A 62,084-nucleotide genomic window follows, 5' to 3' on the forward strand; every position below is an offset into this window, starting at 1 on the left:
TATTAATCCATTTAGTTTTAAAGTTATAAAACTTGAAATAAAAAAAACCCAACCGTCCACTACATTTAACGTCGATGTAGCTGGGCGTGATATGAGACAGCACACTCAGTGTCACACTGCAGGCATGTGGCCCTGGGTTCCAAGGCTCGCGTGTGAGACGCCTACAAGGGGCTCTCCTCCTTCCAGGCTGCAGGGATTCCCTCATCTTTTTGCACAGAGAGGAGGTTGCCGTGCAGCGCCGTGGATAACCGCAGGCGCTGAAGTACACAGATATCTGGGAGCGGTTGGCAGACTCCAGCGTGAGAGGGAAGTCCTCTGTGCTTGGTCTGGAGACGCTGTAGCCCTCAGGCACGGCTCCTTTCTCCGTGGCAGGAGGGATAACTGAGTAATGGATCAGCCTCAGCCCGTGTCCTGGGTCTTGTCGGTACCAGTACATATCGCTGAAGCTCAGATCCTGAGTACATGTCAGTGTTGCGTTCAGTCCTCTCCTCACAACCTGGAATCTGGGGTCCTGAGAGACACCAGCATGGACCGCCCCTGTGGAGAAGGAGGACCCATGCTGCAGTCACAGCGGACAGGCTTAGTGCTGGGACCCCGAAGGGGACCCTGCACCCAGGACTCACATGCCTGCAGGAGACAGAAGACCACACAGCCCAGGAGGCAGTGGCTCATGGCGGGGGCGGGGCAGGCGGAGGGCCTTCTGGTCTGAGTGTGGATGAGAGGGAGAGGGGCCTCCAGGGAGTCCTTCTGAGATGTCACTGTCCCTGTCAGGCCCAGGAGCCAATCTGTCACTCAGGGGCAATGCCCCTTCCGCCAGAGGCTCAAATCAGAAATGAACCCGAGAGATAAGTTCACAATGGACATAAGTCGTACAAGTTGATGTAACTCTTCTGTAAAACTGATTAAATTTTGTGTGTGTTCTAGTCCAGAGATAATTCACATTGATACATGTATTACTTCTATTCATCTGCATATATCTGTAGTTTAAATCTTGTGGAAATCCTTCTGGCTTCCTGTTGCCCTGTTTAACTCATGTGTCCCATTAGGACTTCAAGGTTTCATTTTTGCAAAACTGACCACAGTCCTGAGATTGTCCCTCCACCTACCATGTTTCTCCAGATCTCTGCTCCCAAACTCACTGCAGGCTCATCAACATTTGAGAAATCTGTTTGGTCTATTTCTAATCGAGTCACTGACAGACGGTCCGCCAGCCAAATGTGGGTACAGCTTCTTCATGTTCTCAGGAGGCCCTGACTCCCATGTCGGTGCAGGGGAGGGAGCAAGCAGAGCCCCCTCAAGACTGTGACCCACCTCTCTTGGTGGAGAGAAGCTGAGTGCCCAGCACAGGGTGATGTATTGTCACAAAGGAACTCAGATGTAGGAGGGACGTGGAGGGAGGTGCAGATGTCAGATCAAATGAAAAATGCTCTGTTTTTATTTGAGACATTCCTCCCATGGGAATATCTCAGACGCTCCCACACTGTGTCCAGGACTCACCTGCTCCCAGGAGGCAGAGAGTCACACAGCAGAGGAGCCTGGAGCCCATGGCAGCATCAGGAACACAAGACTACTGCTAGCTCAGGCAGGGCTCCTGGGGTGAGTGGCGAAGAGTACTAACCCTCTTGCTTCCCTGGTTGGAGCATTTGCCTATTTCGTCACTGCTCTGTGTCTCTGCAGTGCCTTTCCTGATCCACTGAACCCCTTGGCAGGACCCAGGGCTGGCTCCTCTATGCCCTTCCCTGTCCTGCACAGCCCCTCAGCAAAGGGTGGGTGTGAGGTGAGCACTGTCCCCATGTCCCCATATGCCCAGAACATGGCTTTTTCTTCTCTTCCTGTCCCTGCCTGACACTCATCACACAGCCCTCACCAGCCACACTTATCCCTCAGCCTCTGCTTCCCATGCTGCTCCAGGTGACGGCCCCTGAACACATCCTGAGGCTCGAGGAACGTCCCCACTCCCCTGGGCAGTGAGGAGTCTGTGCTGGGTCCATGTGTCTGGACCACTCAGGGAGCTCAAACCTGCTCCCTGATGCAGGCATGTAGCCAAGGTTCCTCTAAGCTGCCCTCTCCAGGGTGACTCTCAACCCCTCCAGCACACCCTGCTTACCATGGGCCCACAGTGCCTCCTAGTGGCCCATGGTCTCATGGATCTGTGCCTTCCATCTACAACAAGAACACAAATTCCCCACACTCCACACTTTCAAGCCCTATACACACACACACACACACACACACACACACACACACACACACACACACCCTTCATATGCTGCCTTCCCAGCATGGCTGAATTAGGGTTGATCTTCAAGTCTAGTCTTAGCCTGTGGAGGTAAAACACTGTATGATTAGACATTTCTACTAAGAAGGAAATAATTCCTGTACCACTCCAATGACAATAGATAGCTAAAATGGAGTGATACGGGCAATAAAAATAAGAGCTCCATGATCTCAAATGAAGCCAGCCTGGACACCTGTATTCCAGACCTCCTTTTGATTAAGCAGATCTATATATTTCCAGATTTCATATTTAAATTAAGCATTACCAAATTCTAGCAGGTGCATTTTATAAAGAGGCTTTATGTATGTTAAACTATTCATTTCCTATGAACTTGTAAAATCTTAATATAATAAAAAACCATGAAAGAACTATTTTGACTTTGAGAAGATTTCTCTGGGAAAAGTAGAAACCTGGTCCAGAATAATTGAGATGCTAGGAAAGATGGGCAGGGAAGGAGAACACACACACCCAGCCTGTCTCTCCTCCTGGGAATGAACTCCCAAGGGATTTTGGATGGTTTCTAATTAACTGAGTTTGTTTTCTCTTTGATGATCCCAAGAGCTTGCTCAAACACGACCAATTAGGCATGGTTACCAAGTTCCCTGTGTCATGGGAAGGGACGTGGCCCAGATGAGGGGAGAGCCATGTGTCTGCAGCAGAGAGGGCAGGGGAGCTGAGGCCAAGACAGTAAAGGAGGAAAGACCCTCACCTCCGGTGGGCTAGAGCAGGGAGCACTTGAGAGCTAGGCTGTGGGAGAAACTTCCAGAGAGACAGCAATCAGGTGCTGGGAGAGACAAGAGGGTCTAGATATATCTGATTTACTAATATTCTTCCCTTCGGGAGGTCTTAACCTGATGAGGAAGAGTCAGAACTAGTCAGAATTGGATGCAGTCTGAACTGCATCCAGGGAGGATGCAGAGGAAAGACAGAGACTGATGGTGGACATGTGTCTGCGAGTCCCTGGGGTCAGATCCAGGCCTGTCCAGGTCACACATCCAGGGTCACAGTGCTGGCACGTGGTCCCCAGGGCTCTGAGGCTCCGGGTGCTAGGAGCCTGCACGTTGGACCCCGTCTTTTTGCACAGAGAGTAGGTGGCCGTGCAGCGCCGTGGAGTAACTGCTGGTACAGAAGTAAACGGATGTCTGGGACTGGTTGGCGGACTCCAGCGTGAGAGCAAAGTTCTCTTTGCTTGATCTGGAGACGCTGTACCCGTCAGGCACATCTCCTGGCTCTCTAGAACGCACACCAGCTGAGTAATGGATCAGCCTCAGCCCGTGTCCCAGGTCTTGTCGGTACCAGTACATATAATCGTGATTCAGATCCTGAGTACATTTCAGTGTCGCGTTCTGTCCTCTCCTCACGACCTGGAATCTGGGGTCCTGAGTGACACCAGCATGGACCGCCCCTGTGGAGAAGCAGGACCCATGCTGCAGTCACAGCAGACAGGCTTAGTGCTGGCACCCCCAAGGGGACCCTGCCCCCTAGGACTCACCTGCCTGCAGGAGACAGAAGACCACACAGCCCAGGAGGCAGGGGCTCATGGCGGGGGCGGGGCAGGCAGAGGGCCCTCTGGTCTGAGTGTGGATGAGAGGGGAGAGGGGCTCTCCAGGGAGTCCTTCTGAGATGTCACTGTCCCTGCAAGCCCCCTGAGATGTCACTGTCCCTGCCCGGCCCCAGAACCAACCTGTCTCTCAGGGGGCCACACCCCTTCCCGTAAAGGCTCAAATGAGAAATGAACCTGAGCGATAAGTTCACAGCACGGAGCCCTATCCAGATCATGGCACGTACGCTCACACGGCTGCAACCTTTCTGTAAGTGTTAAAGATTTTTTCTGTAGATATTAAACTGATTAAATGTGTTGTATGTTCTAGTCCAGAGATAGGTCTTCATTAACATGTATATTACTTGTATTTACCTACATATTTCTGGAGTTTTGAATCCTGGGGAAATCCTTCTGGCTTCCTGCTGCCCTTTATGATAAGTGTCCCAAGAGCACTTCAAAAGGAGAAGGCAATGGCAACCCACTCCAGTGATCTTGCCTGGAAAATCCCAGATACTGGGGAGCCTGGTGGGCTGCCGTCTATGGGGTCCCACAGAGTCAGACTCAACAGAAGCGACTTAGCAGCAGCAGCAGTTCTTCAAGGCACCATTTCCGCAACATTGACCGCAGTCCTGAGACTGTCCATCCACCTACCATGTTTCTCCAGGTTTCTGCTCCCAACCTCATCTCAGGCTCATCAACATTTGAGGAATTCTTTGGTCTATTTCTAACCAATTCACTGACAGACGGTCCACCGGTCAAACGCAGGTACAGCTCCTTCAAGTTCAGGGCAGCCCGTGATTCCGTGTTGGGGAGAGGGAGCAAGCAGAGCCCCCTCAGGCCGGTGACCCACCTTTCTGGGTGGAGAGAATTGGGTGCCCAGCACAGGATGACGTTTTGGCACAAAGGAATACTGATGCAGGAGGGACGTGGAGGGAGGTGCAGACGCCAGGGTGATGAAAAATGCTCAGTTTTTATTTGAGACATTCCTCTCATGGGAATACCTTCTTGTGATTGGTGGCTGCCATTCACTGAGTACAGTTCATATTACAGAGCCCCAAACTGTATCTTGTGACACATAACACAACAGATGTATGTAATTTGCTTGTACAGAGATAGTTCCATGAGCGAGGGGACCACGGGTGTGGAGAACACACTTGCGCCGGGATGCTCGCTGTAACACTTACGAAGTATGAGATCTGGGCAACTCACGCCCCTCAGATGTACAAACAGTTAAAATAATACTTATTTTGATGACTTCAGTGAGCATTAAAACACACGAAGATATAAATGTCTGGGAAAGTCTATCGCTCCACCAGAGACTGGGCTTGGCAGGCTGGCAGCTGACACACGGGCACCACTTCCTAAGCTGGGGCAGGACTGTTTTTGTCCCAGAGGCACCTGATCATGCAGGGCTGTGTCTTGGCTGCTGGCACAGAGATACACGGCTGAGTCTGTCAGCTCCAAGGGGGTCAGGCTCAGCTCAAAGCCAGCATCACTGAACTGGTTTCCTGAGAATCGATCTGATATGTTTCCTTTTTGATACACTTTCCCATCATAACACTGAACAAGAAACTGGGGGCTCTAGCCCAGGGCCTGTTGGTACCAGTATACAGAGAGGTGTCCAGATTCAGGGGAACATCTCAGAGTCACTTGCTGTTTTCTTTATTTGATCAGGTACTTGGGGGTCTGGGTGACTCCAGAATCCACCAGGCCTGTTGGGGAGAAGACAAGAAAGCTGAGGGAAGAGCACAGGGAAGCCTCCTGCTGCAGCCCTCTTCACCAGGCTTCTATCTCAGGAAGGCAAAGACATCTCAGAAGCTCCCACACTGTGTCCGGGACTCACCTGCTCCCAGGAGGCAGAGAGTCACACAGCAGAGGAGCCTGGAGCCCATGGCAGCATCAGGAACCCAGGACTGCTGCTGGCTGGGGGCGGGGTTCCTGGGGTGAGGGGGCAAATATTGACCCTCCTGCTTCCCTGATTGGAGCATTTGCCTATGATGTCACTGCTCTGTGTCTCTGAAGGTTGCCCTTGTCCACTGGACCTCTTGCCAGGACCCAGGGCTGGCTCCTCTATGCCCTTCCCTGTCCCGCACAGCCCCTCAGCAAAGGGTGGGTGTGAGGTGAGCACTGTCCCCATCTCCCCATATGCCCATAACATGCCTTTTTCTTCTTGTCCTGTCCCTGCCTGACACTCATCACCCAGCCCTCACCAGACACACTGATCCCTCACCCTCCACTCCCCATGCTGCTCCAGGAGAGGATCCCCTGGGCATATCCAGAGGCTCCAGGTATGTCTCCATTCCCCTGGGCAGTGAGGAGTCTGTGCTGGGTCCATGTGTCTGGACCACTCAGGGAGCTCAAACCTGCTTTCTGATGCAGGCATGTAGCCAAGGTTCCCCTAAGCTGCCCTCTCCAGGGTGACTCTCAACCCCTCCAGCACACTCTGCTTACCATGGGCCCACAGTGCCTCCTAGAGGCCAGTGGTTTCATGGATCTGAGCCTTTCATCTAAAACAAGAATACAAATTCCCCACACTCCACACTTTCAATCCCTACTCACACATACACACACACCCATACACACACCCCTCATCTGTTGCCTTCCCAGCCTGGATGAATTAGGGCTGATCTTCAAGTCTAGTCTTAGCCTGTGGAGGTAAAAAAATGTATGATCAGATATTTCTACTAAGAAGGAAACAATTGCTGCACCACTACAGTGCAAGTAGTTAGCTAAAATGGAGTACTTCGGGCAATAGAAATAAGTGCTCTTATGATCTCAAATGGTGGAAACCTGGTCCAGGTTAATTGAGATGCTAAGAAAGAGGGGCAAGAAGGGAGAACACACACACCCAGCCTGTCTCTGCTCCTGCTAATGCACCCCAAGGGATTTTGTATGGTTTCTAGTTAACTGAGGTTGTTTTCTCTTTGATGACCCCAAGACCTTGCTCAAACATGACCACTTACATGTGGTTACAAAGTTCCCTGTGTCATGTGAAGGGACATGACCCAGATGAGGGCAGAGCAGTGTGTCTGGAGCAGAGAGGGAAGGGGAGCTGAGGACAAGGAAATAAAAGAGGAAAGATCTGTCCCTCTGATGGGCAAGAGCAGGGAGAACTTGAGAGCTAGGCTTCAGGAGAAACTTCCAGAGAAACAGCAATGACGTGCTGGGAGAGACAAGAGGGTCTAGATATATCTGATTTACTAATATTCTTCCCTTCTGGAGGTCTTAAGCTGATGAGGAAGAGTCAGAACTAGTCATAAATGGATGCAGACCGAACTGCATCCAGGGAGAATGCAAAGGAAAGACAGAGACTGATGGTGGACACATGTCTCCGAGACCCTGGGGTCAGATCCAGGCCTGTCCAGGTCACACATCCAGGGTCACAGTGCTGGCACGGGGTCCCCAGGGCTGAGGCTCCTGGTGCTAGGAGCCTGCACGTGGGCCTCCTGTCTTTTTGCACAGAAGCAGGTAGCCATGCAGTGCCGTGGAGTAACTGCTGGCACAGAAGTATGCAGATGTGTGGGAGCAGTTGGCAGAATCCAGCGTGAGAGGGAAGTTCTCTGTGTTTGATCAGGAGACGCTGTAGCCCTCGGGCACATCTCCTGGCTCGCTACTGGACACACCAGCTGAGTACTGGATCGGTCTGTGTCCCAGGTCTTGTTGGTATCAGTACATACAGTTATGACCCAGATCCTGAGTACATTTCAGTGTCGCGCTCTGTCCTGTCCTCACGACCTGGAATCAAGGGTCCTGAGAGACATCAGCATGGACCACCCCTGTGGAGAAGGAGCACACCAGACAGGCTTAGTGCTGGCATCCCCAAAGGGGACCCTACCCCCAGGACTCACCTGCCTGCAGGAGACAGAAGACCACACAGCCCAGGAGGCAGGGGCTCATGGCGTGGGCGGGGCAGGTGGAGGGCACTCTGATGTGTGTGTGGATGAGAGGGGAGAGAGGGTCTCCAGGGAGTCCTTCTGAGATGTCACTGCCCCTGCCAGGCCCCAGAGAAAACCTTTCACTCAGGCGGGCACCCCCCTTCCCCTGGAGGCTCAAATCAGGAATGATCCTGAGTGAACTGTTCATATGTGACCGACCTGACAGCATATTAAAAAGCAGAGACATTACTTTGCCAACACAGGTCCGTCTAGTGAACGCTATGGTTTTTCCAGTGGTCACGTATGGATTGTTGGGCCATAAAGAAAGCTGAGGGCCAAAGAATTGATGCTTTTGAACTGTGGTTTTGGAGAAGACTCTTGAGAGTCCCTTGGACTGCAAGGAGATTCAAGCAGTCCGTCCTAAAGAAATCAGTCCTGAATACTCTTTGGAAAGACTGATGCTGGACCTGAAGCTCCAATACTTCAGCCACCTGATGGGAAAAACTCATTTAAAAAGGCTCAGATGCTGGGCAAGATTGTAGGCGGGAAGAGAAGGGGACAATAGAGGATGAGATGGTTGGATGGCATCACCAACTCGATGGAAACATGTTTGAGTAAAATCTGGGAGTTGGTGATGGACAGGAAAGCCTGACCCGCTGCAGTGCATGGGGTCCCAAAATGTCAGACATGACTGTGGGACTGAACTGAACTAAACAGCTCACAACAGGGAGATCCATCCTGCTCAATGAAAATAAGCCTTACAATTTGTTGTAAACTTTCCATAAAACTGTTCACAACTTTATGTATACTTTATTCCAGAAATAGCCGTTCATTATCACATATATTCAGTTTATTGATCTGTAGTTTATTATTTCTGTAGTTTTGAATCTCAGGGAAAATCCTCAGGCCTTCCTGCTGCCCTTTATGACTCACGTGTCCCAAATAATCCCTCATGTTTCTATTTTGTTTAATTGACAACAGTCCAGTTCATGTCCTTCCACCCACAGTGATTATGGTTCTGGTTCCCTAACCTTAGGGCAGGCTCATCAACACTTCAGGAATCCTTGGGCTCCCTTTCTTATTAATTCACCGACTGACAGGGTGCCTGTCACACGCAGGCTCAGCGCCTTCATGTCCACCTGAGCACGTGCTTCTCGTCGTGTCTGAGGGTTGGGGGAGCAGCAAGCCGAACCACCTCAGGCCTGTGACCCAGCTTTCTTTGAGGAGAGAAGCTGGTTGCCCACCACCACGAATGACGTGTTGGCACAAAGGAGTGCAGACGTGGGAGGGATGTCGGGACAGATGGCTGACCCCGGGGTAAAGGAAAAATGCTCCGATTTTACGTGAGACATCCATTGCATGGGGGTACTTCCTTGTGAAGCAGACAGCCATTCAGTAACTGATATCCTAGAGGCCCAGACTGTATCACATGCACAAACCTCACATTTAGAAGGATCCTGTTCTGGCTGCCATGCTCTGCTGCTGTGATTTTCAAATTCTCAATAATTTCTGATCCTGAATATCATGCACCTGGTCCTGAGTGGGTGACTGTGGTGACCTCCTGATGAGCTGGTTTCCATGGAACCCGATTGCAGGTCTGGGGTCTGGGTGACTAACCATTCCCTGGGCCTCAGAGACAAAAACACAGAAGCTAAGGTCAGAAGCAACAAATGAGCTCGATGTTGTAGCCACAAAAACAAGCCTTCAATTGGAGCCTGGCAAGTCCATGGGATCCATACCTGTGCTCAGAATGTCTCTGGTCCAAGAGACAGTGGGACCCACAGCGCAGGAGACTAGTGCCCAGGCCAGGCCACTATAGAAAGGGGGACTTTTCAGTTCAACTCCTGTGACTTGGACACTGGGCTCAAATCAAAGGCAAGCCTTCTCCCTGACATGAAATGATCTCTCACCAAAATCACTGCTGCTGGTAGGAGGCCGTGCTGTGTGCATATCACATGGGACCTCAAAGGAATTTCCTAGGAGATGAGGACATCCTGTCAAAATAGCATCATAGAATCATTTCAGACAATATGTGCACGAGAAAAGAAATTTATGAACGTGAATAAATAATTTTTAAAAAAAGCCTGTACAGCAGGGAAGACCTTTGGATGGTCATTTTCCAAACCATCCATCTCCAGATAGGATAGTCCCTGACATGGATATAGTGCTCACATGCTTTCAAGAACTTCTTCAACCAAAATACTTTCCAGGAGCAATTTCGTAAATATCTAGCTCTGGGCTAAAGAGGACTTTAAAACAAAATGACAACAACAGAAATACTATGGTTGTCAGGGAAGGAGACAGGCCTGGCAATGGGGCCTCAGAGGATTTTTGGTGATGAAATGTTCTCAGCCTTTATAGGTGAATGTTCCGTGGGCACACACACATGGATTGATCAGAACCATTCATCTGTTCACTGGACAGTGTATAATGTTACTGTATATACAGCGGACCCCTTGGACTACACTATTTTGAACTTCAGGGGTCCACTTTTGTGTGGAATTATTAATAGATGCTAACTACAGACCTTGGTGTTCATGTGGTAAAGAATCTGCCTGCAATGGGAGAGACCTGGGTTGGATCCCTGGGTTGGGAAGATCCCCTGGAGAAGGGAAAGGCTACCCACTCCAGTATTCTGGCCTGGAGAGTTTCATGGACTGTATAGGGGTGGCAAAGAGTCAGACAGGACTGAGTGAGTTTCACTTTCACTTTTCACAGTACCACACAATTGTGGCTGGTTGAATCTGCGGATGTGACATCGTAAACAGGGTTGACTGAATTTTAAACAAATTTTACAGCAGGGTTAAGGCTGGTTCAGGGGCCCCAAACTTCACATTATTCAAATGTTAACTATAATTCATATGCCAATACAGTTGATGTAAAAATGCCTGAGGGTAAGTTACATGCTCTTTTTCTCTCATGTATTGAGCCAGCAAGCATAATTACTTTCTTTCCTGTGACATCTGAAGACCTCAAATATAGGCTTTGAAGTCACAACATGTCCATATCTACTTTCGCACCTAGGAAGCACTAGAGGAGGCTGTCAGAGGTTAGCAAAGGGAGTCAAGAAATCCATGGTCCTGTTACCTGCCAGGGACTTCATGCTTACTAAATTCTTGTGCAGCCCTGGAAGGTGGTGTCCTGACTAACGCAATAAGTCAACTTGACTCTGCCTTGGATATTTAGCTTTATTTTTTGGGTGCTCCAATGAGGGATATTTTTTGGTTCAGACGGTAAAGTGTCTGCCTGCAATGTGGGAGACCGGGGTTTGATCCCTGGGTCGGGAAGATCCGCTGGACAAGGAAATGGCAACCCACTCCAGTACTCTTGCCTAGAAAATTCCACGGATGGAGGAGCCTGGTGGGCTACAGTCCATTGGGTCACAAAGAGTGACAAGACTGAGCGACTTCACTTTCAACATGTGAATAGGTATGTTTTAATAATAGATTAGATAACCTTTTAGTTCATAAAGCAGATGACCCTCCATAATGTCGGTGGCCTTCATGAAACCAGGTGAAGAGATGAATAGACGAAAACACTGATCCTCCCTCAAGTAAGAGATAATTGTCAGCGGATGGCCTTCACACTGGACCGTTAAATCTTTGCTTTTGAACTTAAACATCAGCTCCCCTCAGTCTCTAGTAGCACCAGACCCGCTTGCAGCTTTTGGACTTACCAGTCTTAACAACTATGTGAGCCGATTGCCTTAAAACTTGTATGTGAGTATGTGTGTGTATGTGTGTGTGTGTGTTTATGTGTATTATTTATTCTATGTGAGGGACAGTTTTATGGGGGCAAAGACCACAAGTAATGAGGACAGGTGCCAGAGTCCAACTCCAGCAACCAGGGATTCACCCTGAAGAGATGGACAGTGTCGGCGAATGAGACAGCTTCTCATTTTTCTTGGGCTGCCTGTTTATTCCAAGTTTAAGATTCTCTTTTATACTTTTACAAAAACATTAGGCCAGAGGTTTGACATTTTCAGTTCCCCCTCTCCCAGATTTATTATCTCCATAAATCATTGTTGCTCTTCAAACAGAGTTCCTGCTTCAGTGATTCTCTGGGGATCAGCCTTGTCATCTATTATCTACCTCTTCTAATGTGTCCTATAGTTAACTTGTGATTACATTGTAAATCATGCTACATTCCTCAGTTTACTACTTATCTTCCTAAATCCTGTTTGCCCCTAACATCCTGAGCTCACTATCTCTTAACAAGGCTTCTAGCTATAGTGTCTCTAAAAATTCCTAACTTCCATAAGCTATAGTAAAATATGCTAACTTTACAACATTCCTTAAATCTTTAACTTCTAACTATTTTAATTATTACTAAGCCCTAAATTCAGTAAACTCCTTTGCCATAAACATTCTCCTCACAAATAGGCTTCAGATATCAATCCCTCCCATGGCCTCAAGCTACGGCCTATGTGCTCATCCTGGAACACACTTTTGTAAAAGTCCTTGAACAAATGTCAATGATTAACTTTATGAATTATTTTCTGAGCACAGCTGCAGAAGGCTTTGTGCCTTTGCATGTTCCTCTCAAGAACAATAAGCACGTTAATATTCCTTTTCAGTCAACTCAGCCGAGGAGAGGAAAAGACAAGTCAGAATTACAAGGCCTAACTCCTTCATCCTGGGATCCCTGCCTGCGGAATGAGGAGAGGGGGCTGGGGACCGTGCCTCCATTTTGTCAGTAATGCCTAACGTGGCTCCCAACAGACAGGCTTGAATCAAATTCCTTGCTCTGAAAGTAATGACATATAAGATGTGGACAAGTCAGTTCCCATCAAATGTATAAATAGGTAAAATAATACTTACCTAGAATGATGTTTGGGAGCATTAAAACACAGCAGAGGAAGAACGTCTGGGAGAGTCTCTCGGATCTATCTAGCCCTGACAGGCAGGCAGTCACCCTCACAGCCACTTCCTGAGCTGGGGCAGAAGTGTTTTTGTCCCAGAGGCACCTGATCATGCAGGGCTGTGTCTTGGCTGCTGGCACAGAGATACACGGCTGAGTCTGTCAGCTCCAACGAGCTCAAGTTCAGCTCAGAGTGAAAGTCACTAAACTGTTTTCCTGAGAATCGATCCGGGAGCTGTGCTTCTCCCCTCACTTCCTGCCTGTAATACTCAACGAGGAACTCGGGGCCCTGGCCCAGGGCCTGTTGGTACCAGTATACGGAGAGGTGTCCGGAGACAGGGGAGCATCCCAGGGTCCCTCGCTGTCCTCTTGCTTTAATCAGGTATCTCGGGGTTTGGGTGACTCCAGAATCCACAAGGCCTGTGGGGGAAGAAGACTGGGGCTGAGAAAGAACGCGGGAGAGAACCCGATGGTGCCTTGGATTCAGGCAGAGTCAGGCCAGGAACACGGATTCCCCCCTGTGCCAAACACCCACCTGCTGCCAGGAGACACAGAGCCACACAGGAGACGGGGCTGCAGCCCATGGCAGGAGGGCCAGAGCTGGTAGGCGTATCCGTGCTCAGAGCTCTGGTTCTCTGAGAGCTGGGGTTCTGGGCCTCCTTTCTCTGACTAGAGGTGAGGCAGTGACGTCACTGTTCTGATGTCACTGCCTCTGCTGGTTGCCAGAAATCTGACCTCTCATTCCAGGTCGCTGATCCAGGAACCCTGCTCTGTCCTACAAAGTCTTTTAGATGATGTGTGAACTGGACTGCTGGTCTGGGTGAGGCTGGGTTTATGCCCGACGCCCTTCCCCATGTCTCCTTCGCTTTTCTCCTCAGGTAGGTGTTTCTCTTTCCTACCACCTCCGAGCTCCATACCCTTCACTTTTGCTGCAACCTCAGAGGCTCCCTCAGCACTGCATAGTTGAAGTTCATAGCTCCCAGCTGGGACAGCAAGCCTGCAAATTAGTGCCTATGCTAGTAAGGCTTCTAGAGATAAAAACACCAAATAAAGCTTTCTCTTAAGCCTCCTGGTCCCAGGCACTAGCTCTGTCTGCTTGCTCTGCCCCTGAAACTTGTGGAGTTTCTCAGCTGCACAGTGTCCCGCTGTGGTCTATCGTGGAAACCAAAATTGTCTGCCCAGATTTAATAGCCATGGGATGTGTTCATATTTGAAAATATTTCACTGATTGCCGATTGAACTGTGTGTTTGCTTGTTTTGTTTTTCTAAAGTACACACACACAATTAGAAACACAAACACACCAACCAGCCTGGCATAGCTGATTCATGATTTTGTATTTCAAGAGAAAAGAAATGTGCTTATGCAGGAAATATTTAATACTTGACTTTCAGAAGATTGTGATGAGGGAGATGCTACAAACTTGGGTTAGGTTTTGTCGGTGGTGGTGGTGGTGTTGTTCAGTGGCTAACTCGAGTCCAACTCATTAAAACCCCCTGCATTGCAGTGTCCCAGTCTCCCCTGTATTCACTATCTCCCACATTTGCACAAATTCATGTCTGTTAGTCGGTGGGGCTATCTAACCACCTCGTTCTCTGCCACCCCATTCTCCTCTTGCTCTCAGTCTTTCCAGCATCAGGGTCTAGGCTATTTAGATGCTAAAGACAGGCAATGGTGGAGAATACATACACACACAGCTTGTCTCTCCTCCTCAGAACGACCAAGGAATTTTGGATGATTAATAATTAACTGAGGTTGCATTCTCTTTGAGGACCCCAGATAACCTTCTCAAACACGCCCAGTTAGGGATCATTAGAAGGTTCCCTGAGTGATGGGCAAGGACATGACCCAGATGAGGGAGGAGCAGCAAGACTGAAGTAGAGAAGAGTGGGAACGAGGGCCAGGAAGGTGGGAGAGAAAGGCCCACATCTGGGGAAGTTGGACAAGAGCAGAGACCACTCAAGAGCCACCCTGGGGGACAGCCTTCCACAGAGACAGGCATGCGGTGCCCGGGGGGGAGACAAGCAGGTCTAGATGTATCTGATTTCCCGACATCATTCCCTCCTGGAGGCCTCATGTTCAGACTGATGACTAGCAGTCAGAGCTGGGTAGCAATTTTAAGCTCACGTGGCAGCTAGAGTGAAAAGACAGAGAGTGAGGGTGGACACATGTCCATGAGGCCCTGTTCTCAGGTCCGTGTCAAGAAGATCAAACATCGCTGCCTATGCTGCCAGTATGTGTCTGTGGGCTCCGAGTCTCCAGGTGCTAGGAGCCTGCAAGGGGCTCCCTGAGTTCCAGGCTGCAGGGCCCTCATCTGCTTTTTTGCACAGAAAGGAGGTGGCCGTGCAGCACCGTGGAGTAACTGCTGGCACAGAAGTACACAGATGTCTGGGAGCGGTTGGCAGACTCCAGCATAAGAGGGAAGTCCTTTGTGCTTGGTCTGGAGACTCTGTAACCCTCAGGTATGTCTCCTTTAACCGTGTCAGGAGCAGCAACTGAGTAATGGATCAGCCTCAGCCCTTGTCCCAAGTCTTGTCGGTACCAGTACATGCAGTCATGACCCAGATCCTGGGTACATGTCAGTGTAGCCTTCTGTCCTGTCCTCATGACCTGGAATCTGGGGTCCTGAGTGACACCAGCATGGACCGCCCCTGTGGAGAAGGAGGATCGATGCTGTAGTCACAGCAGACAGGCTTAGTGCTGGCAGCCCCAAGGGGACCCTGCCCCCAGGACTTACCTGCCTGCAGGAGCCAGAAGACCACACAGCCCAGGAGGCAGGGGCTCATGGCAGGGGCGGGGCAGGCGGAAAGCCCTCTGGTCTGAGTGTGGATGAGAGGAAGTGGGGCGCTCCAGGGAGGCCTTGGGAGATTTCACTGTCCCTGCCAGGCCCCACAGCCAACCTGTCACTCAGGGGCCACGCCTCTTCCCCCAGAGGCTCAAATCAGAAATGAACCTGAGTGAACAGTTCAAAACAGAAACAACCCATCCAGATCAATGGACTTGAGCCTTATGACTTGTTGTATCCTTTCTATAAACAGTTTACAACTTTAAGTGTGTTGTATTCCAGAGATAATTCTTCATTCCTAAGTATGTGAAGTTATATGCAGATTTCTAACTGCAGGGTTGGGGGTTACTCAGTGCTCCTAAACAGCACATTGTTCAAGAGTTAGCTACAATCCATGCATCAGTAAAGTTGATTTTAACATGCCTGAGGAGGGTTGTATGTTACATGCTCTGGCTAATTTCCTGCACTAAATCAACAGGCAGAACTATTTTCACCCCTGTGATTTCTAAAGGCCTCAGCTAGAGGCAAAATATGTCCATCTCTATCTTTGCACCTAAGATATGGTGGAAGAGGCTGTCAGAGATTAGCAAAGGGAATCAGGAAATCCAGAGTCCTGTTATGTGCCAGGGACTTCATGCTTACTAAATTCCTAGGCAAGCCTGGAAGTTGTTGGGATGACTAATTTAATGTGTCACCTTGACTAGGCCACAGATATTTAGTTCCACATTGTTCTGAATGTCCCTGTGAGGATGTCTTGGTGAGAGATAAATATGTGAAAGTTATCAATAGATTTTAAAATCAGATTAGATGAACATCTTTATTGGTAAGGCAGATGAACTTCCATAATGGAGTAGGTCTCATCCAATGAGATGAAGAAATGAACAGAACAAAAACCCTAAACCTCTCCTAGGTAGGAGAGAATTATCCAGCTGATGGCCTTAACTAGACTATCACTTCTTCCTGCCTAACAGCCTTTGAACTTAAACATCAGCTCTTCTTAGGTCTCTAATAACATGAGCCCAGCTTCTAGATCTTAAGCTTATCACTATTAACAACTATGTGAGTCAAATCCTTTAAAAGATATATATATATATGTTTGATTGTTTTATGTGAGAATGATGCAATGGGGGCGAAGACCACAGTAACAAGGACAGACGTAAGTCTGATTCCTTGTTCTGATATTTATGAAGTATGAGATCTGAGCAACCCACTCCCCCTCAGATGTGTAAAGAGTTAAAATAATACTTATGTTGCATGGTCTTTGGGAGCATTAAAACATATCAAGACATGAATATCTGGGAAAGGCTGTCTGCTCTACCAGGACTTAGGCCTGGCTGGCTGGCAGTTGACACTCTCACACCACTTTATGAGCTGGGGAAGGATGATTTTGTTCCAGAGGCACCTGATCATGCAGGGCTGTGTCTTCGCTGCTGGCACAGAGATGCACGGCTGAGTCTTTCAGCTCCAAGGAAGTCAAGCTCAGTTCAGAGCTAGAGTCACTGAACTGTTGACCTGAGCATCGTCCTGATTTGTTTCTCCTCTCACATTCTGTTGAAATACTGAACAAGGAACTGGGGGCCCTGGCCCAAGGCCTGTTGGTACCAGTACAGAGAGAGGTGTCCAGAGTCAGGGGAACATCTCAGCGTCACTTGCTGCTTTCTTGATTTGATCAGTTATTCGGGGTCTGGGTGATTTCAGAATCCACCAGGCCTGTTGGGGAAGAGACAAGGAAGCTGAGGGCAGAGCACAGGGAAGCCTCCTGTGCAGCCCTCATCACCAGGCTTCTGTCTCAGGGACGCAAAGAAGTCTCAGAAGCTCCCACACTGTGTCCAGGTCTCACCTACTCCCAGAAACAAGAGGTCACACAGCAGAGGAGCCTGGAGCCCATGGCAGCATCAGGAACCCAAGACAGCTGCTGGCTGGGGCGGGTCTCCTGGGGTGATTGGTATAAAGTGCTGACCCTCCTGCTCCCTGATTGGAGCATTTGCCTATGACATCACTGCTCTGTGCCTCTGCAGGCTGCCCTGTCCACTGTACCCCTTGCCAGGACAAACGTGAGCCCTCTAAGCCCTTCCAGCCCTTCACAGCACCTGAGCAAGGGGTGAGTGTGAAGAGTGCACCATCCCCATGTCCCCAGTGCCCACAGCATACCTTGTTGTCCCCTGCCAGCCCCTGCCTGACACGCAGCCATGCACTCACCTGGCGGGCAATCACCAGGCAATCAGCTGACAATCACCCAACCCTCACCAGCCACCCCAACCCCTCACCTCCACTTCCCTTGCAGCTCCTGGAGACCGTCTCCTGGGCACATCCTGAGGATCCAGGCACATCCCCACTTTCCTGGGCAGCGAGGAGTCTGTCCTGGTTCCATGTGTCCTGGAACCTCAGGACCTCAGGGAACTGAAACCTGCTTTCTCATTCAGGCATGTAGCCAAGGTTCCTTAAAGCTGCCCTCCCCAGGGTGACTCTCCACCCCTTCCAGGACCCCCTGCTTACTGTGGGCCCACAGCGCCTCCTAGTGGCCAATGGTCCACAGTCTCATGGATCTGTGCCTTCTGTCAAAGCAAGAATGTAAATACCCCACACCCTGAACACACACACACACACACACACACACACATACACTTGTTCTACTGTCTTCCCAAGCTGGCTGACTTAAGATTGATCTGCAAATTCCCTCTTAGCCTCTGGAGGTAAAAGCCTGTAGAAACCAACATTTCCATTAAGAAGAAAATAATTGCACTGACTGTAGAATGCTAAGGTGGAATCACACAGACCTTCAATACAGACACTCTACTGAGCTCAGGGGAATACAGCCTGGGACACTGCAATCCTTACACCCCTCTGATTAATCAGATCCAGATATTTCTAGACTTTCTTTATAAATTATTACTAATTCTAGGTAATGGATTTATATACAGAGATTATATATATTAACCCATTTAGTTTTAAAGTTATAAAACTTTGAAATAAAAAAACAGCTGTCCACTACATTGGACGTCGATGTAGCTGGGCGTGATATGAGACTGCACACTCAGTGTCACACTGCAGGCATGTGGCCCTGGGTTCCAAGGCTCTGCGTGTGAGAATCCTGCAAGGGGCTCTCTGAATTTCAGCATGCAGGGCTTCCCTTATCTTTTTGCACAGAGAGGAGGTGGCCGTGCACCGCCGTGGATAACCACAGGTGCAGAAGTACACAGATGTCTGGGAGCGGTTGGCGGACTCCAGAGTGAGAGGGAAGTTCTCTGTGCTTGGTCTGGAGAATCTGTAGCCCTTGGGCACAGGTCCTTTCTCCATGGAGGGAGGGATAACTGAGTAATGGATCAGCCTCAGCCCGTTTCCTGGGTCTTGTTGGTACCAGTACATATAGCTAAAGCTCAGATCCTGAGTAGATGTCAGTGTCGAGCTCTGTCCTCTCCTCACGACATGGAATATGGGGTCCTTAGAGACACCAGCATGGACCGCCCCTGTGGAGAAGGATGACCAATGCTGCAGTCACAGCGGACCTGCTTAGTGCTGGCACCCCCGAAGGGGACCCTGCCCCCCAGGACTCACCTGCCTGCAGGAGACAGAAGACCATACAGCCCAGGAGGCAGGGGCTCATGGCGGGGGTGGGGCAGGCGGAGAGCCCTCTGGTGTGTGTGTGGATGAGAGGGGAGAGGGGCTCTCCAAGGAGTCCTTCTGAAATGTCACCCTCCCTGCCAGGCCCCAGAGCCAACCTATCACTCAGGGGCCACGCCCCTTCCCCAGAGGCTCAAATCATAAGTGAACCTGAGAGAGAAGTTCACAGCCCAGAGTCCCATCCAGATCAATGGACATAAGCTGTACAAGTTGATGAAACTCTTCTGTAAAACTGATTAAATTTTGTGTGTGTTCTAGTCCAGAGATAATTCACACTGATACATGTATTACTTCTATTTATCTGCATATATCTGTAGTTTAAATCTTGTGGAAATCCTTCTGACTTTTTGTCGCCCTGTTTAACTCATGTGTCCCAGTAGGACTTCAAGGTTCCATTTCTGCATAACTGACCACAGTCCTGAGATTGTCCCTCCACCGACCATGTTTGTCCAGGTCTCTGCTCCCAAACTCACTGCAGGCTCATCAACATTTGAGAAATCTGTTTGGTCTATTTCTAATCGAGTCACTGACAGATGGTCCGCCAGCCAAATGTGGGTGCAGCTTCTTCATGTTCCCAGGAGGCCCTCCTTCCCATGTCGGTGCAGGGCAGGGAGCAAGCAGAGCCCCTCAAGACTGGGACCCACCTCTCTTGGTGGAGAGAAGCTGGGCGCCCAAAACAAGGTGACATATTGTCACAGAGGAATTCAGATGTAGGAGGGACGTGGAGGGAGGTGCAGACATCAGGGCAAATGAAAAATGTTCTGTTTTTATTTGAGACATTCCTCCCATTGGAATATCTCAGAAGCTCCCATGGAGTCCAGGCCTCACCTGCTCCCAGGAGGCAGAGAACCTGGAGCCCATGTCAGCATCAGGAACCCAGGGCTACTGCTAGCTGGGGGCGAGGCTCCTGGGTTGAGAGGGTAAGTGCTGACCCTCCTGCTTCCCTGATTGGAGCATTTCCCTATGACGTCACTGCTCTCTGTCTCTGCAGGCTGCCCTTGTCCACTGGACCCCTTGGCAGGACCCAGGGCTGGCTCCTCTATGCCCTTCCCTGTCCCGCACAGCCCCTCAGCAAAGGGTGGGTGTGAGGTGAGCACTGTCCCCATGTCCCCATATGCCCATAGCATGGCTTTTTCTTCTCTTCCTGTCACTGACTGACACTCATCACCCAGCCCTCACCAGCCACACTGATCCCTCACCCTCCCTTCCCATGCTGCTCCAGGTGACGGCCCCTGAACACATCCTGAGGCTCGAGGAACGTCCCCACTCCCCTGGGCAGTGAGGAGTCTGTGCTGGGTCCATGTGTCTGGACCACTCAGGGAGCTCAAACCTGCTCCCTGATGCAGGCATGTAGCCAAGGTTCCCCTAAGCTGCCCTCTCCAGGGTGACTCTCAACCCCTCCCAGCACACCCTGCTCACCATGGGCCCACAGTGCCTCCTAGTGGCCCATGGTCTCATGGATCTGTGCCTTCCATCTAAAACAAGAATACAAATTCCCCACACTCCACACTTTCAACCCCTACACACACACACACACACACCCTTCATATGCTGCCTTCCCAGCATGGCTGAATTAGGGCTGATCTTCAAGTCTAGTCTTAGCCTGTGGAGGTAAAACACTGTATGATCAGACATTTCTACTAAGAAGGCAGGAATTCCTGCACCACTCCAGTGACAATAGTCAGCTAAAATGGAGTAATGCTGCTGCTGAGTCGCTTCAGTCGTGTCCAACTCTGTGCGACCCCATAGACGGCACCCATCAGGTTCCTCCGTCCCTGGGATTCTCCAGGCAAGAGTACTGAAGTGGGTTGCCAGTGCCTTCTCGGAAAATGGAGTGATTTGGGCAATACAAATAAGCGCTCCATGATCTCAAATGAAGCCAGCCTGGACACCTGTATTCCAGACCTCCTTTTGATTAAGCAGATCCATACATTTCCAGATTTCATATTTAAATTTAGCATGACCCAATTCTAGCAGGTGCATTTTATGAAGAGGTTTTAGGTGTATTAACATATTTATTTCCTATGAACTTGTAAAATCTTGATATAATAAGATACCATGAAGGAAATATTTTGACTTTGAGAAGATTTCTCTGAGGGAAATGGTAGAAACCTGGTCCAGGATAATTGAGATGCTAAGAAAGAGAGGCAGGAAGGGAGAACACACACACCCAGCCTGTCTCTCCTCCTGGGAATGGACTCCCAAGGGACTTTGGCTGGTTTCCAATTAACTGAGGTTGTTTTCTCTCTGATGACCCCAAGAGCTTGCTCAAACACGCCCACTTACACGTGGTTACAAAGCTCCCTGTGTCAGGAAGGGACATGACCCAGATGAGGGCAGAGCAGTGTGTCTGGAGCAGAGAGGGCAGGGGAGCTGAGGCCAATGCAGTAAGGGAGGAAAGACCCGCCTCTCTGGTGGGCAAGAGCAGGGAGCACTTGAGAGCTAGGCTGTGGGAGAAACTTCCAGACAGACAGCAATGAGGTGCTGGGAGAGATAAGAGGGTCTAGATATATCTGATTTACTAATATTCTTCCCTTCTGGAGGTCTTAAGCTGATGAGGAAGAGTCAGAACTAGTCAGAACTGGATGCAGTCCGAACTGCATCCAGGGAGAATGCAAAGGAAAGACAGAGACTGATGGTGGACATGTGTCCCCGAGTCCCTGGGGTCAGATCCAGGCCTGTTCATATCACACATCCGGGGTCACAGTGCTGGCACGTGCTCCCAGGGCTCTGACGCCCCTGGTGCTAGGAGCCTGCACGTGGGACTCTGTCTTTTTGCACAGAGAGCAGGTGGCCGTGCAGCGCCATGGAGTAACTGCTGGCACAGAAGTACACAGATGTTTGGGAGGGGTTGGCAGACTCCAGTGTGAGAGGAAAATTCTCTTTGCTTGATCTGGACACCCTGTACCCGTCGGGCATGTCTCCTTTCTCCGTGCTGGGAGGCCCAGCTGAGTAATGGATTAGCCTCAGCCCGTGTCCTGGGTCTTGTCGGTACCAGTACATAGAGTTATGATCCAGATCCTGAGTACATGTTAGTGTCGTGCTCTGTCCTCTCCTCACGACCTGGTATCTGGGGTCCTAAGAGACACCAGCATAGACCGCCCCTGTGGAGAAGGAGGACCGATGCTGCAGTCACAGTGGACAAGCTTAGTGCCGGCACCCTGAAGAGGGACCCTGCCCCCCAGGACTCACCTGCCTGCAGGAGACAGAAGACCACACAGCCCAGGAGGCAGGGGCTCATGGCGGGGGCGGGGCAGGCGGAGGCCCTCTGCTCTGAGTGTGGATGAGAGGGAGAGGCGCGCTCCAGAGGGGTTCTCTCTGAGAGGTCACTGCCCCTGCCATACCCCAGAGCTAACCTGTCACTCAGGGGGCCACACCTCTTCCCCCAGAGGCTCAAATCAGAAATGAACCTAAGTGAACAGTTCACATATGATCAACCTAGGCAGCATATGAAAAAGCAGAGACATTACTTTACCAACAAAGTTCCGTCTAGTCAAAGCTATGGTTTCTCCAGTAGTCATGTATGGATGTGAGAGTTGGACTATACAAAGAATTGGTGCTTTTGAATTGTGATGTTTGAGAAGACTCCTGAGAGTCACTTGGACTGTAAGGAGATCCAAGCAGTCCATCCTAAAGGAAATCACTCCTGAATATTCATTGGAAGGGCTGATGCTGAAGCTCAAACTCCAACATTTTGGCCACCTGATGGGAAGAACTGACGCATTTGAAAAGACCCTGATGCTGGGCCAGATTGAAGGCAGGAGGAGAAGGGGATGACGGAGGATGAAATGTTTGGATGGCATCACCATCTCAATGGATATGCGTTTGGATAAACTCTGGGAGTTGGTGACATACAGGGAGGCTGGAGTGCTCAGGTCCAGGGGTCGCACAGAGTCAGACCAGACTGACTGGAAACTTGACTCTGCCATGGGTATTTAGCTTTATTTTTCTGGATGCTCCTAAGGGGGTGTTTTTGGAAAAGTTAACGTGTGAATAGGTATATTTTAATAATAGATTAGATTAATATTTTATTTCATAAACAGATGACCTTCCATAATGTTGGTGGGCTTCATGAAACTAGGTGAAGAGATGAATAGATGAAAACACCGATCCTCCCCCAAGTAAGAGATTATTGTCAGCCGATGGCCTTCACACTTGACCGTTAGTTCTTCTGCTTTTGAACTTAAACATCAGCTCCCCCTCAGTCTCCAGTAGCACCAGACCCACTTGCAGCTTTTGGACTTACCAGTCTTAACAACTATGTGAGCCGATTGCTTTAAAATACGTATGTGAGTATGTGTGTGTATGTGTGCATGTGTGTGTGTGTTATTTATTCTTTGTGGTGGACAGTTTTATGGGGGCAAAGACCACAAGTGATGAGGACAGACTTGAGACAAATTCCTTGCTCTATAAGGAATGACATACAAGATCTGGGCAAGTCAGTTCCCCTCATGTATAAACAGGTAAAATAATTCTTACCTAGCATGATCTTTGGAAGCATTAAAACACCGCAGAGGAAGAACGTCTGGGAGATTCTATCGGATCTATCTAGGCCTGACAGGCAGGCAGTCACCCTCACAGCCACTTCCTGAGCTGGGGCAGAAGTGTTTTTGTCCCAGAGGCAACTGATCATGCAGGGCTGTGTCTTGGCTGCTGGCACAGAGATACATGGCTGAGTCCATCAGCTCCAAGGAGCTCAAGTTCAGCTCAGAGTGAAAGTCACTAAACTGTCTTCCTGAGAATCGATCCAGGAGCTGTGCTTCTCCCCTAACTTCCTGCCTGTAATACTGAACGAGGATCTCGGGGCCCTTGCCCAGGGCCTGTTGGTACCAGGACACGGAGAGGTGTCCGGAGACAGGGGAGCATCCCAGGGTCCCTCTCTGTCCTCTTGCGTTAATCAGGTATCTCGGGGTTTGGGTGACTCCAGAATCCACAAGGCCTGTGGGGGAAGAAGACTGGGGCTGAGAAAGAACGTGGGAAAGAACCCGATGGTGCCTTGGATTCAGGCAAAGTCAGACCAGGAACACAGATTCCCCACTGTGCCAAGGACCAACCTGCTGCCAGGAGACACAGAGCCACACAGCAGACGGGGCTGCAGCCCATGGCAGGAGGGCCAGAGCTGGGAGGCGTCTCCTTACTCAGAGCTCTGCTTCTCTGAGAGCTGGGGTTCTGGGCCTCCTTCCTCTGATTGGAGGTGAGGAAGTGACGTCACTGCTCTGATGTCACTGCCTCTGCTGGTTCCCAGGAATCTGACCTCTCATTCCAGGTCGCTAATCCAGGAACCCTGCTCTGTCCTACAAAATCTCTTAGATGACATGTGGGCTGGACTGCTGGTCTGGGTGAGGCTGGGTTTATGCCCGACGCCCTTCCCAATGTCTCCTTTGCTTTTCTCTTTAGGCAGTTTTTTCTCTTTCCTACCACCTCCCAGCTCCATACCCTTCACTTTTACTGCAACCTCAGGGCTCCCTCAGCACTTCATGGCTGAGGGAACTCATGGCTCCCAGCTGGGACTGCAAGCCTGCAAATTAGTGCCTATCCTAGTAAGGCTTCTAGAGATAAGAACACCAAATAAAGCTTTCTCTTAAGCCTCCTGGTCCCAGGCACTAGCTCTGTCTGCTTGCTCTGCCCCAGAAACTTCTGGAGTACGGCAGTTCCATAGCATCCCCATGTGGCCTATGCATGGAAACCAAGATTGTCTGCCCAGATTTAATAGTCATGGGATGTGTTCATATCAGAAAATATTTCACTGTTTGCCGAAAGAACTGTGTCTTTGTTTGCTTTGTTTTTCTAAAAAACACACTCAAGATTAGAAGCACAAACACATAAACCAGCCTGCCATGGCTGATTTATACTTTTGTATTTCAAGAGAAAAGAAATGTGCTCATGCAGGAAATATTTAATACTTGACTTTTCAAAGATTTTGATGAGAGAGATGCTACAAACTTGGGTTAGTTTTTGTCCGTGGTGTTGTGGTTCAGTTGCTAACTCAAGTCCAACTCATTGAAACCCCATGCATTGCAACGTACCAAGTTCCCTTGTTCTTCACTCTCTCCCACAGTTTGCTCAAATTCATGTCTGTTGAGTTGGTGATGGTATATAACCACCTCTTTCTCTGCCACCCCCTTCTCATCTTGATTTCAGTCTCTCCCAGCATCAGGGTCTAGGCTATTTAGATGCTAAAGACAGGCAATGGTGGAGAATACATACACACACAGCTTGTCTCTCCTCCTCAGGGACGACCAAGGAATTTTGGATGATTAATAATTAACTGAGGTTGCATTCTCTTTGAGGACCCCAAAGGACCTACTCAAACACGCCCACTTAGAGATCATTACAAGGTGATGGGCAAGGACATGACCAGATGAGGGAGGAGCAGGGTGGGAACGAGGGCCAGGAAGGTGGGAGAGAAAGGCCCACATCTGGGGAAGTTGGACAAGAGCAGAGACCACTCAAGGGCCAGCCTTGGGGAGAACCTTCCATAGTGACAGGCATGCGGTGCCCGGAGAGAGACAAGAGGGTCTAGATGTATCTGATTTCCCGACATCATTCCCTCCTGGAGGCCTCATGTTCAGACTGATGACTAGCAGTCAGAGCTGAGAAGCATCTTTAGGCTCACGTGGCAGCTAGAGTGAAAAGACAGAGAGTGAGGGTGGACACATGTCCATGAGGCCCTGTTGTCAGGTCCGTGCCAGGAAGATCAAACATCGCTGGCTATGCTGCCAGTATCTGTCTGTGGGCTCCGAGTGTCCAGGTGCTAGGAGCCTGCAAGGGGCTCCCCAGGATCCAGGCTGCAGGGCCCTCATCTGCTTTTTTGCATAGAAAGCAGGTGGCCGTGCAGCACCGTGGAGTAACTGCTGGCACAGAAGTACACAGATGTCTGGGAGCGGTTGGCAGACTTCAGTGTGAGAGGAAAGTTCTCTGTGTTTGATCTGGAGACACTGTACCCGTCGGGCACGTCTCCTGGCTCGCTAGAGCGCACACCAGCTGAGTAATGGATCAGCCTCAGCCCGTGTCCCAGGTCTTGTCGGTACCAGTACATGTAGTTATGACCCAGATCCTGAGCACATGTCAGTGTCGTGCTCTGTCCTCTCCTCACGACCTGGAATCTGGGGTCCTGAGTGACTCCAGCATGGACTGCCCCTGTGGAGAAGGAGGACCGATGCTGCAGTCACAGCAGACAGGCTTAGTGCTGGCACCCCGAAGGGGACCCTGCACCCCAGGACTCACCTGCCTACAGGAGACAGAAGACCACACAGCCCAGGAGGCAGGGGCTCATGGTGGGGGCGGGGCGGGCAGAGGGCCCTCTGGTGTGTGTGTGGATGAGAGGGGAGAGGGGCGCTCCAGGGAGGCCTTCTGAGATGTGACTGTCCCTGCCAGGCCCCGGAGCCAATCTGTCACTCAGTGCGCCACACCCCTTCCCCCAGAGAATCAAATCAGAAATGAACCTGAGAGATAAGTTCATAACCCGGACACCCATCCAGATAACGGACAAAAGCCTCACACGTTGCTGTAACCTTTCTGTATGTGTTAAAGTTTTTTTCCATAAATGTTAAAGTGATTAAACGATTTGTATGTTCTAGTCCAGAGATAAATCTTCATTAACGTGTATATTACTTGTATTTATCTACATATTTCTGGAGTTTTGAATCCTGGGGAATCCTTCTGGTGTCCTGCTGCCCTTTATGATATGTGTCCCAAGAGCACTTCAAGAGGGAGAAGGCAGTGGCACCACAATCCAGTGTTCTTGCCTGGCAAATCCCAGAGATGGGGGAGCCTGGTGGGCTGCCGTCTATGGGGTCACACAGAGTTGGACACGACAGAAGCGACTTAGCAGCAGCAGCAGCAGTACTTCAAGGCTCCATTTCTGCAACATTGACCGCAGTCCTGAGACTGTCCCTCCACCTACCATGCTTCTCCAAGTTTCTGCTCCCAACCTCATCACAGGCTCATCAACATTTGAGGAATTTGTTTGGTCTGCTTCTAATCAATTCAGTGACAGACAGTCCACCAGTCAAACGCAGGTACAGCTCCCTCATGTTCAAGGCAGCCCGTGATTCCCGTGTTGGGGAGAGGGAGCAAGCAGAGCCCATTCAGGCCGGTGACCCACCTTTCTGGGTGGAGAGAATTGGGTGCCCAGCACAGGATGACATTTTGGCGCAAAGGAATACTGATGCAGGAGGGACGTGGAGGGAGGTGCAAACGCCAGGGTGATGAAAAATGCTCAGTTTTTATTTGAGACATTCCTCTCATGGGAATACCTCCTTGTGAAATGTGGCTGCCATTCATTGAGTAACAGTTCATATCACAGAGCCCCAAACTGTATCTTGTTCCACACAACACAACAGGTATATCTAATTTGCTTGTACAGAGATAGTTCCATGAGCGAGGGACCACTGGTGTTGAGAACACACTTGAGCCGGGATGCTAGCTGTAACACTTATGAAGTATGAGATCTGGGCAACTCACGACCCTCAGATGTACAAACAGTTAAAATAATACTTATCTTGATGACTTCAGTGAGCATTAAAACACACCAAGAAGTGAATGTCTGGGAAAGTCTATCGCTCCACCAGGACTGGGCTTGGCAGGCTGGCAGCTGACACACGGGCACCACTTCCTGAGCTGGGGCAGGACTGTTTTTGTCCCAGAGGCACCTGATCATGCAGGGCTGTGTCTTGGCTGCTGGCACAGAGATACACGGCTGAGTCTGTCAGCTCCAAGGGGGTCAGGCTCAGCTCAGAGGCAGCATCACTGAACTGTTTTCCTGAGACCCGATCTGATATGTTTCCTTTTTGATACATTTCCCCATCATAATACTGAACAAGGAACTGGGGGCTCTGGCCCAGGGCCTGTTAGTAGCAGGACACAGAGAGGTGTCCAGACTCAGGGGAACATCTCAGAGTCACTTGCTGTTTTCTTGATTTGATCAGGTACTCGGGAGTCTGGGTGACTCCAGAATCCACCAGGCCTGTTGGGGAGGAGACAAGGAAGCTGAGGGCAGAGAACAGGGGAAGCCTCCTGCTGCAGCCCTCATTGACAGGCTTCTATCTCAGGGAGGCAAAGACATCTCAGAAGCTCCCACACTGTGTGCAGGACTCACCTGCTCCCAGCAGGCAAAGAGTCACACAGCAGAGGAGCCTGGAGCCCATGGCAGCATCAGGAACCCAGGACCACTGCTGGCTGGGGGCGGGGCTCCTGGGGTGAGGGGGTAAATACTGACCCTCCTGCTTCCCTGATTGGAGCATTTGCCTATGACGTCACAGCTCTGTGTCTCTGCAGGCTGCCCTTGTCCACTGAACCCCGTGCCAGGACCCAGGGCTGGCTCCTCTATGCCCTTCCCTGTCCCGCACAGCCCCTCAGCAAAGGGTGGGTGTAAGGTGAGCACTGTCCCCATGTCCCCATATGCCCATCACATGGCTTTTTCTTCTCTTCCTGTCCCTGCCTGACACTCATCACCCAGGCATCACTAATCCCTCACCCTCCACTTCCCATGCTGCTCCAGGAGACGGCCCCCTGGACACATCCTGAGGCTCGAGGAACGTCCCCATTCCACTGGGCAGTGAGGAGTCTGTGTCTAGACCACTCAGGGAACTCAAACCTGCTTCCTGATGCAGGCATGTAGCCAAGGTTCCCCTAAGCTGCCCTCTCCAGGGTGACTCTCAACCCCTCCCAGCACACCCTGCTTACCATGGGCCCACAGTGCCTCCTAGTGGCCCATGGTCTCATGGCTCTGTGCCTTCCATCTAAAACAAGAATACAAATTCCCCACACTCTACACTTTCAACCCCTACACACACACACACACACACACACACCCTTATCTGCTGCCTTCCCACCAGGATGAATTAGGGCTGATTTCAAGTCTAGGCTTAGCCTGTAGAGGTAAAACTCTGTACGATCAGACATTTCTACTAAGAAGGAGATAACTGCTTCACCACTACAGTGACAGTAGGTAGCTAAAATGGAGTAATACAGGCAATAGAAATAAGCGCTCTCATGATCTCAAATGAAGCCAGCCTGGACACTGTATTCCAGCCCTCTTTCTCATTAATCAGATCCATACATTTCCAGATTTCATATTTAAATTAAGCATTACCAAATTCTAGCAGGTACAATTAATTAAGAGGCTTTATGAGGCATTTATTTCCTATGAATTTGTAAAATCTTGATATAATAAGATACCATCGAGGAAATACTTTGACTTTGAGAAGATTTATCTGAGGGAAATGATAGAAACCTGGTCCAGGATAATTGAGATGCTAAGAAAGAGGGGCAGGAAGGGAGAACACACACACCCAGCCTGTCTTCCTCCTGGGAATGGACTCCCAAGGATTTTGGATGGTTTCCAATTAACTGAGGTTGTTTCCTCTTTGATGACCCCAAGAGCTTGCTCAAACACGCCCGCTTACACGTGGTTACAAAGCTCCCTGTGTCAGGAAGGGACATGACCCAGATGAGGGCAGAGCAGTGTGTCTGGAGCAGAGAGGGCAGGGAGCTGAGGCCAAGGCAGTAAAGGAGGAAAGACCCGCCCCTCTGGTGGGCAAGAGCAGGGAGCACTTGAGAGCTAGGCTGTGGGAGAAACTTCCAGACAGACAGCAATGAGGTGCTGGGAGAGACAAGAGGGTCTAGATATATCTGATTTACTAATATTCTTTCCTTCTGGAGATCTTAGGCTGATGCATAAGAGTCAGAACTAGTCAGAACTGATCCAGTCCAAACTGCATCCAGGGAGGATGCAAAGGAAAGACCTAGACGGATCATGGACACGTGTCTCTGAGTCCCTGGGGTCAGATCCAGGCCTGTCCAGGAAACCCATCCAGGGTCACAGAGCTGGCACATGGTCCCCAAGACTGTGAGGTTCCCGGTGCTAGGAGCTTGCACGTGGACCCCCTGTCTTTTTGCACAGAGATCAGGTGGCCATGCAGCTCCGTGGAGTAACTGCTGGCACAGAAGTACACAGATGTCTGGGAGCGGTTGGCGGACTCCAACGTGAGAGCGAAGTTCTCTGTGCTTGGTCTGGAGACACTGTAGCCCTCGGGCATGTCTTTCTCTGTGGTGGGAGCAGCAGCTGAGTAATGGATCAGCCTCAGCCCGCGTTCCGGGTCTTGTCGGTACCAGTACATGTGGTCATGACCCAGATCCTGAGTACATTTCAGTGTAGCCTTCTGTCCTGTCTTCACGACCTGGCATCTGGGGTCCTGAGTGACACCAGCATGGACCGCCCCTGTGGAGAAGGAGGACCCATGCAGCAGTCACAGTGGACAGGCTTAGTGCTGGCACTCCTAAGGGGACCCTGCCCCCCAGGACTCACCTGCCTGCAGGAGACAGAAGACCACACAGCCCAGGAGGCAGGGGCTCATGGCAGGGGTGGGGCAGGCGGAGGGCCCTCTGCTCTTAGTGTGCATGAGAGGGGAGAGGGGCTCTCCAGGGAGTCCTTCTGAGATGTCACTGTCCCTGCCAGACCCCAGAGCCAATCTGTCACTCAGGGGGGCCACGCCCCTTCCCCCGGAGGCTCAAATCAGAAATGAACCTGAGTGAACCATTCACATGGGACTGACCTAGACAGCAAAGTAACAAGCAGAGACATTACTTTGCCAACAAAGGTCCGTCTTGTCAAAGCTATGGTTTTTCCAGTAGTCATGTTTAACTTGAGAGTTGGAATATAAAGAAAGCTGAGCACCAAAGAATTGATGCTTTTGAACTGTGGTGTTGGAGATGACTCTGGAAAGTCCCTTGAACTGCAAGGAGATCCAAGCAGTCCATCCTAAAGAAATCAGTCCTGAATATTCATTGGAAGGACTGATGCTGAAGCTAAAACTCCAATATTTTGGCCACCTGATGCGAAGAACTGACCCATTGAAAAGACCCAGATGATGGGCAAGATTGTAGACGGGAAGAGAAGGGGACAACAGAGAATAAGATGGTGGATGGCATCTCCTACTCAATGGACATGTGTTTGAATAAACTCCAGGAGTTGGTGATAGACAGGAAAGCCTGACGCGCTGCAGTCCATGGCGTCACAAAGCATTGGGCACGACTGTGAGACTGAACTGAACTGAACAGCTCACAACAGGGAGACCCATCAGCTCAATGAACATAAGCCTTATATTTGTTGTAAATTTTCCATAAAACTCTTCACAACCTTATATATACTTTATTCCAGAACTAGCTGTTCATTATTACATACATTCAGTTTAGTGATCTGTAGTTTATTATTTCTGTAGTTTTGAATCTCAGGGAAAATCCTCAGGGCTTCCTGCTGCCCTTTATGACTCACGTGTCCCAAATAATCCCTCATGTTTCTATTGTGTTTAATTGACAACAGTCCAGTTCATGTCCTTCCACCCACAATGACTCTGGATCTGGTTCCCTAACCTTAGGGCAGGCTCATCAACACTTGAAATATCCTTGGGCTCTCTTTCTTATTAATTCACTGACTGATAGCTGCTGCTGCTACTGCTAAGTCACTTCAATTGTGTTCGAGTCTGTGCAACCCCAGAGACGGCAGCCCACCAGGTTCCCCCGTCCCTGGGATTCCCAGGCAAGAACACTGGAGAGGGTTGCCACTTCCTTCTCCAATGCATGAAAGTAAAAAGTGAAAGTGAAGTCGATCAGTACTGTCTGACTCTTCTCGACCCCCTGGACTGCAGCTCACCAGGCTCGGTGCCTGTCACATGCAGGCTCAGTTCCTTCATGTCCACCTGAGCATGTGCTTCTTGAGTTGAGGAGTTGGGGAGCAGCAAGCCCAACCACCTCCGGCCTGTGACCCAGCTTTCTTTGAGGAGAGAAGCTGGTTGCCCAGCATCACGGATGACATGTGGGCACAAAGGAGTACAGACGTGGGAGGGATGTCGGGAGAGATGGCTGACGCCGGGGTAAAGGAAAAATGCTCGGATTTTACGTGAGACATCCATTGCATGGGGTACTTCCTTGTGAAGCAGGGCAGCCATTCAGTAACCGATATTCTAGAGCCCCAGACTGTATCTCATGCACAAACCTCACACTTGGAAGGACCCTGCACTAGCTGCCATGCTCTGCTGCTGTGATTTTCAAATTCTCAATAATTTCTGAACCTGAATATCATGCACCTGGTCCTGAGTGGGTGACCCCGGTGACCTCCTGATGAGCTGGTTTCCATGAAACCCGATCGCACGTCTGGGGTCTGGGGGACTAACCATTCCTGGGGCCTCAGAGATAAAATCACAGAAGCTAAGGTCAGAAGCAACAAATGAGCTCGATGTTGTAGCCACAAAAACAAGCCTACAATTGGAGCCTGGCAAGTCCATGGGATCCACACCTGTGCTCAGAATGTCTCTGGTCCAAGAGACAGTGGGACCCACAGCCCAGGAGACTAGTGCCCAGGCCAGGCCACTACAGAAAGGGGGACTTTTTAGTTCAACTCCTGTGACTCAGACACTGGGGTCAAATCCAAGGCAAGCCTTCTCCTGACATGAAATGATCTCTCACCAAATTGCTGCTGCTGGTTGTCTGCTCAGTCCCACCACCAGTGTGAGAACAGGAGACCTTGCTATCTGTGTCACATGGTACCTCAAAGGAATTTCCTAGGAGATGAGGACTTCCTGTCAAAATAGCATCATAGAATCATTTCAGAGAATGTGTGCACGAGAAAAGAAATTTATGAACGTGAATAAATAATTAAAAAAAAAAAAAAGCCTGTAGCAGCAGGGAAGACCTTTGGATGGTCATTTTCCAAACCACCCATCTCCAGATAGCATAGTCCCTGACATGGATATGGTGCTCACATGCTTTCAAGAACTTCTTTACCCATAATACTTTCCGCTGGACAAGGAAATGGCAACCCACTCCAGTACTCTTGCCTAGAAAATTCCATGGATGGAGGAGCCTCGTGGGCTACAGTCCATTGGGTCACAAAGAGTGAGCGACTGAGCGACTTCACTTTCAAAGTATGAATAGGTATATTTTAATAAACATTTTAGTTCATAAAGCAGATGACCTTCCATAATGTCGGTGGCCTTCATGAAACCAGGTGAAGAGATGAAGAGACGAAAACACTGATCCTCCCCCAAGTAAGAGATAATTGTCAGCCGATGGCCTTCACACTGGACCGTTAGTCCTTCTGCTTTTGAACTTAAACATCAGCTCCCCTCAGTCTCTAGTAGCACCAGACCCGCTTGCAGCTTTTGGACTTACCAGCCTTCACAACTATGTCAGCCGATTGCTTTAAACTACATGTGTATATGAATGTGTGTGTGTGTGTTTCTGTGTATTATTTATTCTATGTGGGGGACAGTTTTATGGGGGCAAAGACCACAGGTAATAAGGACAGGCTTGAATCAAATTCCTTGATCTGAAAGTAATGACATATAAGATGTGGACAACTCAGTTCCCCTCAGATGTATAAACAGGTAAAATAATTCTTACCTAGCATGATCTTTGGAAGCATTAAAACACAGCAGAGGAAGAACGTCTGGGAGAGTCTATCGGATCTATCTAGGCCTGACAGGCAGGCAGTCACCCTCACAGCCACTTCCTGAGCTGGGGCAGGAGTGTTTTTGTCCCAGAGGCACCTGATCATGCAGGGCTGTGTCTTGGCTGCTGGCACAGAGATACACGGCTGAGTCTGTCAGCTCCAAGGAGCTCAAGTTCAGCTCGGAGCGAAAGTCACTAAACTGTTTTCCTGAGAATCGATCCGGGAGCTGTGCTTCTCCCCTCACTTCCTGCCTGTAATACTCAACGAGGAACTTGGGGCCCTGGCCCAGGGCCTGTTGGTACCAGTACACGGAGAGGTGTCCAGAGACAGGGGAGCATCTCAGGGTCCCTCGCTGTCCTCTTGCTTTAATCAGGTATCTCGGGGTTTGGGTGACTCCAGAATCCACAAGGCCTGTGGGGGAAGAAGACTGGGGCTGAGAAAGAACACAGGAGAGAACCTGATGGCGCCTTGGATTCAGGCAGGGTCAGGCCAGGAACACGGAATCCCCCCTGTGCCAAGGACCCACCTGCTGCCAGGAGACACAGAGCCACACAGCAGACGGGGCTGCAGCCCATGGCAGGAGGGCCAGAGCTGGTAGGCGACTCCTTGCTCAGAGCTCTGCTTCTCTGAGAGCTGGGGTTTTGGGCCTCCTTCCTCTGACTGGAGGTGAGGCAGTGACGTCACTGTTCTAATGTCACTGCCTCTGCTGGTTCTCAGGAATCGGACCTCTCATTCCAGGTCGCTGATACAGGAACCCTGCTCTGTCCTACAAAGTCTCTTAGATGACCTGTGAGGTGGACTGCTGGTCTAGGCGAGGCTGGGTTTATGATCGACGCCCTTCCCCGTGGCTCCTTCGCTTTTCTCTTCAGGCAGGTTTTGCTCTTTTCTGTTTCTCTTTCCTACTACCTCCCAGCTCCATACCCTTCACTTTTGCTGCAACCTCAGGGCTCCCTCAGCACTGCATAGTTGAACTTCATGGCTCCCAGCTGGGACAGCAAGCCTGCAAAATAGTGCCTATCCTAGTAAGGCTTCTAGAGATAAAAATACCAAATAAAGCTTTTTCTTAAGCCTCCTGGTCCTAGGCACTAGCTCTGCCTGCTTGCTCTGCCCCAGAAACTTGTGGAGTTTCTCAGCTGCACAGCGTCCCCATGTGCTCTATGCGTGGAAACCAAGATTGTCTGCCCATTTTAATAGTCGTGGGATGTGTTCATATTAGAAAATATTTCACTGTTTGCCGAAAGAACTGTGTCTTTGCTTGCTTTGTTTTTCTAAAGAACACACACACAATTAGAAACACAAACACACAAACCAGCCTGCCATAGCTGATTCATGATTTTGTATTTCAAGAGAAAAGAAATGTGCTCGTGCAGGAAATATTTAGTACTTTGACTTTTAGAAGATTGTGATGAGGGAGATGCTACAAACTTGGGTTAGCTTTTGTCGGTGGTGGTGTTCTTCAGTTGATAACTTGAGTCCAACTCATTGAAACCCCATGCCATGCAGCATCCCAGGCTCCCCTGTTCTTCACTATCTCACACAGTTTGCTCAAATTCATGTCTGTTGAGTCGGTGATGCTATCTAACCACCTTTTGCTCTGCCACTCCCTTCTCCTCTTGCTTTCAGTCTTTTCAGCATCAGGGTCCAGGCTATTTAGATGCTACAGACAGGCAATGGTGGAGAATACATACACACACAGCTTGTCTCTCCTCCTCAGGGACGACCAAGGAATTTTGGATGATTAATGTTTAACTGAGGTTGCATTCTCTTTGAGGACCCCAGAGGACCTTCTCAAACAAGCCCAGTTAGGGATCATTACAAGGTTCCCTGGGTGATGGGCAAGGACATGACCCAGATGAGGGAGGAGCATCAAGGCTGAAGTAGAGAAGGGTGAGAACGAGGGCCAGGAAGGTGGGAGAGAAAGGCCCATATCTGGGGAAGCTGGACAAGAGCAGAGACCACTCAAGGGCCAGCCTGGGGGAGAGCCTTCCACAGAGACAGGCATGCGGTGCCCGGGGGGAGACAAGCAGGTCTAGATGTATCTGATTTCCCAACATCATTCCCTCCTGGAGGCCTCATGTTCAGACTGATGACTAGCAGTCAGAGCTGGGTAGCATCTTTAGGCTCTCATGGCAGCTAGAGTGAAAAGACAGAGAGTGAGGGTGGACACATGTCCACGAGGCCCTGTTGTCAGGTCCGTGCCAGGAAGATCAAACATCGCTGGCTATGCTGCCAGTATGTGTCTGTGGGCTCCGAGTCTCCAGGTGCTAGGAGCCTGCAAGGGGCTCCCCAGGATCCAGGCTGCAGGGCCCTCATCTGCTTTTTTGCACAGAAAGGAGGTGGCCGTGCAGCACCGTGGAGTAACTGCTGGCACAGAAGTACACAGATGTCTGGGAGCGGTTGGCAGACTCCAGCGTGAGAGGGAAGTCCTTTGTGCTTGGTCTGGAGACGCTGTAACCCTCGGGTATGTCTCCTTTAACCGTGTGGGAGCACCAACTGAGTAATGGATCAGCCTCAGCCCATGTCCCAGGTCTTGTCGGTACCAGTACATGCGGTCATGACCCAGATCCTGAGTACATGTCAGTGTCGCCTTCTGTCCTGTCCTCACGACCTGGAATCTGGGGTCCTGAGTGACACCAGCATGGACCGCCCCTGTGGAGAAGGAGGACCGATGCTGCAGTCACAGCGGACAGGCTTAGTGCTGGCACCCCGAAGGGGACCCTGCCCCCCAGGACTCACCTGCCTGCAGGAGACAGAAGACCACACAGCCCAGGAGGCAGGGGCTCATGCGGGGGGTGGGGCAGGCATAGGGCCCTCTGGTCTGAGTGTGGATGAGAGGGGAAAGGGGCTCTCCAGGGAGTCCTTCTGAGATGTCACTCTCCCTGCCAGGCCCCAGAGCCAACCTGTCACTCAGGGGCCACGCCCCTTCCCCAGAGGCTCAAATCATAAGTGAATCTGAGGGATAAGTTCACAACCCGGAGCCCCATCCAGATCAATGGACATAAGCTGTACAAGTTGATGAAACTCTTCTGTAAAACTGATTAAATTTTGTGTGTGTTCTAATCCAGAGATAATTCACATTGATACATGTATTACTTCTATTTATCTGCATATATCTGTAGTTTAAATCTTGTGGAAATCCTTCTGGCTTCCTGTCGCCCTGTTTAACTCATGTGTCCCAGTAGGACTTCCAGGTTCCATTTCTGCATAACTGACCACAGTCCTGAGATTGTCCCTCCACCTACCATGTTTCTCCAGGTCTCTGCTCCCAAACTCACTGCAGGCTCATCAACATTTGAGAAATCTGTTTGGTCTATTTCTAATCGAGTCACTGACAGACGGTCCGCCAGCCAAATGTGGGTGCAGCTTCTTCATGTTCCAGGAGGCCCTGCTTCCCATGTCGGTGCAGGGCAGGGAGCAAGCAGAGCCCCCTCAAGACTGGGACCCACCTCTCTTGGTGGAGAGAAGCTGGGCACCCAGCACAGGGTGACGTATTGTCACAAAGGAATTCAGATGTAGGAGGGACATGGAGGGAGGTGCAGACTTCAGGGCAAATGAAACATGTTCTGTTTTTATTTGAGACATTCCTCCCATGGGAATATCTCAGAGGCTCCCACACTGTGTTCAGGACTCACCTGCTCCCAAAAAGCAGAGTCGCACAGCAGAGGAGCCTGGAGCCCATGGCAGCATCAGGAACCCAGGACCACTGCTGGCTGGGGCTGGGGCTCCTGGGTGAGGGGGTAACTGCTGATCCTCCTGCTTCCCTGATTGGAGCATTTGCCTATGATGTCACTGCTCTGTGTCCCTGCAGGCTGCCCTTGTCCCCTGGACCCCTTGCTTGGACCCAGGGCTGGCTCCTCTATGCCCTTCCCAGTCCCGCACAGCCCCTCAGCAAAGGGTGGGTGTGAGGTGAGCACTGTCCCCATGTTCCCATATGCCCATAACATGGCATTTTTCTTCTCTTCCCGTCGCTGCCTGACACTCATCACCCAGCCCTCACCAGCCACACTGATCTCTCAGCCTCTGCTTCCCATGCTGCTCCACTTACAGCCCCCTGGACACATCCTGAGGCTCGAGGAATGTGCCCACTCCGCTGGGCAGTGAGGAGTCTGTGCTGGGTCCATGTGTGTGGACCACTCAGGGAGCTCAAACCTGCTCCCTGATGCAGGCATGTAGCCAAGGTTCCCCTAAGCTGCCCTCTCCAGGGTGACTCTCAACCCCTCCCAGCACACCCTGCTCACCATGGGCCCACAGTGCCTCCTAGTGGCCCATGGTCTCATGGCTCTGTGCCTTCCATCTAAAACAAGAATACAAATTCCCCACACTCCACACTTTCAACCCCTACACACACACACACACACACACACACACACACACACACACCCTTCATATGCTGCCTTCCCAGCATGGCTGAATTAGGGTTGATCTTCAAGTCTAGTCTTAGCCTGTGGAGGTAAAACTCTGTATGATCAGACTTTTCTACTAAGAAGGCAGGAATTCCTGCACCACTCCACTGACAATAGTCAGCTAAAATGGAGTAATGCTGCTGCTGCTGCTGAGTCGCTTCAGTCGCGTCCGACTCTGTGCGACCCCAGAGACGGCAGCCCACCAGGCTCCCCCGTCCCTGGGATTCTCCAGGCAAGAGTACGGGAGTGGGTTGCCAGTGCCTTCTCCGAAAATGGAGTCATACGGGCAATAAAAATAGGTGCTCCATGATCTCAAATGAAGCCAGCCTGGACACCTGTATTCCAGACCTCCTTTTGATTATGCAGATCCATACATTTCCAGATTTCATATTTAAATTTAGCATGACCCAATTCTAGCAGGTGCATTTTATGAAGAGGTTTTATGTGTATTAACCTATTTATTTCCTATGAACTTGTAAAATATTGATATAATAAGACACCATGAAGGAAATATTTTGACTTTGAGAAGATTTCTCTGAGGGAAATGGTAGAAACCTGGTCTAGGATAATTGAGATGCTAAGAAAGAGGGGCGGGAAGGGAGAACACACACACCCAGCCTGTCTCTCCTCCTGGAAATGGACTCCCAATGGACTTCGGCTGGTTTCCAATTAACTGAGGTTGTTTTCTGTTTGGTCACCCCAAGAGCTTGCTCAAACACGCCTGCTTACACGTGGTTACAAAGCTCCCTGTGTCAGGAAATGACATGACCCAGATGAGGGCAGAGCAGTGTGTCTGGACAGATAGGGCAGGGGAGCTGAGGCCAAGGCAGTAAAGGAGGAAAGACCCGCCCCTCTGGTGGGCAAGAGCAGGGAGCACTTGAGAGCTAGGCTGTGGGAGAAACTTCCAGACAGACAGCAATCAGGTGCGGCAGAGACACAAGAGGGTCTAGATATATCTGATTTACTAATATTCTTCCCTTCTGGAGGTCTTAAGCTGATGAGGAAGAGTCAGAACTAGTCAGAATTGATTGCAGTCCGAACTGCATCCAGGGAGGATGCAAAGCAAAGACAGAGACTGATGGTGGACATGTGTCTCCGAGTCCCTGGGGTCAGATCCAGGCCTGTCCAGGTCACACATCCAGGGTCACAGAGCTGGCACGTGGTCCCCAGGGCTCTGAGGCTCCCTGTGCTAGGAGCCTGCGTGTGGGACCCTGTCTTTTTGCACAGAGAGCAGGTGGCCATGCAGCGCCGTGGAGTAACTGCTGGCACAGAAGTACACGGATGTTTGGGAGTGGTTGGCGGACTCCAGAGTGAGAGGAAAGTGGTTTTTGCTTGATCTGGAGACACTGTACCCGTCGGACACATCTCCTTTCACCGTGGTGGGAGGTCCAGCTGAGTAATAGATCAGCCTCAGCCCGTGTCCCAGGTCTTGTCGGTACCAGTACATAGAGTCATGACCCAGATCCTGAGTACATGTCAGTGTCATGCTCTGTCCTCTCCTCACAACCTGGAATCTGGGGTCCTGAGTGACTCCAGCATGGACTGCCCCTGTGGAGAAGGAGGACCGATGCTGCAGTCACAGCAGACAGGCTTAGTGCTGGCACCCCCAAGGGGACCCTGCCCCCCAGGACTCATCTGCCTGCAGGAGACAGAAGACCACACAGCCCAGGAGGCAGGGGCTCATGGTGGGGTGGGGCAGGCAGAGGGCCCTCTGGGCTGAGTGTGGACGAGATGGAGAGGGGCTCTCCAGGGAGTCCTTCTGAGATGTCACTGTCCCTGCCAGGCCCCGGAGCCAACCTGTCACTCAGGGGGCCACGCCTCTTCCCCCAGAGGCTCAAATCAGAAATGAACCTAAGTGAACAGTTCACATATGACCGACCTAGGCAGTGTATGAAAACACAGAGACATTACTTTACCAACAAAGGTCCGTCTAGTCAAAGCTATGGTTTCTCCAGTAGTCATGTATGGATGTGAGAGTTGGACTATACAAAGAATTGATGCTTTTGAATTGTGGTGTTTGAGAAGACTCCTGAGAGTCACTTGGACTGTAAAGAGATCCATGCAGTCCATCCTAAAGGAAATCACTCCTGAATATTCATTGGAAAGGCTGATGCTGAAGCTCAAACTCCAACATTTGGCCACCTGATGCGAAGAACTGACGCATTTGAAAAGACCCTGCTGCTGGGCCAGATTGAAGGCAGGAGGAGAAGGGGATGACAGAGGATGAGATGTTTGGATGGCATCACCATCTCAATGGATATGAGTTTGGGTAAACCGGAGGAGTTGGTGATGGACAGGGAGGCTGGAGTGCTGGGTCCAAGGGGTCGCACAGAGTCAGACCCGACTGACTGTCAACTTGACTCTGCCATGGGTATTTAGCTTTATTTTTCTGGATGCTCCTAAGGGGGTGTTTTTGGAAAAGTTAACATCTGAATAGGTATATTTTAATAATAGATTAGATTAACATTTTATTTCTTAAGCAGATGACCTTCCATAATGTCGGTGGGCTTCATAAAACCAGCTATGCTGCCAGTATGTGTCTGTGGGCTCGGAGTCTCCAGGTGCTAGGAATCTGCAAGGGGCTCCCCGAGTTCCAGGCTGCAGGGCCCTCATCTGCTTTTTTGCACAGAAAGGAGGTGGCCATGCAGCACTGTGGAGTAACTGCTGGCACAGAAGTACACAGATGTCTGGGAGTGGTTGGCAGACTTCAGCGTGAGAGGGAAGTCCTTTTTGCTTGGTCTGGAGACGCTGTAGCCCTCGGGCACATCTCCTTTCACCGTGGTGGGAGGGCCATCTGAGTAATGGATCAGCCTCAGCCCGTGTCCCAGGTCTTGTCGGTACCAGTACATAGAGTTATGACCCAGATCCTGAGTACATGTCAGTGTCACATTCTGTCCCGTCCTCACGACCTGGAATCTGGGGTCCTGAGTGACTCCAGCATGGACCGCCCCTGTGGAGAAGGAGGACCAATGCTGCAGTCAGAGCGGACAGGCTTAGTGCTGGCACCCCGAAGGGGACCCTGCCCCCCAGGACTCACCTGCCTGCAGGAGACAGAAGACCACACAGCCCAGGAGGCAGGGGCTCATGGCGGGGGCGGGGCAGGCGGAGGGCCCTCTGGTGTGTGTGTGGATGAGAGGGAGAGGGGCTCTCCAGGGAGGCCTTCTGAGATGTCACTCTCCCTGCCAGGCCCCGGAGCCAACCTGTCACTCAGGGGCCACGCCCCTTCCCCAGAGGCTCAAATCAGAAATGACCCTGAGAGATAAGTTCACAACACAGAGACCCATCCAGATCAATGGACTTGAGCCTTATGAGTTGTTGTATCCTTTCTATAAACAGTTTACAACTTTAAGTGTGTTGTATTCCAGAGATAATTCTTCATTCCTAAGATGTGAAGTTATATGCAGATTTCGAACTGCAGGGTTGTGGGGTTCTCGGTGCTCCTAAACAGCACATTGTTGAAGAGTCAACTACAATCCATACATCAGTAAAGTTGATTTTAAGATGCCTGATGAGGATTGTATGTTACATGCTCTGGCTAATTTCCTGCACTAAATCAACAGGCAGAAATATTTTCACCCCTGTGATTTCTAAAGGCCTCAGCTGGAGGCAAAATGTGTCCATCTCTATCTTTGCACCTAAGAAATGGTGGAAGAGGCTGTCAGAGATTAGCAAAGGGACTCAGGAAATCCAGAGTCCTGTTATGTGCCAGGGACTTCATGCTTACTAAATTCCTAGGCAAGCCTGGAAGTTGTTGGGATGACTAATTTAATGCGTCATCCTTGTAAACGTTGACTATGCCACAGATATTTAGTTCTACATTGTTCTGAATGTCCCTGTGAGGATGTCTTGGTGAGAGATAAATATGTGAAAAATTATCAATAGATTTTAAAATCAGATTAGATGAACATCTTTATTGGTAAGGCAGATGAACTTCCATAATGTAGTAGGTCTCATGCAAAGAGATGAAGAAATGAACAGAACAAAAACCCTAAACCTCTCCTGGGTAGGAGAGAATTATCCAGCTGATGGCCTTCACTAGACTATCACTTCTTCCTGCCTAACAGCCTTTGAATTTAAACATCAGCTCTTCTTAGGTCTCTAATAACATGAGCCCAGCTTCTTAGACTTATCATTGTTGAAATTAAGAACTATGTGAGTCAACTCCTTTAAATGATATGTATCCCATAAAATAAATATCTATCTATCTATCTATATATAGATATATATATATGTAAAACACGACATATATATTTGTTATATGGGAGAATTATTCAATGGGGGTGAGGACCACAGTGATAAGGACAGATATGAGTCTGATTCCTTGTTCTGATATTTATCTGATTCCTTGTTCTGATATTTATGAAGTATGAGATCTGGGCAAGCCACTCCCCCTCAGATGTGTAAAGAGTTAAAATAATACTTATCTTGTATAATCTTTGGGAGCATTAAAACATATCAAGACATGAATGTCTGGGAAAGGCTGTCTGCTCTCCCAGGACTTGGGCCTGGCTGGCTGGCAGTCTATACCCTCACACAAACTTCCTGAGCTGGGGAAGGAGTGTTTCTGTACCAAAGGCACCTGATCATGCAGGGCTGTGTCTTGGCTGCTGGCACAGAGATGCACAGCTGAGTCTTTCAGCTCCAAGGAGTCAAGCTTAGTTCAGAGCTAGAGTCACTGAACTGTTGACCTGAGAATCGCCCTGATAGGTTTGCTTCTTCTCTCACATTCTGTTGAAATACTGAACAAGGAACTGGGGGCCCTGGCCCAGGGCCTGTTGGTACCAGTACACAGAGAGGTGTCCAGAGTCAGGGGAACATCTCAGCGTCACTTGCTGCTTTCTTGATTTGATCAGGTATTTGGGGTCTGGGTGATTTCAGAATCCACTAGGCCTGCAGGGAGGAGACAAGGAAGCTGAGGGCAGAGCACAGGGAAGCCTCCTGCTGCAGCCCTCATCGCCAGGCTTCTATCTCAGGGAGGCAAAGACATCTCAGAAGCTCCCACACTGTGTCCAGGCCTCACCTGCTCCCAGAAGGAAGAGGTCACACAGCAGAGGAGCCTGGAGCCCATGGCAGCATCAGGAACCCAAGACAGCTGCTGACTGGGGGCGGGACTCCTGGGTGAGTGGTGTAAAGTGCTGACCCTCCTGCTCCCTGATTGGAGCATTTGGCTATGACGTCACTGCTCTGTGCCTCTGCAGGCTGTTTCCAAATCCACTGGACCCCTTGCCAGGACCCATGGTGGGCTCCTCTATGCCCTTCCCTGCCCTTCCCAGCCCCTGAGCAAGGGGTGGGTGTGAAGGGTGCCCCATCCCCATGTCCCCAATGCCCACAGCATACCTTGTTGTCCTCTGCCAGCCCCTGCCTGACATGCAGCCAGGCACTCACCTGGCTGGCAATCACCAGGCAATCAGCTGACAATCACCCAGCCCTCACCAGCCACCCCAACCCCTCACCTCCCTTGCAGCTCCTGGAGACCGTCTCCTGGGCACATCCTGAGGATCCAGGCACATCCCCACTTTCCTGGGCAGTGAGGAGTCTGTACTGGTTCCATGGGTCCTGGAACCTCAGCACGTCAGGGAACTGAAACCTGCTTTCTCCTTCAGGCATGTAGCCAAGGTTCCTTAAAGCTGCCCTCCCCAGGGTGACTCTCCACCCCTCCCAGGACCCCCTGCTTACTGTGGGCCCACAGCGCCTCCTAGTGGCCAATGGTCCACAGTCTCATGGATCTGTGCCTTCTGCCAAAGCAAGAATGTAAATACCCGAAAGCCTGAACACACACATACACACGCACACGCACACACACACAACACACACTTGTTCTACTGTCTTCCCCACCTGGCTGACTTAAGATTGATCTGCAAATTCCCTCTTAGCCTCTGGAGATAAAAGACTGTAGAAACCAACATTTCCATTAAGAAGAAAATAATTGCACATACTAAATGGCAACCCACTCCAGTGTTCTTGCCTGGAGAATCCCAGGGACGGGGGAGCCTCGTGGGCTGCCGTCTATGGGGTCGCACAGAGTTAGACACGACTGAAGTGACTTAGCAGCAGTGTCACAGTAGTATGCTAAGTATCACACAGACCTTCAATACAGACACTCTGATGAGCTCAGGTGAATACAGCCTGGAGCACTGCATTCCGTAGATCCCTCTGATTAATCAGATCCACATATTTCTAGATTTTCTATATAAATTTAGTATTACCAATTCTAGGTAATGGATTTACATACAGAGATTATATATATATAAACCCAATTATTTTTAAAGTTATAAAACTTTGAAATAAAAAAACCAACCGTCCACTACATTTAACGTAGATGTAGCTGGGCATGATATGTGACTGCACAATCAGTGTCACACTGCAGGCATGTGGCCCTGGGTTCCAAGGCTCCCCGTGTGAGACGCCTGCAAGGGGCTCTCCTCCTTCCAGGCTGCAGGGCTTCCCTTATCTTTTTGCACAGAGAGGAGGTGGCCGTGCAGCGCTGTGGATAACCGCAGGTGCAGAAGTACACAGATGTCTGGGAGCGGTTGGCCGACTCCAGTGTGAGAGGGAAGTTCTCTGTGCTTGGTCTGGAGACGCTGTAGCCCTCGGGCACGGCTCCTCTCTCCGTGGAGGGAGGGATAACTGAGTAATGGATCAGCCTCAGCCCATGTCCTGGGTCTTGTCGGTACCAGTACATATAGCTAAAGCTCAGATCCTGAGTACATGTCAGTGTCGTGTTCAGTCCTCTCCTCACGACCTGGAATCTGGGGTCCTGAGAGACACCAGCATGGACCGCCCCTGTGGAGAAGGAGGACCCATGCTGCAGTCACAGCGAACAGGCTTAGTGCTGGCACCCCGAAGGGGACCCTGCCCCCCAGGACTCACCTGCCTGCAGGAGACAGAAGACCACACAGCCCAGGAGGCAGGGGCTCATGGCGGGGGTGGGGCAGGTGGAGGGCCCTCTGGTCTGAGTGTGGATGAGAGGGGAGAGGGGCTCTCCAGGGAGTCCTTCTGAGATGTCACTGTCCCTGCCAGGCCCCAGAGCCAAGCTGTCACTCAGGGGCCACGCCCCTTCCCCAGAGGCTCAAATCAGAAATGAACCTGAGTGAAGAGTTCACAACATGGAGACCCATCCAGAACAACAGACGTAATCTCACAAGTTGCTGTAACCTTTCTGTAAATGTTAAAGGTTTTTCTGTAGATGTTAAACTGATTAAATGTTTTGTATGTTTTAGTCCAGACATTAGTATTCATTAACATGTATATTACTTGTATTTATTTATATATTTCTGAAGTGTTGAATCCTGGGGAAATCCTTCTGGCGTCCTACTGCCCTTTATGATATGTGTCCCAAGAGCACTTCAAGCGGAGAAGGCAATGGCACCCCACTCCAGTGTTCTTGCCTGGAAAATCCCAGGGATGGGGGAACCTGGTGGGCTGCCGTCTATGGGGTCGCACAGAGTTGGACACGATGAAGCGACTTAGCAGCAGCACTTCAAGGCTCCCTTTCCGCAACATTGCCCACAGTCCTGAGACAGTCCCTCCACCTACCGTGTTTCTCCAGGTTTCTGCTCCCAACCTCATCTCAGGCTCAACAACATTTGAGGAATTCTTTGGTCTGCTTCTAATGAATTCACTGACAGACGGTCCACCGGTCAAACGCAGGTACAGCTCCTACATGGTCACAGCAGCCCGTGATTCCCGTGTTGGGGGGAGGGAGTAAGCAGAGCCCCCTCAGGCCGGTGACCCACTTTTCTGGGTGGAGAGAATTGGGTGCCCAGCACAGGATGACGTTTTGGCACAAAGGAATACAGATGCAGGAGGGATGTGGAGGGAGGTGCAGACGCCAGGGTGATGAAAAATGCTCAGTTTTTATCTGAGACGTTCCTCCCATGGGAATACTTCCTTGTGAAGTGTGGCTGCCATTCATTGAGTAACAGTTCATATCACAGAGCCCCGAACTGTATCTTGTTCCACACAACACAACGCGTATATGTAACTTGCTGTGTACACAGTTCCATGAGCAAAGGGACCACGGGTACTGAGAACACACTTGAGCCGGGATGCTCGCTGTAACACTCATGAAGTATGAGGTCTGGGCAACTCACGACCCCTCAGATGTACAAACAGTTAAAATGGTACTTACCTTGATGACGTTAGTGAGCATTAAAACATATCAAGAAGTGAATGTCTGGGAAAGTCTCTCGCTCTACCAGAGACTGGGCTTGGCAGGCTGGCAGCTGACACTCAGGCACCACTTCCTGAGCTGGGGCAGGAGTGTTTTTGTCCCAGAGGCACCTGATCATGCAGGGCTGTGTCTTGGCTGCTGGCACAGAGATACACAGCTGAGTCCTTCAGCTCCAAGGAAGTCAAGTTCAGCTCAGAGCTAGAGTCACTGAACTGTTTTCCTGAGACTCGATCTGATATGTTTCCTTTCTCATACTCTGCCCTATTGTAATACTGAATGAGGAATTGGAGGCCTTGTCCCAGGGCCTGTTGGTACCAGTACACAGATGTGTGTCCAGACTCAGGGGAACATCTCAGTATCACTTGCTGTTTTCTTGATTTGATCAGGTATTTGGGGGTCTGGGTGACTTCAGAATCCACCAGGCCTGTTGGGAGGAGACAAGGAAGCTGAGGACAGAGCACAGGGAAGCCTCCTGCTGCAGCCCTCATCGCCAGGCTTCTATCTCAGAGAGGCAAAGACATCTCAGAAACTCCCACACTGTGTCCAGGACTCACCTGCTCCCAGGAGGCAGAGAGTCACACAGCAGAGGAGCCTGGAGCCCATGGCAGCATCAGGAACCCAGGACTACTGCTGGCTGGGGGCGGGGCTCCTGGGGTGAGTGGTGTAAAGTGCTGACCCTCCTGTTTCCCTGATTGGAGCATTTGCCTATGACGTCACTGCTCTGTGCCTCTGCAGGCTGCCCTTGTCACTGGACACCTTGGCAGGACCCAGGGCTGGTTCCTCTAAGCCATTCCTTGTTCTGCACAGCCCCTCAGCCAAGGGTGGGTGTAAAGTGAGCACTGTCCCCATGTCCCCATATGCCCATAACATGCCTTTTTCTTCTCTTCCTGTCCCTGCCTGACACTCATCACCCAGCCCTCACCAGCCACACTAATCCCTTCACCCTCCACTCCCCATGCTGCTCCAGGAGAAGATTCCCTGGGCATATCCTGAGGCTCCAGGCATGTCCCCATTCCCCTGGGCAGTGAGGAGTCTGTGCTGGGTCCATGTGTCTGGACCACTCAGGGAGCTCAAACCTACTTTCTGATGCAGGCATGTAGCCAAGGTTCCCCTAAGCTGCCCTCTCCAGGGTGACTCTCAACCCCCTCCATCACACCCTGCTTACCATGGGCCCACAGTGCCTCCTAGAGGCCAATGGTTTCATGGATCTGTGTCTTCCATCTAAAACAAGAATACAAATTTCCCGCACTCCACACTTTCAACCCCTACTCACACAGTCACACACACACACACACCCCTCATCTGCTGCCTTCCCAGCCTGGATGAATTAGGGCTGATCTTTAAGTCTAGTCTTAGCCTGTGGAGGTAAAAGACTGTATGATCAGACATTTCTACTAAGAAGGAAATAAGTGCAGCACTAGATTCCAGAATCTGGTTCCCTAACCTTAGGCAGGCTCATCGACACCTGAGGAATCCTTGGGCTCCCTTTCTTATTAATTCACCGACTGACAGGGTGCCTGTCACATGCAGGCTCAGCGCCTTCATGTCCACCTGAGCACATGCTTCTCGTCGTGTCTGAGGGTTGGGGGAGCAGCAAGCTGAACCGCCTCAGGCCTGTGACCCAGCTTGCTTTGAGGAGAGAAGCTGGTTGCCCAGCACCACGGATGACATGTGGGCACAAAGGAGTGCAGACGTGGGAGGGATGTCGGGAGAGATGGCTGACCCCAGGGTAAAGGAAAAATGCTCTGATTTTACCTGAGACATCCATTGCATGGGGGTACTTCCTTGTGAAGCGGGCAGCCATTCAGTAACTGATATCCTAGAGCTCCAGACTGTATCACATGCACAAACCTCACATTTGGAGGACCCTGCACTGGCTGCCATGCTCTGCTGCTGTGATTTTCAAATTCTCAATCATTTCTGAACCTGAATATCATGCACTGGTCATGAGTGGGTGACTGTGGTGACCTCCTGATGAGCTGGTTTCCATGGAACCTGATTGCACGTCTAGGGTCTGGGTGACTAACCATTCCCTGGGCCTCAGAGACAAAAACGCAGAAACCAAAGTCAGAAGCAATGAATGAGCTCGATGTTGTAGCCAAAAAAAGCCTTGAATCGGGGCCTGGCAAGTCCACGGGATCCATACCTGTGCTCAGAATGTCTCTGGTCCAAGAGACAGTGAGACCCACAGTGCAGGAGACTAGTGACCAGGCCAGGCCACTACAGAAAGGGGGACTTTTCAGTTCAACTCCTGTGACTTGAACACTGGGGTCAAATCAAAGGCAAGCCTTCTCCTGACATGAAATGATCTCTCACCAAATTGCTGCTGCTGGTTGTCTGCTCAGTCCCAGCACCAGTGTGTGAGCAGGAGGCCTTGCTGTGTGCATATCACATGGGACCTCAAAGGAATTTCCTAGGAGAAGAGGACTTCCTCTCAAAATAGCATCATAAAATCATTTCAGATAATGTGTGCACGAGAAAAGAAATTTATGAAAGTGCATTAAAAAAAAAAAAAAATTGTACCAGCAGAAAAGACCTGTGGATGGTCATTTTCCAAACCATCCATCTCCAGATAGGATAGTCCCTGACATGGATATGGTGCTCACATGCTTTCAAGAACTTCTTCAACCATAATACTTTCCAGGAGCAATCGCTTAAATATTTAGCTCTGGGCTAAAGAGGACTTCAAAAAAAAAAACGGCAACAGAAATCATACTGCTGGTTGTCAGGGAAGGAGACAGGCCTGGGAATGGGGCCTCAGAGGATTTTTGGTGATGAAATGTTCTCAGCCTTTATAGGTGAACGTTCCGTGGGCACACACACATGGATTGATCAAAACCATTCATCTGTTCACTGTACCGTGTGTAATGTTACTGTATATACAGCGGACCCCTTGGACCACACTGATTTTGAATTTCATGCATCCAGTTTTGTGTGGAATTTTTAATAGATACTAACTACAGACTTTGTTGTTCATCTGGTAAAGAATCTGCCTGCAGTGTGAGAGACCTGAGTTGGATCCCTGGGTTGGGAAGATCTGCTGGAGAAGGGAAAGACTACCCACTCCAGTACTCTGGCCTGGAGAGAATTTATATTTCATGGACTGTATAGTCCATGGGGTTGCAAAGAGTCAGACACGATTGAGTGACTTTCACTTTCACTTTTCACAGTACCACACAACTGTGGCTGGTTGAATCTGTGGATGTGAAATCACAAACAGGGTTGACTGAATTTTAAACAAATTTTACAGCAGGGTTAAGGCTGGTTCAGGGCCCCCAAACTGCACATTATTCAAATGTTAACTATAATTCATATGGAAATAAAGTTAATGTAAAAACCCTGAGGGTAAGTTACATGCTCTGTATATCTCATGTATGGAACCGGCAAGCATAATTACTTTCTTTCCTATGACATCTGAAGTCTTCAAGTATAGGGTTTGAAGTCAAAATGTGTCCATATCTACTTTTGCACCTAGGAAGCACTAGAGGAGGCTGTCAGAGATTAGCAAAGGGAGTCAAGAAATCCAAACTCCTGTTACCTGCCAGGGAGATCATGCTTATTAAATTCTTGTGCAACCCTGGAAGATGGTGTCCTGACTAATATAACATGTCAACTTGACTCTGTCTTGGATATTTAGCTTTATTTTTTGGGTGCTCCAAAGAGGGATATTTTTTGGCTCAAACGATAAAGCGTCTGCCCACAATGTGGGAGACCAGGGTTCAATCGCTGGGTTGGGAAGATGCCCTGGAGAAGGAAATGGCAACCCACTCCAATATTCTTACCTAGAAAATTCCATGGATGGAGGAGCCTCGTGGGCTACAGTCCATTTAGTCGCAAAGAGTCAGACACGACTGAGCGACTTCACTTTCAACATGTGAATATGTATGTTTTAATAATAGATTAGATTAACATTTTAATTCATAAAGCAGATGACCCTCCATAATGTCAGTGGCCTTCATGGAACCAGGTGAAGAGATGAATAGACGAAAACACTGATCCTCCCCCAAGTAAGAGATAATTGTCAGCGGATGGCCTTCACACTGGACCGTTAGTCCTTCTGCTTTTGAACTTAAACATCAGCTCCCCTCAGTCTCCAGTAGCACCAGACCCGCTTGCAGCTTTTGGACTTACCAGCCTTCACAACTATGTGAGCCGATTGCTTTAAAACATGTACGTGAGTATGTGTGTGTGTGTTTGTGTGTGTTTCTGTGTATTATTTATTCTATGTGGGGGACAGTTTTATGGGGGCGAAGACCAAAAGTGATGAGGACAGGCTTGAATCAAATTCCTTGCTCTGAAAGCAATGACATATAAGATGTGGACAAGTCAGTTACCCTCAGATGTATAAACAGGTAAAATAATACTTACCTAGCATGATGTTTGGGAGCATTAAAACACAGCAGAGGAAGAATTTCTGGGAGAGTCTGTCAGATCTATCCAGGCCTGGAAGGGAGGCAGTCACCCTCACAACCACGTCCTGAGCTAGGGCAGGAGTGTTTTTGTCCCAGAGGCACCTGATCATGCAGGGCTGTGTCTTCACTGCTGGCACAGAGATACATGGCTGAGTCTGTCAGCTCCAAGGAGCTCAGGTTCATCTGAGAGCTAGAGTCACTGAACTGTTCACCTGAGAATCGATCTGGCACGTTTCCTTTCTCATTCTCTTTCCCATTATAATACTGAATAAGGAACTGGGGGCCCTGGCCCAGGGCCTGTTGGTACCAGTACACAGAGAGGTGTCCAGACTCAGGGGAACATCTCAGTATCACTTGCTGCTTTCTTGATTTGATCAGATATTTGGGGTCTGGGTGACCCCAGAATCCACCAGACCTGTTGGGAAGGAGACAGAAGGAAGCTGAGGACAGAGCACAGGGGAGCCTCCTGATGCAGCCCTCATAGCCAGGCTTCTATCTCAGGGAGGCAAAGACATCTCAGAAGCTCCCACACTGTGTCCAGGACTCACCTGCTCCCAGGAGGCAGAGAGTCACACAGCAGAGGAGCCTGGAGCCCATGGCAGCATCAGGAACCCCGGACTGCTGCTGGCTGGGGGCGGGACACCTGAGATGAGGGGGTAAGTGCTGACCCTCCTGTTCCCTGATTGGAGCATTTGCCTATGACGTCACTGCTCTGTGTCTCTGCCTGCTGCCCTTATCCCCTGGACCCCTTGGCAGGACCCAGGGCTGGCTCCTCTGTGCCCTCCCCTGTCCTGACCGCCCCTCAGCAAGGATGGGTGTGAGGGGAGCTTCGTCCCCTGGTCCCATGTGCCTACACACTCTTGTTCTGCTCTGTCTGACCCTGCCTGACACTCATCACCCAGCCCTCACCAGATGCCCCAACTTCTCACCCTCCCCTTCCCATGCTGCTCCACAGATGGCCCCCTGGGCATATCCTGAGGCTCCAGGGACGACCCCTCTTCCCTGAGCAGAGAGGAGTCTGTGCTGGCTCCATGTGTCCCAGGACCACTCAGGGAACGCAAATCTGCTCCCAGGTGCAGGCATGTAGCCAAGGTTCCCTTAAGCTGCCCTCCCCAGGTGACTCTCAACCCCTCCCAGGGCACCCTGCTTACCATGGAAACACAGTGCCTCCTAGTGGCCGAAGGTCCATGGTCTCATGGATTTGCAGCCTCTGTTTGAAGCAAGGTTTCAAATGTCCCACACCCTGAATACACACACACATATCTGTTCTACTGCCTTCCTAGCCTGGCTGATTAGGGTTGATCTTCAAATCCACTCTTAGCCTCTGGAGGTAGAAGACTGTATGATCTGACCGTTTTCCTAACAAGGAAATCATTGCTTCACCACTACAATGATGGTAGTTAGCTAAAATGGAAATATATGTCATAAAATAAACGCTCAGAGGATCTCAAGTGAATCTGCCTGCAAACATGTCTTCATAACTACTTCTGATTAATCAGAGGCATATATTTTCAGATTTCCTATTTAAATGTGTATTAACCTATTTATTTCCTATGAACTTGTAAATCTTGATATAATAAGATACCGTGGAGGAAATATTTTGACTTTGAGAATATTTCTCTGAAGTAAATGGTGGAAACCTGGTCCAGGTTAATTGAGATGCTAAGAAAGAGGGGCAGGAAGGAGAACACACACAGCCTGTTTCTCCTCCTGGGAATGGACTCCCAAAGGATTTTGGATGGTTTCTAGTTAACTGAGGTTGTTTTCTCTTTGATGACCCCAAGAACTTGCTCAAACACAACCGCTTACGCTTGGTTACAAAGTTCCCTGTGTCATGGGAAGGGACTGACCCAGATGAGGGGAGAGAAGTGTGTCTGGACAGAGAGGGCAGGGGAGCTGAGCCCAAGGCAGTAAAGGAGGAAAGACCCGCCCCTCTGGTGGGCAAGAGCAGGGAGCACTTGAAAGCTAGGCTGCAGGAGAAACTTTCAGAGAGACAGCAATGAGGTTCTGGGAGAGACAAGAGGGTCTAGATATATCTGATTTACTAATATTCTTCCCTTCTGGAGGTCTTAAGCTGATGAGGAAGAGTCAGAACTAGTCAGAACTGGATGCAGTCCGAACTGCATCCAGGGAGGATGCAAAGGAAAGACAGAGACTGATGGTGGACATGAGTCTCCGAGTCCCTGGGGTCAGATCCAGGCCTGTCCAGGTCACACATCCAGGGTCACAGTGCTGGCACGTGGTCCCCAGGGCATTAGGTTACCAGTGCTAGGATCCTGCATGTGGGCCCCTTGTCTTTTTCAACAGAGAGCAGGTGACCCTGCAGCGCCGTGGAGTAACTGCTGGCACAGAAGTACACAACTGTCTGGGAGCGGTTGGCAGACTCCAGCGTGAGAGGAAAGTTCTCTGTGTTTGATCTAGAGACGCTGTACCTGTCGGGCATGTCTCCTGGCTCGCTAGTGTGCACACCAGCTGAGTAATGGATCAGCCTCAGCCCATGTCCCAGGTCTTGTCGGTACCAGTACATGCGGTCATGACCCAGATCCTGAGTACATTTCAGTGTCACACTCTGTCCTGTCCTCACGACCTGGAATCTGGGGTCCTGAGTGACACCAGGATGGACCACCCCTGTGGAGAAGGAGGACTGATGCTGCAGTCACAGTGGACAGGCTTAGTGCTGGCACCCCTGAAGGGGACCCTGCCCCCCAGGACTCACCTGCCTGCAGGAGACAGAAGACCACACAGCCCAGGAGGCAGGGGCTCATGGCGGGGCGGGGCAGGCGGAGGGCCCTCTGGTCTGAGTGTGGATGAGAGGGGAGAGGGGCTCTCCAGGGAGTCCTTCTGAGATGTCACTGTCCCTGCCAGGCCCCAGGAGCCACCTGTCACTCAGGGGCCACGCCCCTTCCCCCAGAGGCTCAAATCAGAAATGAACCTGAGTGAACAGTTCACAACATGGAGACCCATCCGGCTTGATGGGCATCAGCCTCACAAGTTGTTGTAACCTTTCTGTAAACAGTGTGCAATTTTATCTATACTTTATTGAAAAGTTAATCTTCATAAATGTGTATATTACTTTAATTTATCTACATATTTCTATAGCTCTGCATCTTTGGAAATTCCCTCTAGCTTCCTGCTCTCCTTTATGATATGTGTCCCAATAGGACTTCAAGGCCCATTTCTGCTTTAATTGATCACAGCCCTGAGAATGGCCCTCCACCTACCATGTTTCTCCAGGTTTCTGCTCCCAACCTCATTGAAGGCTCATCAACATTTGAGGAATTGTTTGGATCTGTTCTTATCAACTCACTGACAGACAGTCCACCTTCCAAAGGCAGGTACAGCTCCTTCATGTTCACAGGAGCCCCTGCTTCCCATGTCAGGAGAGGCCTCAGGCCTGTGACCCACCTTTCTGGGTGGAGAGAAGCTGGTTGCCCAGCACAGGATGATGGATTGGCAGAAAGAAATGCAGACTTAGGAGCACCATGGTGAGACGCGGCACACACCAGGGTAAGTGAAAAACGCTTTTTTATTTGAGACATTCTTTTCATGGGAACACCTCCTTGTGATGCGTGGCTGCCATTCATTGAGTAACAGGTCATATCACAGAGCCCCAAACAGTATCTTGTTACACATAACACAACGCGTATATGTAACTTGCTCTGTATGGAGACGGTTCCATGAGGAAAGGGACCACAGGTGTTGAGAAGAAACTGGAGCTGCAATCCTAGCTGTAACAGTCATGAAGTGTGAGATCTGGGCAATTCACATCCCCTCAGACATATAAACAGTTAAAATAATACTTATCTTGCATGATCTCAGTGAGCATTACAACATTTCAGGAAATGAATGTCTGGGAAAATCTATTGCTCTACCAGAGTCTGAGCTTGGCACACTGGCAACCGACACGCTCACCACCACTTCCTGAGCTGGGGCAGGAGAGTTTTTGTCCCAGAGGCACCTGATCATGCAGGGCTGTGTCTGGGCTGCTGGCACAGAGATAAAGAGCGGAGTCCATCAGCTCCAAGGAGGTCAAGTTCAACTCCAAGCGAGAGTCACCTAACTGTTGAACTGAAAATCGATCTGACATGTTTCCTCTTTGATACACTTCTCCATCAAAATACTGAACGAGGAACTGGGGGCCCTGGCCCAGGGCTTGTTGGAACCAGTACACAGAGCGGTGTCCAGATTCAGGGGAACATCTCAGTGTCACTTGCTGTTTTCTTGATTTGGTCAGGAATTTTGGGATCTGGGTGACTTCGGAATCCACCAGGCCTGTTGGGAAAGACAAGGAAGTAGAGAGGAGAGAACAGGGAAGCCTCCTGCTGCAGCCCTTTCCAGTAGTCTTGCGTTTGGGGATGGCAAAAGCAAAGTCATCTCAGAAGCTCCCACACTGTGTCCAGGACTCACCTGCTCCCAGGAGGCAGAGAGTCACACAGCAGAGGAGCCTGGAGCCCATGGCAGCATCAGGAACCCAGCACTGCTGCTGGCTGGGGGCGGGGCTCCTGGGGTGAGTGATGTAAAGTGCTGACCCTCCTGCTTCCCTGATTGGAGCATTTGCCTATGACGTCACTGCTGTGTCTATCAGGCTGCCCTTGTCCACTGGACCCCTTACCAATACGCAGGGCTGGCTCCTCTATGCCCTTCCCTGTCCTGACAGCCCCTCAGCAAGCCTGGGTGTGAGGTGACTTGTCCCCTGGTCCCATACGCACACAACATGCCTTGTTCTCTTCTGCCTGACCCTGCCTGAATCTCATCACCAGCCACCAGGCCCTCACCAGCCACCCCAACCCCTTCACCTCTACTCCCATGCTGAGGCAGGATACAACCCCCTATGTTCATCTTGAGGTTTCAGGCACGTCCCCAGTTCCCTGGGCAGTGAGGAGTCTGTGCTGGCTCCATGTGTCCCCAGACCACTCAGGGAACTCAGACCTGCTCCCAGATGCAGGCATGATATAGACAAGGGTCTCTTAAGCTGCCCTCCCAGGGTGACTCACACCCTCCCAGCACACACTGCTTATCATGGAACAGTGCCTCCAAGTGGCCAAAGTCAAGGGTCTCATGGATTTGCAGCATTTGTTTAAAAGAAAGAAAGAAAGTTTAGTCACTCAGTCTTGTCCTACTCTTTGCAACCGCATGGACTGTAACCTCCCTGGCTCCGCTGTCCATAGGATTCTCCAGGTAAGTGTACTGGAGTGAGTTGCCATTTCCTTCACCAGAGGATCTTTCCGACCCAGGGATTGAACCCAGGTCTCCCTCATTGGAGGCAGATGCTTCACCACCTGAGCCACGAGGGAAGTCCTATCTGTTAAAGCAAGGGTACAAAAATTCCGGCACCCCAAACACACACACACACACTCCTGTTCTCATGCCTTCCTCGCCTGGCTGACGGGTTGATCTTCAAATCCACTCAGCCTCTGGAGGCAGAAGACTGTATGATCCGAACTTCTTACTAAGAAAGAAATAACTGCGGCACCACGACAATGACGGTCGTTAGCTAAGATGGAAATATATGATCATAAAATAAATACTCTGAGGATCTCAAGTGAATCTGCCTACAAGCATGTATTCCATAACTACTTCTGATTAATTAGATGCATATATTTCCAGATTTTGTATTTAAATTAAGAATGATCAAATTCTAGATAATACTTTTCATAAAGAAGTTTTAGAAATATGAACTCAATTATTTCTGCACTTATAAAATCGTGATATAATGGGGGTGATGCAGGATATATTTTGACTTTGAGAAGATTTTGATGAGCATTCCAGGTAGTCCCAACCTGGCCTAGGTTAGGTGAGCTGCTAAGGATGTCGGGAGGCGGGGGTGTATGTCGAGAACACACAGAGGCAATCTGTCCTCCTTCAGATGGGCTCACGTGAGTTTTGGGATGATAGGTGATGTTTCTCTTTGATGACTCCATACATCTTGCTGAAAACAGAGCACATGGAGTGGCCACTTTAAAAGCCTCCCTGTGACTTGGGAAGGGACCTGACCCAGACGAAGGAGGAGCAGTGTGGCTGTGGTAGAGAGGGCCAGGGAGCTGATGCAGGGAGATGGGGAGAGGAATGTCCTGCCCAATCAAGAAAGGTGGGCAAGAGCGGAGACTACGTGAGAGCCAGTCGGGGAGAACCTTCCAGAGAGAAACATTGAAGTGAGACAAGGTGATGTTTTCATCTAATCTACCAGCAACCTTCCCTCCTGGAGGTCTCAGGCTCAGGTGATGACTAGGAGTCAGAGCTGGAGAAGCATCTTCTTGGTTCACAGGGAGGATACAGGGAAAAGACAGAGATGGATGGTGGACACATTTCTCAGAGTCCCTGAGTGAGGTTTGGGTCAACCTGGTCCATACACCTAGGGTCACACTGCAGGCATGTGGCTAACCAAGCCCTGAGGCTCCCAGTGCTAGGAGCTTTTCACTTGGATCCCCTGTCTTTCTGCACAGAGAGGAGGTGGCCGTGCAGTGCCGTGGAATAACTGCTGGCGCAGAAGTACACTGATGTCTGAGAGAGGTTGGCAGACTCTCCAGCGTGAGAGGGAAGTTCTCTGTGCTTATCTGGAGACGTGCAGCCCTTGGGCACAACTCCTTGTTCCGTGGTGAGAGGGCCATCTGAGTAATGGATCAGCCTCAGCCCATGTCCCAGGTCTTGTCGGTACCGTTACATATAATCGTGGCTCAGATCCTGAGTACATGTCAGTGTCGTGCTCTGTCCTCTCCTCACGACCTGGAATCTGGGGTCCTGAGTGACACCAGCATGGACCGCCCTTGTGGAGAAGGAGGAGCCATGCTGCAGTCACAGTGGACAGGCTTAGTGCTGGCACCCCGAAGGGAACCCTGCCCCCCAGGACTCACCTGCCTGCAGGAGACAGAAGAACATACAGCCCAGGAGGCAGGGGCTCATGACGGGGGCGGGGCAGGTGGAGGGCCCTCTGGAGTGTGTGTGGATGAGAGGGGAGAAGGGCTCTCCAGGGAGTCCTTCTGAGATGTCACTGTCCCTGCCAGGCCCCAGAGAAAACCTGTCACTCAGGGGGCCATGCCCCTTCCCCCGGAGGCTCAAATCAGAAATGAACCTGAGTGAAGAGTTCACAACAGGTAAACCCGTCCAGATCAATGGACTTGAGCCTTACAAGTTGTTGTAACCTTTCTGTAAACAGTTTGAGATTTTATCAATACTTTATTCCAGAGATAATTCTTCAAAAATGTGTATATTACTTTAATTTGTCTACATATTTCTATAGCTCTGCATCTTGGGAAATTCCCTCTAGCTTCCTGCTTTCCTTTATGATATGTGTCCCAGTAGGACTTCAAGGCCGATTTCTGCTTTAATTGATCACAGTCCTGAGAATGGCCCTCCACCTACCATGTTTTCTCTAGGTTTCTGCTCCCAACCTCATCACAGGTTCATCAACATTTGTGGGATTGTTTGGATCTGTTCTTATCCTCTCACTGACAGACAGTCCACCAGCCAAACGTAGGTACAGCTCCTTCATGTTCACAGGAGCCCCTGCTTCCCATGTCAGGAGAGTGAGCAAGCAGAGCGCCCTCAGGCCTGTGACCCACCTTTCTGGGTGGAGAGAAGTTGGTTGCCCAGCACAGGATGACGTATTGGCAAAAAGGGATGCAGACTTAGGAGCGAAATGGCAAGATGGGGCACACACAAGCATAAGGGAAAAATGCTCTTTTTTATTTGAGACATTCTTTTCACAGGAATACCTCCTTGTGATGCGTGGCTGCCATTCACTGAATAACAATTCATATCATAGAGCCCCAAAATGTATCGTCTTACACACAACCCAATACATATATATAACTTTTTCTGTATGGAGACCTTTCCATGAGGAAAGGAACCACAAGTGTTGAGAAGAAACTGGAGCTGCAATCCTAGCTGTAACAGCTATGAAGTATGAGATCTGGGCAGTTCACATCCCCTCAGATGTATAAACAGTTAAAATAATACTTATCTTGCATGATCTTAGTGAGCATTAAAACATATCAAGAAATGAATGTCTGGGAAAATCTATTGCTCTAGCAGAGACTGGGCTTGGCACACTGGCAGCCAACACGCTCACCACCACTTCCTGAGCTGGGGCAGGAGAGTTTTTGTCCCAGAGGCACCTGATCATGCAGGGCTGTGTCTTGGCTGCTGGCACAGAGATACACGGCTGAGTCCGTCAGCTCCAAGGAAGTCAAGTTCAGCTCAGAGCTAGAGTCACTGAACTGTTTTCCTGAGAATCGATCTGATATGTTTCCTTTCTCATTCTGTTGCCTGTTGAAATACTGAATGAGGAATTGGGGACCCTGGACCAGGGTCTGTTGGTACCAGTACACAGAGCGGTGTCCAGATTCAGGGGAACATCTCAGAGTCACTTGCTGCTTTCTTGATTTGATCAGGTATTTGGGGGTCTGGGTGACCCCAGAATCCACCAGGCCTGTTGGGGAGGAGACAGAAGGAAGCTGAGGGCAGAGCACAGGGAAGCCTCCTGCTGCAGCCCTCATCGCCAGGCTTCTATCTCAGGGAGGCAAAGACATCTCAGAAGCTCCCACACTGTGTCCAGGACTCACCTGCTCCCAGGAGGCAGAGAGTCACACAGCAGAGGAGCCTGGAGCCCATGGCAGCATCAGGAACCCAAGACTGCTGCTGGCTGGGGCGGGGCTCCTTGGGTGTGTGGTGTAAAGTGCTGACCCTCCTGCTTCCCTGATTGGAGCATTTGCCTATGACGTCACTGCTCTGTGTCTCTGCATGCTGCCCTTGTCCAATCTGGACCCCTTACCAATATGCAGGGCCAGCTCCTCTGTGCCCTTCCCTGTGCTGCACAGCCCCTCAGCAAAGGGTGGGTTTGAAGTGTGCACTCTCCCCATGTCTCCATATGTCCACAATATGGCTTGTCCTCCCCTCTCTGCTCCTTCCTGACACTCGTCACCAAGCCCTCAGCAGCCGCCCGGACCCCTCACCCTCCACTTCCCATGCAGGCCCCCCTGAGTACATCCTGAAGCTCCAGGCACGTCCCCACTTCCCTGGCACTGAGGAGCCTGTGCTGGCTCCATGTGTCCCAGGATCACTCAGGGAACTCAAGCCTGTTCCCTGACACAGGCATGTAGTTAAGGTTCCCTAAAGCTCCCTCTGCTGGGTGACCCTCAACCCCTCCAGCTCACCTGGTTACATGGGCCACAGTGCCTCCTAGATGCCAGAGTGGTTCACAGTCTCATGGATTTGTGTCCTCTGTCTAAAGGGTACAGAAACCCACAAGCTTAATACACACTCACACACTCTCACACACACACACACACACACACACACACACACACATTCTAGTGTTTACTGCCTTCCCATCCTGGCTGAATTAGGGTTCATCTTCAAATCTACTCTTAGCCTCTGGAAGTTGAAGACTCAATGATCTGATATTGTTACTAAGAAGGAAAGAATCGCTGCACCACTGCAATGATGGTACTTAGCTAAGATGGAAATAATCACCATAAAATAAACACTCTGAGGATTTCACGTGAATCTGCCTGGAAACCTGTATTCCATACCTACCTCTGATTAATCGGATACATGTATTTCCAGATGTCTTGTATAAATTAAGCATTTCCAAATTCTAGTTGATACATTTTGTAAGGAGGTTTTATATATACGAGCTCATATATTTCTGCACTTATGAAATCTTGATATAATGGGGCAATGGAAGATATATTTTGACTTTGAGAAGATTTTGATGAGGGAGGTGATGCCAAGCTGGCTGCAGTTAGGTGAGATGCTGAGGAAGTCGAGGGCGGGAGGATGTACATAGAAAGCCAGTCTCTCCTTCAGATGGACTCACATGAGATTTGGATAACTGATAATTAACTGAAGCTGATTTCTCTTTGATGACTCCAGACAACTTGCTCAAAGCAGACCATGTGGAGAGGGCACTTTAAAAGCTTCCATGTGACTTGGGAAGGGACATGACCTGGATGAGGGATGAGCAGCATGGGTGTGGTAGAGGGGGCCAGGGAGGTGAGGAGAGGAATGTCCCGCCCACCCAAGAAAGGTGGGCAAGAGCGGAGACCACGTGAGAGCCAGTCCGGCAGAGACTTCCAGAGAGACAGCATTGAAGTGAGACATGGTGATCTGTTTTTATCTAATTTACCAGCAACCTTCCCTCCTGGAGGTCTCAGGCTCAGGTGATGACTAGCAGTCAGAGCTGGAGAAACATCTTCTTGGTTCACAGGGAGGATGCAGGGGAAAGACAGAGATGGATGGTGGACATATGTCTCGGAGTCCCTGAGTGAAGTTTGGGTCAGCCTAGTCCACACACCTAGGGTCACACTGCAGGCACATGGCTAACCAAGCCCTGAGGCTCCCGGTGCTAGGAGCTTTCACTTGGAACCCCTGTCTTTTTGCACAGAGAGGAGGTGGCCATGCAGCACCATGGAGTAACTGCTGGCACAGAAGTACACAGATGTCTGGGAGCGGTTGGCAGACTCCAGCGTGAGAGGGAAGTTCTCTTTGCTTGATCTGGAGACTCTGTACCCATTGGGCATGTCTCCTTTCTCTGTGGTGGGAGGCCCAGCTGAATAATAGATCAGCCTCAGCCCGTGTCCCAGGTCTTGTCGGTACCAGTACATATAGTTATGACCCAGATCCTGAGTATATGTCAGTGTCATGCTCTGTCCTCTCCTCACGACCTGGAATCTGGGGTCCTGAGTGACACCAGCATGGACCGCCCCTGTGGAGAAGGAGGACTGATGCTGCAGTCACAGCGGACAGGCTTAGTGATGGCACCCCAAAGGGGACCCTGCCCCCAGGACTCACCTGCCTGCAGGAGACAGAAGACCACACAGCCCAGGAAGCAGGGGCTCATGGCTGGGGCGGGGCAGGTGGAGGGCCCCCTGGTCTGAGTGTGGATGAGAGCAGAGAGGGGCTCTCCAGGGAGTTCTTCTGAGATGTCACTGTCCCTGCCAGGTCCCAGAGACAACCTGTCACATGGCGGCCACGCCCCTTCCCCTAGAGGCTCAAATCAAAGTTGATTAGAACAGGGAGATGGCTTGGACAGATTGCTTGGACATGGTCTGAACAGCCATAAGTCTTACAAAGTGTTGTAACCTTTCCTTAGAGTAGTTTGTACATTTTATGTATATTTTACTCCAGAGATAATTCCTTAATTTGTATATTAGCTTATTTGTCTACATATTTCTGTAGTTTTGAATCTCAGAGGAAATCCTTCAGGCTTCCTGCTGTCCTTTATGCCCCATGCATCCCGAATACTCCCTCAAGTGTTGTTTCCTCTTTGCTCAATTGACCCAGTCCTGCTCCTGTCCTCTCACCTACAGTGATTCTTTGGTGTCTGGTTCCTTAACTGCAGGGCAGACTCATCACTATTTGAGAAATCACTTGGCTCTATTTCTTCTCAGTTCACTAACAGACAGGACACCTGCCAAATGCAGGTACAGCGCCTTCACACTCCCCAAAGTATGTGCTTCCCGAGTCTGAGGGCGCAGGGAGGGGACACACAAGTAGAACCACCACAGCCCAAAGACAGAACTTTCTTTGTGACCAGAAGCTGGTTGCTCAACACAGATGGCATTTTGGAACAAAGAAAGATATATATGAGAGGGATTTGGGGCGAAGTGACAGACGCCAGGATAAATGAAAAGTGCTCTGACTTTATGTGAGACATCCACCCCATGGGAATACTTCCTTGTGAA

The 62,084-nt window shown here is 50.2% G+C and overlaps 1 pseudogene and 5 gene segments (V, D, J or C); all 6 read right to left on the bottom strand.

The window, feature by feature from the left end:
* Positions 1 to 2,946: 2,946 nt before the first annotated feature.
* On the bottom strand, positions 2,947 to 6,091 carry LOC102284022 (T cell receptor beta variable 6-2-like). The segment is given in 3 exon segments: positions 2,947 to 3,683; positions 3,771 to 5,533; positions 5,665 to 6,091. Coding segments are annotated over 2 exon segments (408 nt in total).
* A 23,656-nt stretch (positions 6,092 to 29,747) lies between these two features.
* Positions 29,748 to 30,320, bottom strand: LOC102266799 (T cell receptor beta variable 6-8-like). The segment is given in 2 exon segments: positions 29,748 to 30,184; positions 30,272 to 30,320. Coding segments are annotated over 2 exon segments (486 nt in total).
* A 3,108-nt stretch (positions 30,321 to 33,428) lies between these two features.
* On the bottom strand, positions 33,429 to 33,987 carry LOC138987563 (T cell receptor beta variable 9-like). The segment is given in 2 exon segments: positions 33,429 to 33,823; positions 33,939 to 33,987. Coding segments are annotated over 2 exon segments (444 nt in total).
* Positions 33,988 to 35,721: 1,734 nt separating this feature from the next.
* On the bottom strand, positions 35,722 to 36,197 carry LOC138987564 (T cell receptor beta variable 6-4-like; annotated as a pseudogene).
* A 4,227-nt stretch (positions 36,198 to 40,424) lies between these two features.
* LOC138987565 (T cell receptor beta variable 6-4-like) lies at positions 40,425 to 40,901 on the bottom strand. The segment is given in 2 exon segments: positions 40,425 to 40,765; positions 40,853 to 40,901. Coding segments are annotated over 2 exon segments (390 nt in total).
* Positions 40,902 to 54,268: 13,367 nt separating this feature from the next.
* Positions 54,269 to 57,300, bottom strand: LOC138987566 (T cell receptor beta variable 9-like). The segment is given in 2 exon segments: positions 54,269 to 54,672; positions 57,252 to 57,300. Coding segments are annotated over 2 exon segments (453 nt in total).
* Between the last annotated feature and the right edge of the window lie 4,784 nt (positions 57,301 to 62,084).

The sequence above is a fragment of the Bos mutus genome, chromosome 4 (assembly GCF_027580195.1).
Source record: "Bos mutus isolate GX-2022 chromosome 4, NWIPB_WYAK_1.1, whole genome shotgun sequence".
Lineage (NCBI taxonomy): Eukaryota > Metazoa > Chordata > Mammalia > Artiodactyla > Bovidae > Bos > Bos mutus.